The following is a 72,089-nucleotide window of genomic DNA, read 5'->3' on the forward strand; positions in this document are numbered from 1 at the left end:
AGGTCACAAGATAGCCAGTGACAGTCCTGAGATTCAAACCAGATCCTCAGATTCAAGGCTTTTTTTATTATGGGCTTTCATAGGTGGGACAAGCAAAGAAAAGACACTTACTTAGGGGAACCATTTGTGAAATGTGAAATAGCAAAGAGAGAAAGGGGAAACAGCAGTGATTGAAATAAAAGAGAATGTCTATTCGAGGTTGGGAAACATAGGATGTGAATTTTTATAATTATTAATGGAAGTTACTTTGCCAAGGTTTTTGAGACAGAATGTGAAGAATGATATTGTGACCCGTATTTCAAGCATAAGGAATCCAACTATATTAAACATGTCCAATTTTGCATTCCATAACACCATGCTAAAAAAGTCCATTTTAAGACATCTCCATTCATTTCCCACCAGCTGCACTCCTTGGACTGAACTCCACCATGACCATACTCCCAGGAAAGCTCATCACCAGAAAACTCATCATCCTGCAAGATTGCATCAGTTTTGGTACTCACATCTCGTCGGTACCCTCAGTGCCCTCTGTCCCTTTGGTTGAAGGGCTGAAGGGTAAAACACAGAATTACTGCCAAAGTCTCCATTCAAAAAGGGCTCCCAGGTCAGCAACTCGTCATTTCCCAACAGCTGCACTCTGAGGAATGGACTCCACTTCCCTCCCCCTGCCACCTCCACCCAAGGTACCTTCTTTTCCTCTCCACCCTTCTTCAACTTCCTTTTGTGTTGTTAACATTAGATTGTAAACTCCGTCAGGACAAGAAGTGTCTTTTCCTCATCTGTGTTCCCAGCTCTTGGCACAGATCCCAGCTCTCAGTAGGTACTTAAAAATGATTATTGACTGACTATCTTTTCATTGAATCCTTCCATTCCTGAGAAGTTGATTATTCAAGTGCATAAAGAAGTCTTGCTTCTCTAACCCACCAACAATTCTGGTTAAAAGAGGACAACTAAATTCAACAAAGTATTAATTGAATATATTATGTACACAGTAGGCATTGGTTTCAGGAATTTATCCATATGGTTGACAGGACAGATGCATGAAATATAAAAGATAGGCTCTAGGGGAATTAGTTAAGGTAGTCAGGTGGCAGAGTTCAGGAAAGTCAGATAAGGTAGGAAGTGTTGAGCAAGTATTACAAATCTAAGTGGGCATCTAGATGGCACAGTGGATAGAATGCTGGGCTTAGAATCAGGAAGACATCTTCTTGAATTCAAATGGCCTCTGACACTTACTAGCTGTGTGACTCTGGGTAAGTCACTTAACCCTGTTTGTTTCAATTCCTAACCTGCAAAATGAGCTGGAGAAGGAAATGGCAAACCACTCCAGTTATCTTCGCCAAGAAAACTCCAAAATGTGGTCACAAAGAGTTGGACTGGACTGAAATAAGTGAACAATAACCAGTAAGACAAAATATATGGGAGGTGTATGAATTAATTATTAAGAGTAGCACTAGTATCTATGACAAAAAAGAAAGGAAGGAACTAAAGAAAGAAAAAGAGAAATATATAAAGAATTGAGTTAAATTTATAAGAATACATGTCATTCCCCAACTGATAAATTGTCAAAGGATATCAACAGGCAGTTTTCAGACAAAGAAATCAAAGCTATCTGTAGTCATATGAAAAAATGCTCTAACTCACTACTGATTAGAGAAATGCAAACTAGAATAACTCTGAGGTACCACCTTACACCTAACACATGACAAATATGTGCCAAAAAAGAAAACAATAAATGTTGGAGGGAATGTGGGAAAACTGGGACACTAATGCATTGTTGATGGAGTTGTGAATGGAGACAATTCTGGAGAACAATTTGGAACTATGCCCAAAGGACTATAAAACTGTGCATGTTCTTTGACCCAGAAGTACCACTACTAGGTCTATATTCCAGTGAAAGCAAAGGAAAAGGAAAAGGACATATTTATATGAAAGTATTTGTAATAGCTCTTTTTGTAGTAGTTAAGAATTGGAAATTGAAGGGATGCCCATCGATTGGTGAATAGCTGAACAAGTTGTAGTATGTGATTGTAATGGAATATTATTGTGCTATAAAAAATTACAAACAGGATGATTTAAAAAAAACTTGGAAAGACTTACGTGAACTGATAAAGTGTAGTGAGCAGAACCAGGAGAACATTGTGCACAGTAACAGCAATGTTGTACGATGAAGAATTGCGAATGACTCAGCCATTCTCAGTAATACAATGATCCAAGAAAATCTCAAAAGATTCATGATAGAAAATACTTTCTACCTCCACAGAAAGAAGTGATGCTGTCTGAATACAGACTAAGGAATTTTCTTTCTCCTTTCTTTCCTTCCTTCCTTCTTCCTTCCTTCTTCAATTGAATGTCTGTCACATAGTGTGTGACAATCCATCTGCCAATAAAGTTGACTTATTTTACTTAATATCAGATGGTAAAACTAGGAATACTGAGTGGAAGTTGAAAAGATATAAATTTGGAATTAGAATCATAGGATCATAGATATAAATTGGGCAGACACTTCAGAGTCCATTTAATCTAACCATGGCCTCTTATAGATGTTGAGGCCCAGGGAGTTCTAAACGACTTGCCCAAGGATCATGTAAGGTGGAACATAGTCTCAGGACATCTGACTCCAGACCTAGTGATCTTTCTACTTTACTAAGCTACCTTGATGTAAGGAAAAACTTTAACAATTAGAGATCTCCAAAAGCAGAATAGACTGCTGGAGGATATATTGATTTCTTCCTCACTGAATATTTTTAAGCAAAGGATATCAGGACACTTGGGTATGTCGTAGAATAGTCATTACTATCCTTCTAGTCATCTAGGGTTTTAGCCTCATTGTTCTCTTCAACCTCTTCCTCTGTGCATCCATCCAGTAACCAAATTTTGTCCTTTCTTCTGTCACATATCTCATTTATGTTGTCTATTCTCCACTTACATAGCCACCACCCTAGTTCCTGCCCTCATCTCCTCTTGAATGGATTATTGCTGTAACCATCTATTAGTCTCTCTGCCTTGTGCCTCTCATTTCAATCCATCTTCCAATATATCCAAGTAATTTTCCTAAAGTTCAGGTCTGACCATAGTTGTTCCTTATCCAAAAATTCCAATCAAATATAAAAACCTCTGTTTAGCATAAGAAGTTTTTTAGAACTTGGACTCTTCCTACTTTTCTCTTCTTCTTATGAATTGTTCCCCTCTATTCACTTTACAATCTAGCCTTACTGACCTACTTCTTCTTCCTCCTACACAACATTCCATCAATTCCTCTACCATCTATGTATCTTTGCTTGTGTTCCCCATCTCTGCAATGCTCTCCTCTTCTTAGAATCCCAGTTTTCTTCCTAAACTCAGCTCGAGCATAGATTCTTACATGTAGCTGTTCCTGATTCCCCAAGCTACCTTGTATTCATTTTTCATATAACATGTATTTTTAAGTATTTTAGCTACATTAGAATGTATGTGCCTTGAGAGCAAAAATTTTTTTTGCATTGTATCCCTAGTGATTAGTATACTGTCTAGCACATAGTGGACATTGAATAAATATGTATTGAATTGATTGATTGGACTAGATGGCCTCTTGGGTCCTTTACAATTTTGAGATTCTGTATTTCTTTAGGATTATCTCATTGCAACTTCATGCCTGAGGTGTTTTTTTAATTTCACATGCTAATTTTAGATTATAGTTACATAATTGAAGCATAAAATAGTCTATTGATGTCTTAGGTTTCTTTGTGGACATACCTACAAAGTAGTCAATTGAATTTAGAAGGCCAATACCTACGTAATTTTCAAAGTAAATTTCACCTTTCAGGGTTAGAGGGGTAGAATACAGAAAGCCATTTGGCCTGTGTCTTAAGTTCAAAGGGAGCCTGAAATTCAGCAGATGAAAAATTATTATTGATATCACAGATTATGGGACAATATCATATGAATGGGCTTGTTAGATAGTATCAAATATGACATTGTAGGAAAGCTAGATTTTTTCCTCAGTAATTAGTTCATTTCACAGAAAAAGTCAGGAAATATATGCTATACATGATACATACATACACATAAATACACACATACATATATATGTTCATATATGTATATTTAGAGGGGGTAGGGAGAGGGAGAGAGAAAGTGCACAGCATTATGCCTTTATAGCTCCCCCATAAAAATGTAAAACATTGTGGGATTATGACAAGCTGCATATTGTTCATAGAATCAAATTAAAAGCTGGAAGAGATGTTAGAGGACATCTAGTTCAATTCCTTTATTTTACAAATGAGGAAACTGGTGTGAACTAATCTAACCATTTTGGAGAGAAATATGGAGCTATGGCTAAAGGGCTATAAAAATGTGCATACCCTTTGACCCAGCTATACGACTTCTAGGGCTGTATCTCAAAGAGATCATATGAATGTGAAAAGGACATACATGTACAAAAGTATTTATAGCAGCTCTTTTTGTCGTGGCATAGATTTGGAAATTGAGGTTATGCCCATCAATTGGGGAATGGCTGAACAAGTTGTGGTATATGAATGTAATGGAATACTATTGTGCTATAAAAAATGATGAGTATGAAGACTTCAGAAAAACCTGGAAAGACTTATATGGACTGATACTGATTGAAGTGAGCAGAACAAGGAGAACATTGTACACAGTTACAGCTACACTGTGCAATGACTAACTTTGATAGACCTGGCTCTTCTCAGCAATGCAAGGTTCTAAGACAACTCCAGAAAAACACATGGTGGAAAATACTATCCACATCGAGAGAAGGAATTATGGAGTCTGAATGTACATCAAAGCATTCTATTTGTTCTTTTTTGTTTTGTTTCTTCTTTCTTGTGGTTCATTCCATTGGTTCATTCCAAATTCTTCTTTACAATATAATTAATGTGAAGATATATTTAATATGAATGTATATGTAGAGCCTATATCAGATTTCACACTGTCTTGGGGAGGGAGGGAGAGAAAATGTAAAATTCCAAAGCTTGTGGAACTGAGTGTTGTAAACTAAAAATTAATTAATTAAAAAACAAATGAGGAAACTGAGGCACAGAAAGGTTGACTGACATCCTAAAGGTCTCATGAATAGTAAATGGCTGCTTTTACTTAATTGAGCTTCCTCATTAAGGTGAAAAATAGGTTAAACAAAAGACAAATGATATCTTTCACACAGGAGTATGAAACCACTGACTTGCTTTCAATAGGATATGAGTTGGATCTATTTTTGCTACAATGTCCTGCTACCTTTATTTTCTCACCCAGTTAACCTTGTGAATAATAATGTGTACCTGTGAAATAACTGACCTGGGCTAGGGTTGTTCTCCAATGTGGCCAGGGAATTGAGTTTATTTTTGTGCAAATATTTTCTTTTTTCTTTTATGAATCTATGTGAATCTATACATATAAATCTATATAAATCTCTAGTTGATAACTTTAATAGCTAGTATTTTATATAGCACTTCAAGATTGGCAACTATGGGAGATAGGAGCTATTATTGTCCCTGTTTTAGAAATGAAGAAACTGAGGCAGACACCTGTCAAATGATTTGATGGTAGTCACACAGCTATTATGTTCTGCATCCAAATCTGAAGTTAGGTCTTTCTGACTCTGGGTCCAGCATTCTATCCACTGTACCACCTCATTGGCTCATACAGATTCACTTTGATTTATGAATTTACATAAATCCCTTAAAGGGATCCTTAATCTGAGGATCAAATCTGCAATCTTGGCTTCAGTAGCACTACGTTCTATCCAACTAGACTGACTAACCCAGATTAAGTGACTATACAATTTATCCATAGGATGTGCTTAAAAACTGCATGTTGTGCCAGACATGCTTAAGAAAAAAACACAAGCTCATCAAATCCAAATTTTGTGCCACTAATTTTAGGATCACAGATTTAGAGATAGAAAAGACCTTATAGATCATTTAGTTGAAACCTACCTCATTCTACAGATGGGGACACTGAGGCCCAATATATTTAAGTGACTCATCCAAGTCTCAGAGTTTGTAATTAGCAGAGCTGAGATTTGAACTTGAGTCCTCTGACTCCTAATGTAGTGCTCTTTCCAACAAATCATGTTGCTTCAAGGGCTGCTATCCTGAAGGCAAAACAAATTAACTCCTCTGAAATATCACTTTTCTAACCATTGGAAGCTATTTGTCATCTTTCCAGTGTGAGCCTGATTAAAATGTCACAACTGCTATTACAGGCAGTACGACGGAGGAGGGGAACATTTGTGTATACTGTAGGAGTTGAGCAAAAGATAATGAATTTTAAAGGTGAAGACAAAACACAAGGTTAATATGAGCATGGTGTTCACTCCATCTACTTTAATTTTGTTTTCCAAGAAGAATAGGAAGATTTAGCAATAATCAATACATCATCTAGCAAATCAGATACTACTACTTTGAATCAGAAGGCTTAGCATAGTATTTTCTGTATAATGATAACAAGGTTGGTATTTTAAAGAGTGTGGTTAGTGTGGGTTTATCCAACCAGAATTGCTTTGGGCCACCACCAGCTAGAAAACTGGAGATCTACCCTAAATAAATTAAATTTCAGTGAATCCAGGTCATGTAGCCATGACATAGTAGCATCTCTCACAGAAGCAAATAAACTGGCATGTTTAAATGTATACAATTTACTCATAGACTGTAGCAACAATGTTGCTAACAGCTGCTGTGGAGGTGAAAGATGACTAACACCAGCACACAGGAGGACTACTAGCACAGGTTCTTTGATCTGCTTTTCTAAGGAAAGCAACTTTAAGTGGTTAATAATCTTACCTTAATTAAACATACATATATCATTCACTTAGTTCAGAGGAAAAAGTCAGCACCCTGAACTTTCAGAGAAAATACAAACAGAAATTTCAAACAGGAATGAGAAACAGAGCAAATAACACAGATTAGTAGACAGGCTTCTAGCTGTCTGACCAAGATGTTACATACAGTTTCCAGAGAGAGAAGTGCCAACAGAGCAAATAACACAAATTAGCAGACAGGCTTCTAGCACCAACATCTGGGTTTTTCAAAGCCAGGCTTCAGTAGCACTATGTTCTATCCAACTAAGTTGACTAACCCAGACTGGGGTGGGGAGGGGCTCCTTAACGGCTACCCAGAATCTCCATACCAACACTCTTCCAATGAGTGAGCCCTCAAAGCAAAATATCTCCTCCAGAATTTCTGAGAGTTCTAGCTTAATGCCTACCCTCAGAGTAGCCATTAAGCTTCACACCTCTCATGACCTAATTAAGGAAAGGGTGTGGGCCTTCCTACAAACAAAAGCAAGACTTAATCAAAGGCACTTGATTGTCTCAGTGCTGAGAAGCACTCCAAAAGAAAAAAAACAGTAAAAAGTCCCACTTTGCTTGCCCTTACATAGGCATAGGGTCAGCAAAAATAAGTAAAATCAGAAATACATTTAAACTACAACTTAGGCTATGCGCCTCCAGCTTTTTTTTTTAACAGATAAGGCAATTTTTAATCAGTTTATAGACCTGCTTCAAACCTAGGAATTCTAGTAAAGACAAATTTCAGTTATTTGGTCCCCCTTACTCCCCAGGAAGAAGGAAAGTATAGGAAATAAAACATAATTCTTTAGCTTAGGTTTCAATTATGGCATCCAAGATGGTCACAGTAATTTGGCAGGGTGGGGTATAGGGCACAGATTCTGGTTCCCAATGCTCTTGTCCTTTCACTCAAAGTTCCATTTCAGGTAGCAACCCTCCTTTCCTTCTCCAAACATTACCTATTGTACCTGGCATTGCCAGAGTTGTCTAGAGCTCTTGTCCACTCCTCCCACCTGCACATCACTTGTGATTATTAGATCATAGAGCTGAGGCTTGGAGGGACCTCAGAATACATCTAGACTAATTCCCTCATTTTATAGATGAAGAAAGAAGGCCTCAGGGATGTTGTCAATAGGCATTTTCCACTGTGTGCCAGGCACAATGCTAAGTGCTGGGGATACAAAGCCTCTGCTATCAAGGAGCCCATAATTTAATGGGGATACAGCATATAAACAACTGTGCACAGACAAAATACATACAGGGTTGATAATTTCAGAGGAAAGATATTAAGATCAAAGAGTACTGGAAAAAGCTTCTTGTGGAAAGAAAGACTTTACCTAATACCTGAAGGAAGCCAGGGAAGTCAGAAGGCAGAGAATAGGGCAGGAGAGAATTCCAGGGATGTGAGAGAGCCAAGAAAAATGCCTTCATCACAAAAGTAGTAAACCTCACAAATGGAATTTGAACTCAGATCCTCTCACTCCAGATGTGATATATTGTCAAGGACAAGCGAGACTCTTTCTACTCTGGCCATCATCTTGCCTTTTCTTTCTCCTTATGTCCTCGAATTTCCATGTTTCTCCTTGTATTCAAGTTTCTCCTGACCAAGAATGTGTTACATTCCCTTCTGTCTCTTTGGCTCTTCTCAGCTCGATGGGGAGATTTGTCCTGAGACACAGAAATTTGTTCATCATATGGTACATAGATATTTATACCATTACATACATGTTTATTAAACTTCCTTTCCCCCTCATTAAGTAATACAAAGGCAAACTGCCATCCATCTGTAGGGGGACCTGTTTTTAGCATAGTATATAGCTACATTAACAAATAAAAACAGACTGCTTGCTAAATTGCCTTCAACCCTGTCATCTTTGAGGAATTTGTTGTTTCTGAACTTGTGGTCTTTCATAGAAAAGCAAAAGAGAGAAAGTCCTCCCTCGCAATATTACTTGTATCTGAATATCAAAATTCTTTTGGAATAGAAATGTGAGCCATCATTGTCAAATAAGGTTCTACGTTTCCAAGTAGCTTCCCTTATTATAAGCATAGATTCATTAATGAGGAGGTGTTTCAACCCCTCTCCATTTGTTTGTTAAAATTCCTCTCTTGCTGCTCTCTCCCTCCTTTCTGAGAAGCTGTTTTGTTTGAAAACACCTGCTTGGCAGAGTTTAAAAAAAACCCAAATCTTGACTGCAAGATTAGAGCCCAGTTATGCAAGAATATGTCTATACTTTTCAAAAGTAAGGCTGGGGCACTGGTAGGGATAGAAGTAGAACAAGGATTTGTGATTTTATTGGCACAGGGAATTCTTGGGTGAGGAAATACCCTTTACCAATGTATTTCAGCACCTTCTCTGTAATTTGTAATCTTAGAATGGCCTAGAGCACTGAGAAATTGAATCCCTTGTCAAGGGTCACATGGCCAGGATATGTCAGAAATGCAACTAGAAGCCAGGTCTTCCTGGCTTTGAGTCCAATTTTCCATCCACTACACTATGTTGCCTCTCATTGGAGGGGAGGTAGAGCATCTATCTGTATTAGGTGGAAAAAAATAGGCAAACATATTTATAGTTAAATTTACACAAATGTGCATGTAACTGCTTTATATAGAACCAAAGCCTTTATTTATTCCTACTGAAATACTCTTTTTTTTGCTAAAATTTCTTCTCCTCCTCCTCCTCCTTCTCCTTCCTTCCTTCCTTTCTTCCTTCCTTCCTCCCTCCCTCCTTCCCTCCTTCTTTCCTCCCATCCATCCGTCCGTCCTCATTCTGTTACCATTTGTCTTTATCTCTCTCTGTTGGTCTCTTTCTCTGTGACTCTGTAATTGTGTTTTTCTCTCTTCCTAGCCACCCCCCATTCATTTTTGGATGAAAGGGATATGAAAAGGGCCTATTTTCTGACCAGGACCTGCTCAGTGGGGGATGGTTAAAGTGGATAGAGGAATTTTAGAAATGTTTGATAAACAAAATTTTGTACTTCTGCAGAATTATTTTAAGTAGCATTAGAAACTATGTGTATATATATGCATACTTACACACATACATATATATGTATATTGGATGACACTAATACCTTGTTTTTGTTCAGTGTACCAACAAATATCTTTGCTCTCTCTGACTGTGTGATGTCCTTTATTATGATATTCATCTGGGCTCTCATACAAAGTGAGGGCTTTTGTACAAATAGACATGAGGAACTCTTAACACTTTGTGGATTTTTTAAAAATAAAAATATGCTTTTTCTGTTTTGTTATATTTCTACCAATATTTTTCAAAAATAGAAAGTTATTTCTATAAATTACCAACAAATCAATGTTTATAACACTGTATTAGATAGCAGCACCTTGGTTATGAATATTTTGTAATACAGTAAATTTGGAATTGAAAATTGAAAATCAAAAGCTAGATAGCTCTTGTAATTGATATTGGACAGTTTTCATTTGCAGAGTAAACATTAATGGAAATGTAACTATGGGAAGCCAGATTAAAAAAGTGTATTTGAACCATAATGTATTAAAGGGAATATTGCTAAAGTAAACCCATGATCTACAGAGAAGGCTGGACAAGATCAAAACAGTTTCCATGTTACTGTCCCTTCAGCTGTTTAGAGTTTTTGCAAAATTTAAATGAATACCTGTGAAAAAAAGGTTCGGGAAACAACAGCAGCTAGGTTTTAAGAACTTTAAAGGGAAATTGTTTAGATACGAATTCTTTTCTCTTAACTTTTTAAGAGTGTTTCTGTCTCTCTCTGTCCCTCTCTGTGTCTCTTCTCTCTCTCTCTCTCTCTCTCTGTCCCTCTCTGTGTCTCTTCTCTCTCTCTCTCTCTCTCTCTCTCTCTCTCTCTCTCTCTCTCTCTCTCTCTCTCTCTCTCCTTCTCTCTCTCTCTCTGTCTGTCTGTCTCTCTCTCCCCCCCTCCTTCCCTCCCTCTCCCCTCCCTCCCTGTGTCTCTCTCTCCTCTGTAACTTGTGGTCTTAGAGATTGCTTAGGGCACTGACAACCTAAATGATGGCCAATATTTTAGATCTAATGTGTATCAGAGACAAAGCTCAAACCCAGATTGTCCTGATTTCGAGGCCAACTTTTTAAACACTTCACCATGCTGTCCATGTTTATACTTTACCAAAAATCCAAATGGAGATTAAAGATAGATTGCTTTATACACTCATCCAAAATCACCCCAGGCTGAAAACATTCTTATGATAACAAATTGGGTGGCTCTTTGCAAACCCTAGTCCTAAGTAAATTGTGTATCAAACACAGTAAAACAGTGTTTGTGGCGGGAAGGAAAGAATGAAGTAAAAAAGGAAAAAAGTAATTTATTTAGGAATTTTGGGAATATCATTTGAATAGGAATTTCAAAGCATGACTGTGAATATCCGAAAACTATAGACAGTTGTTTAATAAGAACAGTAGGATGTGACACCTCAAAGAGTATACCCCCCATATACACATATAAACTGTACAAATTAGTTTGATTAATTGGAAAGAACACAGGACTAGTTGTCAGGGATATAGGTTCTCGTTCTCACCCTGCCATTAACTGACTATGTGAGTCACTTAGCCTTCTTTGGCAATAGTTTCTTTATCTTTAAATGAGAAATCAGGACAGGATGATTTCCTTTCTTTCTTTCCTTCTTTCTTTCTTTCCTTCTTTCTTTCTCTTTCTTTATTCTTTCTTTCTTTCTTTCCTTCTTTCTTTCCTTCCTTCTTTCTTTCTTTCTTTCTTTCTTTCTTTCTTTCTTTCTTTCTTTCTTTCTTTCTTTCTTTCTTTCTTTCTTTCTTTCTTCCTTCCTTCCTTCCTTCCTTCCTTCCTTTCTTTCTTTTTTTCCTTTCTTCCTTCCAATTAAAACAAACAGAAATCAGAGAAAGTATACATAGGAAATCATGTGCCAGACGATACACAGAGTAAAAGAGCTCTCCCACTGGGAATGAGATTATCTCAGCTCAACCAAGAGAGACATTCCTAGACCTCACCCAAAAAGAAATTCTCCAAGATCTGGAGAAAGTTCGGAATAGGCACATGACTGAAGTGCCAGCAATACTACATGTTAGCTTCTTCTCAAAGATTTCCTCTATCTTTGGGGAACTGTGTAGAATGTAGAAACCTGTGGGTTTCTTTTTTGAATTTATTTAGTATGTTATTTTCCCCCAGTTTCATGTAAAAACAATTGTTAACTTTTGTTTTTAAAACTTTGAGTTCCAAATTCTCTCCCTTCTTCCCTCCCCCTGCCTGATGAGAAAGCAAGCAATTTAATATAGGTTATACATGTGTAGTCATGTAAAATATTTCCATATTACTTATGTTGTGAAATAAAACATAGACAAAAAAATCAAGAAAAATAAAGTTTAAAAAGTATGCTTCAATCTGTATTCAGAAACAATCAGTTCTTTCTCTAGGGATGGATAGCATTTTTCATCATAAGTCCTTCAAAGTTGTCTTGGATTATTGTATTGCTGAGAATAGCTAGGTAATTCACAGGTGAGCATTTTACAATATTGCTGGTACTTTGTACACAGTATATTTCACTTTGGATAAGCTCATGTAAGTTTATCCAGATTTTTCTGAGAACATGCTGCTTATCATTTCTTATACTACAATAGTAATCCATCATAATCACATACCATAATTTGTTCAGCCATTTCTCAACTGATGGGCATCCCCTCATTTTCCAATTCTTTGCCATGAGAAAAGAGCTGTTTTAAATATTTTTGGACATAGAGGTCCTTTTTCTTTTTTTATCTCTTTTGGGAAACAGACCTAATAGTGGTATTGCTAGGTCCTTTGGGCATAGTTACAAATTGCTTTACAGAATGATTGAATCAGTTCACAACTCCACCAACAGTGTATTAGTATCTCATTTTCCCTACATCCCCTACAATATTTGTCATTTTCCTTTTCTGTCCTATTAGCCAATCTAATAGGTATGAGATAGTAACTAAGAATTATTTTAATTTGAATTTCTCCATTCAATAGTAAGTTAGAGCATTTTTTCCTATATGGCTATAGATAGCTTTGGTTACTTCATTTGAAAACTATTGATATCTTTTGATCATTTATCAATTAAAGAATGGCTTATTTTTTTATAAATTTGACTCAGTTCTATATATGTTTGAGAAATGAAGCCTTTAGCAGAGAAACTTGCTTCAATTTTTTTTTTTTGCAGTTAGTATTGTGAATTTTATTTCCCTCCATCCTATCCCCACCCTGTTTATTCTATTCTCTCTCCTTTCACCCTCTCCCTCCTGAAAAGAGTTTTGCTTCTGACTACTCCTTCCCCCAAGCTGCCCTCCCTTCTATCACTCCTCCTTTTCTCTTATCCTCTTCCCCTCCTACTTTCCTATAGGGTAAGATAGATTTCTATACCCAAGCTGAGTAAGGTTTGCTCACTCTCTCTCACTTCCCCCTCTTCTCCTCCACTATAAAAACTTTTTCTTGTCTTATATGTGAAAGAATTTACCCCATTCTACCTTTCCCTTTCCATTTCTCCCAGGACATTCCTCTCTTACCCATTAATTTTACTTTTTTAGGTATCATCCCTTCATATTCAATTTACCCTGTGTAAATATATACACATACATATACCTTCTAATTGCCCTAATGATGAGAAAGTTCTTATGTATTACAAGTATCATCTTCCCATGTAGGAAAGTAAACAGTTTAACCATATTAAATTCCCTATGATTTCCCTTTCCTGTTTTCCTATTTATGCTTCTCTTTAATCCTGTACTTGAAAGTCAGATTTTCTATTCAGCTCCAGTTTTTTCATCAAGAATGCTTGAAAGTCCTCTATTTCATTAAATATGTATTTTTCCCCCTGAAAGATTATACCCATTTCTGCTGGGCAGGTGATTTTTGGTTGTAATCCCAGCTCCTTTGCCCTGCAGAATATCATATTCCAAGCCCTCTAAACCTTTAAAGTTGAAGCTTCTAAATCTTGTGGTATCTTGACTGTGGCTCCATGATACTTGAATTGTTTCTTTCTAGCTATCTACAATATTTTCTCCTAAACCTGGGAGCTCTGGAATTTGGCTATAACATTCCTGGGAGTTTTCATTTGGGATCTCTTTCAGGAGGTGATTGGTAGATTCTTTCCATGTATATTTTACCCTCTGGTTCTAGAATATCAGGGCCATTTTCCTTAACACTTTCTTGAAACATGATATCTAGGGTCTTTTTTTGATCATGGCTTTCAGGTAGTCCAAGAATTTTTACATTATTTCTCCTGGTTCTATTTTCCAAGTCAGTTGTTTTTCCAGTGAGATATTTCACATTGTCTTCTTTTTCTCTTTATCCTTTTCATTTTGTTTTCTTGTGTCTTGATATTGTTGGAAGTCATTAGTTTCCACTTTCCGAATTCTAATTTTTAAGGAATAATTTTTTTCAGTGAACTTTTGTACCTCGTTTTTCGTTAGGCCAATTCTTCTTTTTAAGGAGTTTTTTTTCTTCAGTGAATTTTTGTGCCTCTTTTTCCATTTGCTCAATTCTGTTTTTGATGCATTCTTCTCCTCATTGACTTTTTGTACCTCTTTTACCATTTGGCCTAGTCTGTTTTTTAAGGTGTTATTTTTTCAGCATTTTTTGTGTCTCCTTTACCAAGCTTTTGACTCATTTTTCATGATTTTCTTGCATTACTCGTTTCTCTTCTCTATTTTTCCTCTATGTTTTTACTTGGTTTTCAAAATATATTTTTGATACCTTCCTTGGCCTGAGATCATTTAGTATTTTTCTTGGAGGCTTTGACTGTAGGGACTTTAACTTTGCTGTTTTCTTCTGAGTGTGTTTTGATCTTCCTTGTCACTATAATAACTTTATATGGACAGAGAATTTTTCTGTTATTTGCTCATTTTACAAGTCTATTTCTTGACTTTTCACTCTTTGCTAAAGTTGGGCTCTGTTTCCAGAGTAGAGGGCACATTGTCCCAAGCTTCAGGGGTTTTTTCGTGCACCTGTTTTCAGAGATACTTCTAGGGACCTGTATATTTTCAGTTCTTCCAGGGTGGTATGATCTAAAGAGAGATGTGTAAACTCTTTCCTGGCCTATGTTCTGGTCTGTGAGTGACCACAAACACTCTTTTCTGTCCTGTATCTGTGACTATGATCTCTGCTCCACTGTGGCCACTAGCCCTGGTGTGCTAGTGCTCTTCCTTTCCCTGGGACTGGTACCCAAGACTGTGACCCTGATCTGAGTATGGGCAAAGCAACAGAATCCTGCTTTAGTGAGACCCCTGTAATTTCTTTCTGACTGGTTGTTTGACCCCCTTACCATCTGTGCCTTGAGAGTTCCAGAAGCAGGTGCTGCTGCTGCTGCTGATTCAGTGGCTCCTAAGGCCTACTCCTGGTTTGCTGGGGCTGGATCTGTGCTGTGGTTGGGTCCATGCTGGTGAGGCAGGCTCTGGTCTGTGCTCTTCTCTCACCCAGGTGTATCAGTAAGGCAAGATTCATGACCTCAAGGATGACCATGAACATGCCTATATGGTTCAGAATCACAAAGTATGAAAAACTCTCTAGGTAGAAGACAGAGGAAGTATAACACTTATTTAGATTCCAGAGGATAAAATCCCAAGACCAATAACCTCAATTTGATATAGCAGTGATTATATTCCAAAGCCAGTAAGCCCACCTAAATGTAGCAACAAGGAAATTCTAACACAGTATTAAAGCAAAGAGCCAAGTCATCCTGTAACCTTCCCCCCTGCTAGGGCCTTCCTGTAAGCAATCACTCATGAATCCTAACACTCTGCTCAGCATTCTCTTCTGCAGCTCTGTCTACACTGTCTCTTTCAGTGTCTGCTCTTCAATGTGCTCTTGATGTCTGCCGCCTCAATGTCTTCTTGATGTCTGCTTCTCAATTCTGCCCCCCTCCAGTTCTGCTTCTCTTTAGTTCTGTCACACTTCAATTCTAGTTCACTCACACTCTGGGCTGTCCTTGTATACAATCCTAGCTGGTGTCTGATTGGCTAGAACTCAGGTCTCTGATTGGCTGAATTCCTTATTGACTAGAACTCAGTGTACACACAACGGTTTGGCTCTGGTCTTAGCAACTCCCCTTAGGGACCTGAGGGCTTCATGCCCAAATCAGCTTAGTACCTGGTAAATAGAGGCTTTAGGCATATTTATAAACAAAGATATAATCAAGCTTTCTCACCTAGCCCCACAGAGGCCTATTGAATGGGTGGGGAAGATCTTTGATCACATTAATACTATACCAGGTTTGACAGACATTTCCTGCTCACCTTCTAAGTTGTCTTTGGCTGGAAATTATTTCACCCTGTCCTTTTGTAGGTTCTGCTGCTCCAAGAATTGTTTTATGGAATTATTGAAAGGTGTTTGGAGGGGTTTTGGGGACAGCTCAGATGAGTCACTGCCTTTTCTCTGCCATCTTCACTCTGCCCTTGAACCCTGTAGACTGGATATTTCTAAGTCCTTTTATGTCCAAAAATTCTATGATTCACAAGATTTTCTCAGGTCCTTTCAAATCTGTCTGTTGTTCAGTTGTATTTGACCCTTCATGATCCTATGTAGGTTTTTTTTTGGCAAATATACTGGAGTGGTTTGCCATTTCTTTCTCTAGCTCATTTTACAGATGAAGAAACTGAGGCGAAGAGTGTTAAGTGACTTCTCTAGGGAACTAGTAAGGGTCTGAGGCCAGGGTTGAACTCAAGAAGCTAAGTTTTCTTGGCTCCAGGACTGACACTCTATCCACTGTGCCATCTAGTGACTGACAAATCTTTTGTCATCTGTTTTTTCACAGACACACTCTTCTCAGAAATTCTTACCATGACATATTTTCAAAATAATCTGTTGAGTTAAATTAAGATCTGATATATTGGAGCAGAGGTTAGAACCAGATTATAGCAGGATATGTGAGTAGTTTGCATTGACATGTCAACTAGTAGAAATCTTTAAATCCCACTGGAAAGTATTTAAAAATTAACATCTGAAAATAGAAGCAATAGCTTAGAAATATTTTTCTTGAAATTTTCTTTAAAATAAATTGACAAACTTCACATGAACATTTACTTATATAAACAAGAATGGGGGGAAAGGAATGTATATGACATGATTAATCTACAATATAGACCTTATTTTTTTTAAAAAAGTAAATATTGAATTTAACATAGTAGTGTCAATATTGTACTGCTTGTCTGTACCCACTTATAAACTTACCTTCTGTTCCCTTCTGGGTATTTTTAATGTTGCATTGTTAAAAATAATTTTTGATACCATTATCTTTTTTTTATTCTGAATTTAGCAAACCTTAAATAAAATGAACTTTCACATTTACGTAGTAAAAGAGAAAAGAAGATTTGTAAAAAAAAAGCTTTGAATTTATTTTATATATAATTTGCTTTTGTTTTAAAATATATAATAATTTTAATGTATACATTTCAAAGCTGTCCTTCTTCTCTGTGATTCTTTCCAGCTTTCTTTCTGTTCATTCTGTTAGTCAATTGGCATTTATATATTAGGCATTGTGTGAAGTGCTGGTGATACAAAGAAAGCCTCTCAAGGAAATCACAGACTAATGTTCCATTCTTTTCATCAAAATGTTTCATTCTTTTCTTCTCTGCCTGCCTTCCTTCCTTCCTTCCTTCCCTCTCTCCTTCCCTACTTCCCTCCCTCCCTCCTTCCTTCCTTCCCTCCCTCCTTCCTTCCTTCTTTCCTTCCTTCCTTCCTTCTGCTCTCTTAAGGCCTTCTTAATATTGAAACAACCCTGCATTCCTGGCATAAAGTTTACCTGTTCATAGTGTATGATCTATGTGATACATTACTGTGATGTCTTTTTTAGGATTTTATTTAAAAAAAATTTCAACAACATTCATTAGGGAAATTGGTCTATTGTTTTCTTTCTGTTTTTAGTGCCTCACCATATTTGTGTCATAGAAGAAATTTGACAAGCCTCATCTGTTTTTTTCCCAAATAGTTTTCAAATAGTTTATATTAGAGTTAATTGTTCCTTAAATGTTTGGTAGAATTCACTTGTAAATCTATCTATTCCTGGGTATTTTTTCTTAATGAGCTAATTTTTGGCTTGTCTAATTTTTTTCTAAGTTACAGTTATGTAATACTTTGTTCTATTTTCTCTTCCATTAACATGAGACATTTATATTTTTGTAAATATTTATCCACTTTACTTAGTTTTGTTGGCATACAGTTGGGCAAAATAGCTCCTAATAGTTGTTTTAATTTAATCTAATTTGGTGGTGCATTCTCCTTTTTAATTTTTGATACAGGTGTTGTCTTCTTTCTTTTTAATAAAATTAACTACTGGTTTATATTATCTATTTTATTGTCTCCTCCCCCCCCCCATTAAACCAGCTTCTAGTTTTATTTTTTTTTGGTTGTTTCTTTTTTCACTTTCAATTTTATAATTACTTCTTTGATTTTCAGAATTTTTATTTTGGTGTTTAACTGGGGATTCTTAGTTTGCTCTTTTTCCAGTTTTTTTTAAGTTGTATACCCAGTTTATCAATCTTCTCTTTCTCTATTTTATTTATGTAAAGCATTTAGAGATCAAAATTTCCCCTTATGTACTGCTTTGCCCATATCCCACAGATTTTGGTATGTTGTATTATTGTTGTCATTATCTTTAACAAAACTATTCATTGCTTCTTTGATTTTTTTTCTTTGACCCATTCATTCTTTTGGATTAGATTATTTAACTTCCAATTAATTCTTAATCTCTGTTCATAAGGTCACTTATTGAATGTATTTTTTTGTTGTTGCATTATGGTCTTAAAAGGGTGGATTTAATATTTCTGCTTTTCTGCATTTGTTTGTGAGGAAATTATGCCCTAATATATGGTAAATTTTTGTGGAGTTGGCATATACTTCTAAAAAATAGATATACTCCTTTATGTTTCCATTCAATTTTCTCTAGACTTTTCTCAAGTACCATTCATCTCCTTAACTTCTTTCTTATTTATTTTGTGATTGGATTTATCTAGCTCTGGCAGGACTGAATTGAAGTCCTCTGCTAGTGTAGTTTTACTATCTATTTGCTCCTGTAACTCACTTAACTTTTTTTTTTAAGAACTTGGGTGCTATGTTATTTGGTGCATATATGTTTAGTATTGATATTCATTGTCTATGGTGACTCTTAGGAAGATGTAGTTTTCCTATTTATACTTTTTTGTTCGGTCTATTTTTGCTTTTGCTTTGTCTGAGATCTGACATCATGATTACCACCCCTGCCTTGTTTTACTTCAGCTGAAGCATAATAGATTCTGCTTTTGTCCTTTATTTTGTGTGTGTCTTTCTGCTTTAAATACATTTCTTGTAAACAACATACAATTGAATTCTGGTTTCTAATCCATTCTGCTATCCACTTCCATTTTACTGGTGAGTTCATCCTATTCATTTTCACAGTTATGATTACTAACTCTATTTCCCTCTATTCAATTTTCTTCTGTTCATTCTTTGCTCTCTCTCTTTTATTTTCAAAAGTCTGTTTTCCTTCTCACCACTGCCTTACTTAATCTGCCCTCCCTTTTATTATCCCTCTTTCTTTTATTCCCCTCCCTTCATACTTCCCCATACGCAATTGTGTATGTGTGTCATCTATATATGCATGTATATAGATGTGTGTATATGTATATACATGTGAGTATGTGTACATATGTGTGTATGTGTGTATGTATATATATATATATATATATATATATATATATATATATATATATATATATATATATATATATATATATATTTCTCCCCCTTTCAACTAGTTCAGATGAGAGTGAGATTCAAGTGCTGCTGTCCCCTCCCATTTTCATTTCAAGCGTGAAAGTTCTTCCTTGTACTCCTATATGAGATAATTTCCTTTATTCTTTTACCTTTCCTCTTCTCCCAGTGCATCCTTTTATATCCTTCTGTTTTTGAGATCATTCCAACGTCATCAAGTCAAACCCATGCCCTCTGTCTATGTAGATTCCTTCAAACTGCCCTAATAATGACAAAGTTCTTAGGAGTTACATATATCATCTTGACTTTATTAAGTTCTTTATGATTTCTCTCTCATGTTTACCTTTTTATGCTTCTCTTGAATGTCAAATTTTCTATTCAGTCCTGGTCTTTTCATAAGGAATGCTTAAAAGACCTCTATTTCATTAAAAACAATTCCTCCCAGATGGATTGTACTCAGTTTTTCTGAGTGGATTATTCCAGGTTGTAGTCCTAACTCCTTTGCCTTCTGGAATATCATATTCTAAGCCCTCCACTCCTTTAAAGGAGTAGTTCCTAAATCTTGTGTAATCATGACAGTGGCTCTCCTGTGTTTGGATGGTTCCTTTTTGGATGCTTTTGCATTTTCCTCTTGATCTGAGAGCTCTGGAATTTGGCTATAATATTCCTGGATGTTTTCTTTTGGGGATCTCTTTCAAGGATAGTTGGTGGATTCTTTCAGTTTCCATTTTGCCTTCTGGTTCTAAGATATAAGGGCAGTTGTTCTTAGCTACTAGTTTTTTAAAAACCTAAAAATTAGGAAAAACATTACTCATGTGTTTTGATATAATAAAACATAGCCAAGTATATTAAAGACATAGCAATCAAATATCAATCTTTAACATGGTCACAATAGTAAATACTGTACAGTCTTCAACAGCATTAATCAGTGTATGCCCAGAATCTGTCTGCTCTTTAAGCTGGTAGTTTTTTCCTAGCTCTCACAGGACTTGAACATGAAGTTGAGTAGCATAAAGTCTCTTCTTCAAGTCTCTGCTCTTAGGCTTTGTGGTGCTATAATTCTCAGAGTTCTTGCCACTGAGGACATTTTCTTTACTTTCCTGAATAAAGTGAACTTTCTTCTTGGTTAGAGATGAGGGAAAATCAAGTGGCTCTGGGCTACTTGTCAATGCCAAGATCATCTGTTCCTTTAGCAGGTTGTACTTTTTAAAATAAGTTTTCAACTCTGATGAGTTTGTCTTCTGCAAGTCTTCCCCAAACACAAACTTTACATTCCTTAAGTCCTAGCCCAAGGGTGGGGAACCTGCAGCCTCTAAGTCATATGTGGCCCTCTAGGTCCTCAATTGTGACCATTTGACTGAATCCAAACTTCACAGAATGAATTCCCTTGATGAAAGAGTTTGTTCTGTAAAGTTGGACACAGTCAAAAGGCCACACTCAAGAACCTAGAAGGCCACAGTTTCCCCATCCCGTTGTAGCCTTTCTTCTCTTATTTTGATGGCTTTCTCTCTCTCCTGCAATTGTTCCTTTAGTCTCAGTTCAGTCATTGCAGGGTCTAAATTCTGCAGCTTTTATGGCTTTCCTCATTGTTGCTCTCTCTTCTCAGGATTTTTTCTTTGCTCTTCAGCTACCAAGTCTGCTATCAGAAAGTTTTCCAGAATTTCTTTGACAGTCAACAGTAATCCTTCAAATTTATCATCTTGGTAATAATCATTAAATTCTGAGAAGTAATATGGAATTTGCCTGAATTTTCTTTCTCTGATCCTTTCAACTAAATTCTTTCTGGTTGAAAACTGTAAAAGAAGGTATTAAGGGACACAATTGACACAGCAAGCAGTTTAATGACCAGATATCATACTTTTCATTATAGGACATGTAATTCATCTGTGCTAGAGACATATTACAAGATGTGCAAACAAAACTTTTTTCAAAAATTGTACCGTGGTTTAATATCCTGGCCAGCCCAAAGTCTCCAAGTTCGACATTTTGCTTGCTATACAGGAAAACATCAGCTGGCTTCAGGTCCCAATGCAACACACTATGGCCAACATCCCTTCATTTATGACATTCCTTTAGGGCCAAGGTCAGCTGAGTCATTACATGGAGAACAAAATCCTTACCTGAGTAATGTCTTTCTTTGGTGCAGTTTGTTATAATATTAGCTAGATCCCCTCCTTCACAATATTCTATCACAATAAAGAGTGTTATGTTGGATCAATCAGTAACATGATCCCAGTATTGGACAATATTTGGATATTTCAGTTTGTGGAACAAATTCACTTCAGAAACAAATATTTACTTCTCAGCTTTTGTCAGAGCAACAGTCAAATTCTTTCCAAACAAATACCTTACCATCACTCTTCCATATTTTTGGCAGCAGCTCTAAGCTGGTACCAGTGGTGAAGAGTACCTTGTAGTCCTCTACTTGGTAAGGCATCACTTTTGCCACCACTGAAAAGTGGCCCAGAACCACTGTACTGCTGTTTTCACAGCTAGTTCTGAGGAATTGTATGTTTTTAGTGCTTCCAAGTTGGTGTGATCCAGAGAGAAGTGTGGTCATTGATCTTCTGTCCGCACTCTGGTCTTTATCCAGTTAGGGTTCCTGCTCCCTTGCAGCTGCAAGCACTAGCAGGAGTTGTGACTAAAGTCCCTGCTCCCTTGAGACTGCAAGAACACCTTTCTACCCTGGAACTGAGATCTGGAACTGTATAAGTGCAATGGAGTAGCTAAACTCTACCTGGTACTGTACCCAGCACTAATGCAGAGGTCCTCTGCAATCACTTTCTGACTAGTTTTCCAATTCTCTAGGCTGAGAGTTCCTGAAACTGCTGCTACTGCTGCTACATGGAGTCTTCTCCAGTGTTGCAATGTTGCTAGGGTTGCAACTGAATTTGTTCTGGGCCAGTCCCTACCTCAGCGTCACTGACCTTTCTGCCCTTTTATGTTTTCATGTGATGGAAAAATGTCTCAACCCAATCTTTTGTCAGCTAAGCCACTCTAGAATTTGATTTGAGGTGTTATTTTAAAATTATTTGGAAAAGAATGTTGAGAGAACTTGGCTGTAGCATTACCTTTACTTCATCATCTCAGCTCTGCCCCCCTTTCCAGTTTTAATTCATTGAATTTATTTGTCCAAAACCTTTTCAATTTTATAGAGTCAAAATTGTTCATTTTTTCCTCCTGTGATCTTTATTCCTTGTTTCACCAAGAACTCTTCCACAATTCACAGTTTTGGAAGTTTCCTTTCTTCTCTAATTTATGATATGACATTTTATATCTGGTTTTTAAAAATATATTTGTAGATTATTGTGGTATATAGTGTGGGATGTTGTTCTAAATAATCATTTCTTTCAGACCTTTCTAGTTTTCTCATCAGTTTTTGATGAATAATGAATCTTCATTGCAGTTGCTAGAATATTTGGGTTCTATACTACTATACTTGATTGCTTCTGAGTTTTGGGTACATAAGCTGTTTATTAATTAGCTCTCCCAGCATGATTATATTATTCCTGTCTATGCAAGCTACCCTAGACTGGGCAGAATCACTTTGTCAAAGTCCGATATCATATTTCAGATTTCTTGATATACTATAGTACCTGCCAACCATTTAATCTCATTAGATGTGTCTCATTAGTCTCTGGAAAAGAAGGGTATTATACTATAATTTATTAGATTGTAATTGAATCTCTCTGCTCCCTAATATTTCAAGTCTAAGGAAAATGACCTGTTCCCACACTTAATAGTGTTTTATTTACTCCAATTACACATAAAGATAGTTTTCAACATTCATTTTCATAAGATTTTGATTTCAAAATTTTTCTCCCTCCCTTCCTTCCCACCTCCCTCCCAAAGACAGCAAATAATCTGATATAGGTTATACATTACAACCATATTAAATATATGTCCACATTAGTCATGTTGTGAAAGAAGAATCAGAACAAAAGGGGAAATCACCAAGAAGGAAAAACAAAAAACAAAAAAAAGTGAAAATAATATGCTTTGATCTGTATTAAGACTCCATAGTTCTTTATCTGGATATGGTTAGCATTTTCCATCATGAGTCTTTTGAAATTGTCTTGTACAATTTTATTACTGAAAAGAGCTGAGTCTATCATAGTTGATCATGGCACAGTGTTGCTGTTACTGTGTACAATGTTCTCCTGGTTCTGTTCACTTCATTCAGCATCAGTTCATATACATCTTTCTAGGTTTTTCTGAAATCCTCCTGCTCATCATTTCTTATATTATAATAACATTCCAGAACATTCATATACCACAACTTGTTCAGCTATTCCCCAATTGATGGGCATCCCCTCAATTTCTAATTCTTTGCCCCTACAAAAAGTGCTGCTATAAACAGTTTTGTACGTGTGGGTACTTTACCAGAAATATCATTCCTAGGTATGTATTCCAAAGACACTATAAAAAAAGGGTTTTATAGTGTCTTTGGAATACATACCTAGGAATGATATTTCTGGATCAAAGAATCAAAGTGGATCAAAGCATAGTTTTATAGCCCTTTGGACTTAGTTCCAAAAAGCTCTCCAGAATGGTTGGATCAGTTCACAACTCCACTAACAATGCATCAGTGTTCTGATTTTCCCACATCTCCCACATTTATCAGAAAATGACCATTTTTTATATAAACCATTTAACTACTCATCAAGAGCTAGTTGCATAAAGAGCATCACACACATTGAATAGCAAATAAAGCAATTTATTGAAGCCATTGGACACAACCAATAAGAGAATTTTTTTTGCCTAACTGTGCATATTTTTACAAGAATTTTTTTTTTTGTTTTCCTTTAAGGATAAGAGGGAGATAAAATAGATTTCTGTTAATTAAGAAAATAAAATTTAATTTAAAAGGCTAATTGCAAATAGAAATCAGAGAAGTTAAACAGATTGGAATATGGCGGAAAATAAATAGAATGAATGAATTCTTCTACAGGAGAGAGATAGTGCAACTCATTCAAGAGTCCCCCATTTTACACAAGGGAAAATTCCTTGAAATCTCTAACTCTCAAGCTGGAAATAATAATATGCTTGAAGCATTGGTTCCTCTACTTATAAGATTCTTCCTCCAATTTTTCTCTCTCATACTGGCCATCCCATAAAGAGAGCTTCGAACTGTGTGTGTCCTCTCTTGAAGCTAGAAGCAAGAAGAACTCTGTGTCCTGAGCTCTGACCAACTCTACCTCTCACACAGGAACAGTGTCAGTTAATCATTCTTTCCACCAGTTAGGTGAGTCTCATGAAAATACCCAGGCTTCAACCTCAGGTTACATATATAGAATCCTATATAAATATTAGTCATCATTCTTATTCACTGATATATACTAGACTTAATCCTCCCTAGATTACAAATTCTTTGATTGTAAAATTGTCATATTATACTACCATATCCCCCATAGTTTCTAACATAGTTTAAGTATATTGTAATTGCTCAGTAAAAAAAGCTTGTTAATTGGTTAAACTCAGTGCATGAACAATGTCTAACATTTATTAATCACTTAATTTATCTTCTATGAATGATCAGATGGATGAATTAATATTATATCAGTCTCTGCATTAGTAATGTTTTTTTTGCCCTGAGAATGAAGGTTGAGAAAGACAGAAGATTTAGCTATAGACTAGCCACAAAATAAGCATCACCATATTTAGAGCAGCATATGAAAACTCTTTGAGACTATTCTTGTTTTAGTATAGTGTTAATTGGAACCTGACTATAAGTGATGGAGCATACATAAATCAATCACATTTACCACAAAATGCCTTTTTTTTAAAAGATTAAGTTATTTATTCTTAGTTTTCAACATTCATTTCCACAAGATTTTGAGTTACAAATTTTCTCCCCATCTCTCCTCTCCCTCCACCCCAAGATGGCATTTATTCTGATTGCCCCTTTCCCCAGTCTGCCCTCCTTTCTGCCACCCCATTTCCTCTCTCTATATCCCCTTTTCCCTTACTTCCTTGTTGGGCAAGATAGATTTATATACCTCATTATCTGTATATCTTATTTCCCAGTTGCATGTAAAAACAGTTTTTAACATTTATTTTTAGAACTTTGAGTTCCAAATTCTCTCTTCTTCCCTCCCCACCCCCCTTCCTTGAGAAGGCAAGCTATTCAATATAGGTTATACGTGCATCATTATTCAAAACACTTCCATAATAGTCATATTATGAAAGAATAACTATATTTCCCTTGATCCTATCCCATCCCCCATTTATTCAATTTTCCCCTTTGACCCTGTTCCTTTTCGAAAGTGTTTGCTTCTGACTATCCCCTCCCCCAATCTGTCCTCCTTTCTATGTTCCACCCTCTCTTATCCCCTTCCCCCTTACTTTCCTGTAGGGTAAGATATTCAATTGAGTGTGTATGTTATTTCCTCCTTAAGCCAAATCCAAGGAGAGTAAGGTTCACTCATTCCCTTTCACCTACCCCTTCTTCCCTTCCATTATAACAATTTTTTTCTTGCCTCTTTTATGTGAGATAATTTACCCTATTCTATCTCTCCCTTTCTTCTTCTCCCCAAATATTCCTCTCTTACCACTTAATTCTATTTTTTAGATATCATCACTTCCTGTTCAACTAACCCTGTGCCTTCTGTCTCTATATGTGTGTGTGTGTGTGTGTGTGTGTGTGTGTGTATATGCACATATATATTCTCTTTCAGCCATCTTAATACTGAGAAAGGCCTAATGAGTTACAAATATCATTTTTCCATGTAGGAATGTAAACAGTTCAACTTTAATCAATACCTTATGATTTCTCTTTCCTTTTGCCTTTTCATGCTTCTCTTGATTCTTGCATTTGAAAGTCAAATTTTCTATTCAGCTGTGTTCTTTTCACCAAGAATGCTTAAAAGTCCTCTATTTCATTGAAAATCCATGTTTCCCTGGAAGAATTATACTCAGTTTTGCTGGGTAGGTGATTCTTGGTTTTAATCCTACCTCCTTTGACCTCTGGACTATCATATTCCAAGCCCTTCAGTCCCTCAACATAGAAGCTGCTAGACCTTGTGTTGTCCTGATTGTGTTTCCACAATACTCGAATTGTTTCTTTCTAGCTGCTTACAATATTTTCTCCTTGACCTGGGAACTCTGGAATTTGGCTCTAATATTCCTAGGAATTTTCCTTTTGGGATCTTTTTCAATTTCTATTTTACCCTCTCTTTCTAGAATTATCAGGGCTGTTTTCCTTGATAATTTCCTGAAAGATGATATGTAGGCTCTTTTTTGATCATGGCTTTCAGGTAGCCCAATAATTTTAAAATTATCTCTCCTGCATCTATTTTCCAGGTCAGTGTTTTTTCCAATGAGATATTTCACACTGTCTTCTATTTTTTTATTCCTTTAGCTCTGTTTATAATTTCTTGATTTCTCATAAAGCCATTAGCTTCCATTTATGCCTTTCTTATTATTCAGGAATTGTTTTCTTCAGTGAGCTTTTGGACTTCCTTTTCCATTTGGACAATTCTGTTTTTGAAGGCATCCTTCTCCTCACTGGTTTTCTGGACCTCTTTTGTCATTTGGATTAGTCTATTTTTTAAGGTGTTATTTTCTTCTGTATTTTTTGGGCCTCCTTCAGCAAGCTTTTGACTAATTTTTCATGATTTCTTGCATCCCTTTCATTTCTTTTCCAAATTTTTCCTCTACTTCTCTTACTTGATTTTTAAACTCCTTTTTGAGCTCTTTCATAGCCTGAGACCAATTCATATTTTCTTGGAGGCTTTTGATGTAGGATCTTTGACTTTGTTGTCTTCTTTTGGCTGTATGTTTTGATCTTCTTTGTCACCAAAGTAAGATTCTGTAGTCTGAGTTTTTTATGCTGTTTGCTCATTTTCCCAGCCAATTACTTGACTTTTCAGCTCTTTGTCAAGGTATGACTCTGCTTCCAGATGTAACAACAATGTTGCTAGCTGCTGTTTTGAGGGTGAAAGACCAATAACACCAGCACACAGAAGGGCTGCTAATACGGGTTTTTTGATCTCTTTTTTTAAGGAAAGCAACTTTAAGGGATTAACAATCTTACTTTAATTAAACATACATATACCATTCACTTAGTTCAGGGGGAAAAGCCAGCACCCTGAACTTTAGAGCAAATACAAACAGAAATTACAGAGACAATATAAACAGAGCAACAGACAGATTTCTGTTTTGATTTTGTCAATATACATGTCAATATACAATATACATAGTTACCAGAGAAGTACCAATATCTGGGTTTTTTCAAAGCCAGGGCAGGGAGCTTCAATCAGCTACCCAGAGTCTCATCACTCTTTCAATGAGTGTATCTCCAAAAGTCAAACGCTAACATTCCAGTACATATATGCTGTTCAGGCCCCTGAGGGTGCAGGGCTCACCATCCAGGGTATGGGAAAGTTCCTTAATTCCTAGCACCACATCATATACAAATCAATGACTCTCGATTGCCTTAGTACTGAGAAACACTCCAAAACAAAAAGGGGTCCACTTTACCTGCCCCATTCAAAGAAAGCCAAGACTCATTAAGGGCACTTGATAGCCTTAGCATCCCAAAAGAGAAGAACAGCAAAAAAAGTCCTGCCCTGATTACCATTACATCGGAGTGGAAAGTGCTCTGTCCCAAGCTTCAGGGCTTTTGTGCTGCTGTTTTCAGAGCTACTGCTAGGCACCTATAAATTTGCAGTTCTTCTGAGGTAGCATGATCCAAGGAGAGGTGTTTACTCCTCTAGTGGCCTGTGCTTTGCTCTGTGAGTGACCTCAAGCACTCTTTCCTGCCTTGAAACTGCTAGGAGGACTCCCTCTCCACAGTCACCACAAGCTCTGCCACACCAGCACTCCTTCTTACCCTAGTACTGCCACCCAGGACTACGACCCAGATCCAGGCAGGGCAAAGCAAAAGAATCCTGCCTCAGTGCCAGCAAAGAGATCCCTGCAGTTCTGCTCTGATCAGCCACTTGATTTCCCCACTCTCTGTGGGCCTGGAGCTCTGGAAACAGTTGCTGCCTCATCAGCTGCTACAGCCACCCCCACCACTGTAGCCAACTCCACTGCCCTGGGGCTAGGGCAGGATGGTGCCCTTTTCTCACCCAGGTCCAACAGAGTTTTCCCACTCACCTGCTAAGTTGTCTTTGGCATTTGTGGGTTGAGAAGTCTAGAAACTGCCACAACTCAGTGATTCAGTGCCCTAAGGCCTGCTCTGCCAGGTCTGCTCAGACCTGGTCTGTGCAGGCATAGCCCACTCTGGGCTACGCTTTGCTCCCGGTAGAGTATGATAGATCCTTCCTTGTTTCACTCTGTCATTTCATAGGTTCTGTAGCTCTAGAATTTGTTTAGAATCATTTTTACAGGTGTTTGGAGGGATTTGGGGGAGAGCTCAAGCAAGTCCTTGCTTTTACTTTGCCATCTTGTCTCTTCCCTCCCCCCCAATGCCTTATGAAAGCCCTGCGTTGCCATGAAAGCTCACTATCAATACCAGTTATTATTCCTATTAGAGTATAATGTCTCTTGATAATCCAAGACATTGAATTGTCAAAAAGATGAGAGTAGTCAGCAAGGTCAAATGTGGAGAATGAGAAGAGGATGTTGATTTTGTCTACAAGGTCTCTATAATATGACTTCACTATATAGTTTGAAGTATTGGGAATTTGTAGAACATTGGACACACCCACATATAAATATAGGAACAAAAACGTATTCCAAAGCCAAATATAAATGACTTTTCCATTATATGTTGTTATTTCAAATTATTTTCCATGGTTCCTCTACATTGGCATTGATAACTTAAAATTTACTGTATAACATCCAAAGTGAACTTTATGTAATACATGTTGGTTCTGGAGCAAATGTCACTATATATGAGCCCAAGGGAAAATGTAGCCAAGGCTTTATGGAAAATATACGCTCAGAACATCAACACTGCTGCTTAGTAATACTGGTTCTCAGATGTTGTTTTTGTACAAAGGAATTCCCCGTCCATTTGTCCATAGAGTTGCTACTTGTATATTTTTACTGGACAGACCATTAAGCAGATGTTTTCTCTTCATCTTTTTGTGAATATTGTCAAGTTCTCAACATATATCAATTTGAACTCTCATGGATAAAATATTCTTTATCTCGTCAGTCAGCAGAAGTGACTTTTATCTGATCAGACAAATTGGCTCTCATTGCTGCCTCTTAACCTGGCTTGTAACAAATGCTGACACTTTTTTGGGACAATTGCAGAGAAGAAATATGAGTGTTTGTTGAGATTCTCTTGACTGTCTGATTAAAATACTATGTACCTTGTCCCTTGTTGAGGTTATTTCTCACTTACAAAGAATTTTCCAATCTAGGATCTTTCAAGGGCCTCCTTAGAATCCCTGGTCAATTAAGACTGATAATATTATTACAGATTCTTCCTTGAAGTCCAGGATCTTTTATAGTGTTTGGGTAAAGGATAATCTGCCAAAGTACATATTTTTCTTATTCAGACTAACAAAATCCTAAAAAATGAAACTAACTCTATTTAAAGCTTCCTTCATAAACTTAGTAGTTCAGCACATTAATTTTTTATCATCAAAGCATAACTTCCCATACAAATGTATTGGATTCCCTTCCCTTCTCTTTGTAGATTCTCTTCGTTGTCAATTTTTACCCACTCCAACATCTTCAGCTATCACCTTTACACAGAGAACTTCCAGCATCAGCCTTCCTCCTATAATTGCCTATACAATCAATCAACCAATAAGCATTCATCAAGAGCCTACTAAACAGAAGATTCAATGTTTTATTCTAGAAGAAATAGGGAACCAGTGGAGTTTATTGAGGAGGGAATGACAAAGTAAGATATATACTTAAGGAAAACCACTATTGGATACTTCTATTTTGATGTCATGTAGCCAGTTACCTCCAAATCAACATATTTAAAATGATCGTCTTCTCAACTAAATTATATATCTCTTCTGACTTCACTTTCTCTTGTCAGTAGTTTTCCAATCAACCAGTCTTTAAAGGTTTGTACTTAGCTGATTCTTTTCCTTTGCCCCCCTGCATAATATCAAATGAATTATTAAATTCTCCAAATTTTTATTTGAAATATCTCATATTTCCTCTTTCTTAACCTTACCTCCTTATGTCAAGACTATCCAATTCAGTTCAATAAGCATATATTTTGTACCTACCCTATGCCAGGTGTTAATGGTAGGCACTGAGCATACTGTTTCAACAATTCGGCTAGCAGCTGCTGTGGGGGTGAAAAACCAACACAAGCCCAACAACAAGAATGCTGCCAGCATAGGTTCTTTTGATGTGCTTTACTAAGGAAAGCAACGTTAAGGGGTTAACATTTTTACTTTAATCCAGCATACAGACATCATTCACTTAGTTCAGGGGAAAAAGGCAGCACCCTGGACTTCAGAGCAAATATAAACAAATTAAAAACATCGACAGACAGACCTTGTCTGATTCAAATCCCAATTCATAGTTACCAGAGTTTAACAAAGTCCCAAGATCCGGTTTACAAGCTGGAGGGCTCTTAGCTACAGCTGCCCGGAGTCTCCACATCAGCATGCCATCAACAGTGAGAGCCTTGAGCAAATAGCTCTGTCTTTTCTTTTTATACAGTTTCAGACATCATCGAACGTCATCTGAATGATCAGAACTTAGGCTGCTATGATTGGCTCTGGAGTTAGCACCTCCCCTTAGCACCCTGGAAGTTTCACACCCACATAGGCTTAGCACCTAGTAATTAGGGGTTTGGGGGCAAACTTAGGAGCAAAGATCTAATCAGGACTCCCTTAGTTAGCCCCACCTGGGGCCCCACCTTAGTTACCAATTCACACCCACATAGGTTTAACACCTAATAGGGGTTTGGGCCTGGGGCTTAGCACCTAGTAAGACTCAAAGACACTTAATTAATCATTTTAAAACAGTAAGAAAGCCCCAACTTAATTGATATTACACATACAAAGACAAAAGTCTTTGCTTTCAAGGAGCTTACAATCTATTGGAGTAGGTAGGAGGCAACATGCACATAGATAATTAAAAATAAAATGCATCCAAAATAAATACAAGGTGATGGGGTAGGTAAAGGAATTAATAGCTTCAGGAATCAGTAGAAAGCATCTTGAAAGAGGTGGTATTTGAATGGAACCTTGAAGAGAGCTAAGGCTTTCAAGAGATAAGATGTGCATTTTAGGACAGATGAGAGAAGGCCTTAGAGCAGGGGTGGGGAACCTGCAGCCTCAATGTCACATGTGGCCCTCTAGGCCCTCAAGTGTGGGCCTTTGACTGAATCCAAAACTTCATAGAAAAAATCCCCTTAATAAAAGGATTTGTTCTGTAAACTTGGACTCAGTCAAAAGGCCGCACTGAAGGACCTAGCAGGCCACATATGGTGTTGTGGGCACAGGTTCCTCACCACTGGTTTAGAAGCTAGATGCAGGGAGATCAGTTAGGACACCATAATAACAGTGCGGCACAGTGCTACCTGAGTGTTCCTCTTGAAACTCTGATTTTACCATTGCACTCCTGTTAAAAAAGCTTCACTGGCTCCTTTTGCTGAGAAGATCAAGTCCAAATCCTTAGTCTGATATTTAAGATTTTCCACAACCTACTGTCAACATACCTTTCCAATCTTTGGTCACACTATACTTCTATTTGAACTGTCCATTCTAGCTGGACATGTTTATTCACTGTTAGCTAGAGATATTTTGTTACTTCATGCCTTTGTTTAAGCCATTCTTCCTACCTGTGGTGCCTGCCTTTTCCCTCTCTATCTTATGGAATTTTACCTATCCTTCAATGCTTGGTGAGGCCTTCCATGACCAAAGTGGTCTCCTTTTCTTTATTTGAGACATACTGCTTACTCTATTGATTCTTTTAATTTTTTCTTTTTTTTGGTTCTTTTAATTTTTCATTTCATTTTGTTTGGTTTTTTGGTCTTTCAAGTTAGAATTTGCTTGAGAACTGTTTCAACAATCTGGCTAGCAGCTGTTGGGGGGGGTGAAAGACCAACACAAGCCCAACAACAAGCATGCTACCAGCATGCTGCAAAAGCCCAGGTTCTTTTGATCTGCTTTACTAAGGAAAGCAACGTTAAGGGGTTAACAAGCTTATTTTAATCCAGCATAGAGACGTCATTCACTCAGTTCAGGGGAAAAATCCAGCACCCTGAACTTCGGAGCAAAATACAAACAAATTACAGACATCAACAGGCAGACCAAATACAATTCATAGTTACCAACATCTAAGTTCAGCCCGGAAGCTCATAACAAGGGCTGGCCCAGAGTCAAGTGCGCAACCATGGCTGTGGGTAAGAGCTCCGAAAAATAGAAAGCCAACCCCTGGTTTTATATCTTTTTCAGGGTCAAGGGTGAGTCACACATGCGACTCACCCATGTGACCTAGAATCGTCACAAAGAGGAGACTTAAACCCACGTGGTCTAAAAGCCTCTGATGTCCCAAACATGTCACTCAAACTCATGTGTAAACTAGGCTCTCCCCTGAGGCAAGGAGGTCATCAAGGACTCCCAAATCTAATCAAGGAAACAAAGATCAAACTCTTCAAGGGCACTTGGTTGAACTGAGTGCTAAGAGCCCATTTTGTTTACCAACATGAGAACAGAGACCATATAATTTACTAGTTTTATACAGAATCTAGCAAAATGCCTTCAAGATAGTAGGTGTTCAACCAATAGTTGCTTGACTGATGTGCTCATGTAATTAACTACTTGACTATGTCTTTTCTGGAATTTAGTGATACTTTGAAAGCTTTATGAATTGAAGGATCCTGTGTCATTACTGCTACCACCACAACCATCTTTGGTTTTTGTTTGTTTGTTTGTCAAAACCCGTGATTTTATCAGACTTTCTTATATAATTGTTTTTCTGTTGTGTCTAACTCTTCATGACCCCCTTTGGGGTTTTCTTGACAAAATACTGAAGTTGTATGCCATTTCATTTCTAGCATTTTACATTTGAGGAAACTGGGGCAAACAAAGGCTAAATGATTTGCTCAGGGTTACACAATTAGTAAGTGTCTGGGGCCAGATTTGAACTCAGGAAGATGAGTTTTCCTGAATTCAGGCCTGGGGTTCTACCCATGCTCCACCTAGCTGCTCCTATTAGACAAGGGGATAGAAACTCCCTCCATTGATATAATTTGGCAATTCATCTGAAAATCATAGTTTTAGAAAGTTGCCTGGGACAATGAGAGGTTAATTGACTTATCCAGGTACATAGTATGCATTAGACTACACAGGTATTATGTGTCAGAGCCACGTCTTCTTGAAGCCAAAGCTACCCTCTAGCCGTGATGTCATGTTGCCTTTATATCATACACCTGGGTTCCAATTAGTGTGAATGATAAATCCTGTTAAGCAGTTGCATTATTTGAATTTATACTGTAAATTTCTACTGGGTTGGAATCAGTGATCATATTTACATAATTATAACTTTTAATACTGCAAATATGAATCGATATGACTTCTTCACAAGATTCATTATTCACACTAATTGGGCCTGGCACTACTGTATAACAACAACAATGCTTTGGGTAGTTTTTAAGTTTTCAAAGTTCTTTCACATAAATACACTTTGACTAAATCACCATTTATCAAGAACCTCCTACATAGAGGAAACTGTACTAAACTTTAGGGAATATACAGATTGCCTGTCCTCATCAACATTATAGTTGAGTATGGAGATATGATACATATGGAAATAGATTTAACACATTATTGTGTGTTATTCCTAATTTGATTTGATGCCAGGGATGGTATTAGAGTTGAAATAAACTCCAAATAAGGTCTTTTTCATCCTTCGGCAAGTAAACCATCTTGTATGGAGTTTCAGACTAATCTACCCATGGCTGCTTACCTCCACTTAAGTTCTACTAGTGGCTGCGTTGTGTTGTGGAGGTGATTCTGTGTTCTTAAAGGATATGCCTGTGGAGCAAAAGTTTTGGCAGGTATTACCAAGTTTGAAAAGCTTCAGGTGCAGCTCTGTCTTTTTCCCAAGGACCATAGTAGCTAAATTTGAAGAGAATTTGCATCAGAAGGTTGGGCATTAGAAAATGAATATTTTTGACCATAGCAATTCATGAAGTTCACCTACAGTAAGGCATGGGGATATTGTAATCTGCCTCAATCTAGAGAGTACTGATGCTGGTCAGAATTAAAGGGACCCATCAGACAGGCTGCCAGTGTCAAATTTACATAGTGCTACTTCACTAGCCCTCTACCTAACTCCTGGTCCCCTAACCCTAGTTCTGTTCTCTGCAGAGCACGTATCTATTTCTGACAGTCCCACTTTGGCTCTCTCTTTCATTCCAGAGTCATGGTTCTCATTTTGATCTCTGCTTTTCACCCTGACCCCAGGGGCTCTGTCAGGTCAGGTTACAGTCTTGGTCTTAGCTCCACCTCTTAAATTGGTATTACTCCAAATCCAGCTCTCAGCCCTGCTTCTGGCCTGGACCCAAGCCACACACTTCTGCTTAGACATGCTTCTTTCTCAGGCTTAGCAACCTTGAATTGTTTTTACTGTATAAATGTAACATCATGAGTACAAGCATATTAGTTGATTAGATGTCATTTTTAATTAGGGTTCTGGGAGATTGGGAGTCTATGTATATGTAGAATGGGATGTAGAGGAGAATACAGAGCAGCCAGTGCAAAGTCTCAGGAGAGATCTTATATGTTGTATTCTGCCTTTCCCTTGCTTTTTCTTGGGTCTTTTGTCCTCCTGCTGCCCTCCCTGTAACCTTCCCAAATTCTTTTGTAGGGCTAGAGAGACCATACAATCCTGGCAATATGAAAACATTCTGAATGCAGTTTTTCTACAGTATATTCTCCAGGACAGCGCTTGGAAGTGTCCAAACCATCTGATTTCCAAGATAATTTTCTGTTCATTCCAGATTTACAAATGTGTGAAGCCCAATTTTTACATGCAAAACATCTAGGGACTTTTTAAGACTGTGAATATGTGAATTTGGTGAAAGATAGATTCTACTCTGCTCCCCACCCTGTATTAGGAAAATATTTTTAAAATTTTATTTTGCCAAGCTAAATTTTCACACATTTACCTTTGGCAAAAAAAGTTATCATACATTCTAAGAATATTTAAAATGGGACTTGTTGTTAATTATATATGCTACCTTTGTTATCCCCCACTCCGAGTCTATACCAGTCATTGCTTGACATCCAATTTTTGGCTTGATTTTTTTCCCTCAGTGGGTTCAGTAAATATTTCATTTGCTCATGTATGTTGGGCTATGTTATTTTTTCCACTTCTAACATTATATCAGTCCCTTTTGTTAGAATTTGTAAGGGCTACCTACCTGAAGCCAATAAATAAATAAAATGTACCACAATATAATACAAATGTAGTAATATGTAATATATACATATATTCTATAATTTTAAATGTATATATATTGCACATCATGTGAAATTTAAAATAAAATACAAGTTTCCATGTAAAATTGTAGGGTTTCCTTCTAGGGTAATTTATAAATGCTCTTAACTTTGGAACCAACTTTCTGTTGGCTACTCCCTACCACTGTTATCAAGTGTATATTGATGAGCTATTTTAACTAATGTACTGTCATAAAATCATATACTGTCTGATCTGGATGGAATTTTTAGAGGTTATCTAGTTCAACCCATTATTTTATAGCTATGGAAACTGACCTCCTATCCTTCTAATGCCTCTATCTATCTATCTGTTTGTCTGTCTGTCTGTATCTCTGTCTATCTAATCCATCTATCTAGATATAGCTATAGATATTTGCAGATGGGGCATCAGGAGAATATATATATATGTATACACATTATTTGTGGATGGGACATCAGGGACATATCTATATATTTATTGATATATTTGTGGATGGGGAGTTAGGAACATACATAAATATATTTAAATGCATCTAATATATATTTTTATATGTATGTATATATTTGTGGATTGGGACATTAGAAGCACATGCATAATTATATTCACCCATATATCTATATTTTGCGAATAGGGACATTAGGAGCATAGAAGGCTAATATCACACACACACACACACACACACACACACACACACAGAAATTTATGTGAATTGTGGCTGTCTTTTGAAATTTCTTCAGAGGGGTAATATAAAATTAAACTCAGTGGCCATTGCTAAGATTCCAGGATATAAGGGGATCCCTGTAGTGGCAGTGGTGGCTACAATTTACTTCCAGAACTGCTCAACCCCATGTTAATGCTGGGGCCACTCTGCTAAATTCTCTGTATCCTGGATTTTATGCCCTTTCATTGAACTTATTTCTTCTGCTTTGAGATATTCATTGTTGATTTCAACCAGAGGTTTAAATGCAAAACACATACACACGCAACCAAAAACAAATAAAAAAGCACACACAATTTTTTAAAAATCTTATTATTGTTCTGGATTTTTTAAAATGAGAAATCAAACTAAGCTAAAGATGTTGACTCTTTTTATTGCCCTTTCCTTCCCTTCTTATTTGTCTTTCCTATCTTGAAATCTATTTTACTTAAAGAGAAATAATAACAAATTTGTTCTAAATATTGATCAATGAATGATTCAGCCTTATCAATCAAAGCAATCTTACATCTCCTGGGTGAGCATTTCACAATAAAGTAGGAAAAGGCAGTGAGCCAATGGGAACAGCATGATCTCACCAGAGAGGACATTTAATGAAGCAATTTTTGGTGTGTTTTGCAGTGCAGATGTACCTTGTAGAAGCCGTTGATCAACTGAATGGGGTGTGGAGTGATGGGAGGGGAGGGTTGACTATTTAGGGAGCAAGCTGGCACAGTGGATAGAACCCTGAGCCTTGGAGTCAGGAAGACCTGAGTTAAAATCCAGCCTCAAAAACTTACTAGCTGTGTGACCCTGGGCATATTATTTAACCTCCATCAGCCTCAGTTTCAAGCAAAAATAAAATGGGGATAATAAACAGCACCTACTTCCAGGGTTGTTGTGAGGATCAAATGAGATAATCTTTGTAAGGTACTTAGCACAGTGCTGGGCACATAATAAGCTCTATAGAAATGCTTATTCCCTTCTGTTCCCTGTACTAGATAGCCACATATGATCGATGCTCAAAGGTATTATAAGTGTTACGGAGATGCACACGTATTGAAACCACTGTGAACCCTGGAGAGATACTTTAAATGTGATGTCTACTTTGGCTAAGAAATGGCTCCCAGGGCATCTTGTTCTGACCATGTATATCAGAGTGTCCTGATTTAATGGTACTCTTGGTGGTAATCCAAGCATTTTTCCCCCTTTTCTATTACAGTAGGGGACAGAAGGGAATAACTATTTACATAGCACCTACTATGTATCAGCCATTGTGCCAAGTACTTTACAAATATTATCTCGTTTGATCCTTACAAGAACCCTGTGATGTGGGTGCTATTATTATCCTGCTTTACAGTTAAGGAAACTGAGGCAAACAGAGGCTAAATGACTTACTCAGGGTCACACAGCTAGTAAGTGTCTGAGGCTAGGTTTGACCTCAGGTCATCCTAACTCTAGGCCCAGTGCTGTATCCACTGCACCAATGATAGCTTTTGTTGCCTCTGTTACAACAGTAAAAGGAAATAGAAATGTAGGTGATTGGCAGATTGGATAGGAATGTATGAAAGTGAGTGCTAATTTCTATACTGAGTACACTAGGGAGGACTTCATCCTTCCCCCAATTAATCATTTTGTCTTACTTGTTGACACTTCTCTAAGAATTCTCACTTTTCCTATGTAGCTCCCGTGAGGGGTGAAGAAGAGATAAAACCTTCAGGATCATTAAAAAGTGGCACAGATCTTTTGAGTCTGCACAGTCTGTTTTGCCTGCTACCTACATGTAAGGGGTATGGAATGAGGGTGGGGTTGATGAGCCTGCTTCTAGGTAGGCATAATTGAAGTGTTTCTCCTCTGCTTTAGAGCCTTCATAGATATTTCAGGCAGTTTCCTGTGCTCTTTCTATGTAGTGATGAAAAGCATTTTAAAGATATGCCTAAGCTAAACTGAGTACATTCAAAAGTCTCAAATGGAGGAAGCTTCTCTCTCTTCCTGGTGTCTGGATGTGGGGAGGGACTGTAGTATCAGCTGCTGTACTCTCCCTGTCTGGGATTACCATGTGGCTTATAGCCCTGCTATTGCTTCTGTCCCTGTTAGACTTACTCTTTCCTAACCTTAAGTGAAAGAATATTGGAAACAGAGTGATATTGGGAACTTCAAAGGTATTGAACAGAGACAGGAGAAAAGCCAGCAGCACCCTGAGGACCCCAGCAGTGAATCGCCTGAGCAGCTGCCATGTCACATTCTTAGTCAAGGCTGCATCTTGTGTCCAGCAGCTGTGGCACATACAGGAAGTGAATGTGGTGGGTCAAATGTGCCATAGTATTTTCAGTTTGAGACCACTCTCTCCAGGCCTAAGGCAGTAAAGGGGATGATGAGACTTATTTTGGGGGCATTTGTTTATACTACTCTTCTTGTTATATCTTCCCAGAAAGTATCCCTTTTTAAAAGACAAAAAAATTATTAGATAAATTTAAAGAGACCAAAGTTAGAACACAGGTCTTTAGGACTGTAGGTTGAATCTAATTTAATAAGACTAAAATGTAATCTTATAGTTGGGTTCAAAAAATCATTTCCAACACTACAAGAACATGGAACCATAAATGTAGTCTGGAGGTAACATAAAGGTAATTTATCTCAGCCTTCTCATTTTACAGTTGACAAAACGGAATCTCAGAGACATTGAGTTGCTCCACGTCACAGGGGTGGTAATTGGCAGAGTTCGGATGGGAAATGTATAGTTAAATAGCAATTTATCTGAAAAAGATTCTGGGGATTTTAGTGGATAGCAAGCTTGAATTGAGTTAGTAATGTGATATGACAGCTAAAAAAAGCTAATATAATATTAGACTGCATTAAAAGAGCTATACCTTCAAAGAAAATGGAGGTGATGTTGCCACTGTACCTTGCCCTGGTCAGACCACTTCTGAGGTACTGCATTCAGTTCTAGATATCACAGTTTAGGAAGGAAGTTAATAAGCTAGAGAACATCTAAAGGTGTGAAATTAGGATTTGAAACCATGTAATTTGGGGAAGTATTCATCAATCAGTAAACATTTATTAAACACCTATTGTATGCCAGGCATTGTGCTAAGCAATAGGGATACAAAGGTAAAATATAGTCCCTGTTTTCAAAGAGCTCATAATCTGAGGAGACAACACACAAACAACTATGTTCAAAAAACTATACACAAAATAAATTGTAAATAATCAACAGGAGGAAGGCACTAAGATTAAGGGAGATCAGGAAAAGCTTGTCATAGAAGAGGGGGTTTATTCTATTTATTCGCAGAGGTCAGGACCAGAAGCAATTGGTGGCAGTTGCAAAAAAAAGACAATTTAGGGAAAACAAAAACAAAATCTTCTGATAAAGTTCCCCCGTGAGTCTAATGGGCTGTCTCTTGAGGTAGTATGTTTGGTTGATTTGGAGGTCAATTAATAAGGCAAGATGGCCACTAATTGGATATGTTGTATGTAATGGGGCTTTACTTTTAGGAATGGTTTGCGCTAGATGGCCATTGAAGACACTTCTAAATCTAAAATTTTTTGATTGGATGATTCTGAAGGTTGCCATTTCCTACTTTGAAAGGCTTTTTTCTCCTTCATTTGTTATAATCTATTTAAATATAATGAAGAGCTTCCTTTGGTACAGAGATAAGCATAAAAGCCCATGCTATTGTGACCAAGAACACTAGAATAGCCAGCAGTACATTTAGTACTCTGGTTAACAGTCATTCTATTCTTTATTGGCCACCTTTTATAATATTGCAATGAAGAGCAGGAAGGCTTCCATCTCTTAGATGCTGGCATAGGAATACAACTTTCATTACTGCTTCCAAATTGTCAATAAAACTAAAATTGAATTGGAAGCCAAACATTGTGCACAATTGTTTATTTCTACCTAAATGCATTCTCCTAACTCTGTTTGTTTTTTTGGGGTTGAAAGGATTTTAATTTTTTTCTAATTAAAGAATTTTGGTGCTGTTATACTTTGTGGAACTGAAAACATAAGTGACTCCAGATGAGTCATTAGTATAAGAAAGTGGCTATTTTACTCTGTGACAGATTAAGAACATATTGAAAAGATTTTGAATGGAGGGCTTCATACTAATTGGTTCTTATAAAGACAGCATTAAGAAATTCAAGCAATCAAGAGTTGATGGAAAAGAGGAGACTGAAATTGTCAAAGTTAGTGAAAACCTTCTGTTCCAGCCTCTATGTTCTTGTAATAAAAACAATAGTGGTTATCTAAATATACTTGTCTAAACCCTAGGAGATCAGTTTATTAGTTAGGGACAGATTTGTCATTTAAATCTTTCAATGTGGATTTTCTCATTTCCCTATTAGGTAACACAGGTCAGCTATAACTGCAATAGGCATCCTTTTCCCCCCTTCCATCTATAAGCCCTAAGATTTTTCTCACAGCATGTCCTTTCCTAGGGTTTCTTTTTTTGTTTTTCTTTGTTACTACTAATATCTCTTTATTCTAAAACTAGGCTTTCCCACCATCTAATTTAGTTTTGTGGAAGAGGATAGAGGACTTTCCTTTCTTTCTTGCCTTGTTCCACAGAGAAGGCAAACAATGTTTCTTTTAGTTGTTTTACTAAGCACTAGAGGACTCTACACATGTTTAAATGCTGAATAAAATGAAAAGCTGCAAAATTTTAGCTGTGTAGGGAATAGCAAGGTTTTCAACTGACTGGGAGATGATACATGTAATTCCGAGGAACATTGTCATTATTATGGCAGTTAAGAGGAGTTTACATAAACAGAGGGCATGGGAGTGAGTCAATTATGTTGGAATGATCTCCAACAAAAATGAAGGTGGGAGAAAGAGGGATACTCTGGGACAAGGAGCAAGGGAGACATAAAATGAGGAAAATTTTCTCAGAAAAGAAATGCATACAATTTGGAACTATGCCCAAAGGGCTATAAAATTGTGTATACCCTTTGATGCAGTGATATCACTGCTAGGGGTGTGTGTGTGTGTGTGTGTGTGTGTGTGTGTGTGTATGGTCTGGGCAGGGGGAGGGATGCAAGAAGAGAGGGGAGAGGAGAGAGAGAGTGTGCTATTTGTACCAAAAAATAAATTATAGCAGCTCTTTTTGTGGTGGCTAAGAATTGGAATTTGAGAAGATGCTCATCAATTGGGGAATGGCTGAACAAGTTGTGGTGTATGATTATATTAGAATGTTATTGTGCTGTAAGAAATGACAAGAAGGATCATTTCAGAAAAAAACTGGGAAAGACTTCCATGAACTGATACAAAGAGAAGTAAAGCAGAATCAGGAGAATGTTGTATACAGTAACAGCAATATTGTACGATGAAGAGCTGTGAATGACTGAGCTATTTTCAACAATAAGATGATCCAAGGTAGTCCCAAAGAGCTCATGATGAAAAATGCTATCCACCTCCAAAGAAAGAAAGAACTAATATCTGAGTACAGACTGAAGCATCCTTCCTTCCTTCCTTCCTTCCTTCCTTCCTTCCTCTTTCTGTTTCTCTTCTCTTCTCTCTCTATCTTTTTGCACAAAATGGCTAATATGGAAATGTTTTACATGGCTGCACAAGTATAACCTATATCAAATTGCTTACCATCTGGGGAGGGGGGAGGGGAAAGAGGGAAAAATAGAATTTTGAACTCAAAACTTTAAAAAGACAACAAAGTTAAAAGTTGTTTTTATATATAATTGGGTAAAAAATAAAATAATAGTGTTTTTTAAAAAAGAGGCATAGAAAGAAGAGGTTTTATGAGGGGAAATGGGGGGGCAGTTGTGATGGGCAAAGCTTAAATTTCACTATCATCAGAAATTAGCTCGAAGGGGAAATAACATACAGACTCCATTGGGTACAGAAATATAATTTACCCAGTAGGGAAAAAGGAAGAGGAGGGAATAAAAGATATGCGGTAGGATGATAAAAGGGAGGGTGGATTAAGGGAGGTAGTAGTTCAGAAGTAAAAAAACGGCTTCATGAGACATCAAGATGCAATAAAACACAAGGAAAAGAATGGAAAAAAAGAAAATGTGATATATCTCACTGGAAAAACCAACTGACCTGGAAAATAGATTGAAGAGAGATAATTAAAGAATCTTTGAACTACCTGAAAGCCATGATAAAAACAAAAGAGCTTAAATATCACATTTTAAGAAATTATCAAGGAAAATTGCCCTTATATCCTAGAACCAGAGTGTAAAATAGAAATTGAAAGAATGATCACCTGAAAGAGATGTCAAAAATTAAAACTTGCAGGAATATTATAGCCAAATTCCAGAGCTCCCACATGAAGGGGCAAATATTGCAAGCAGCCAGAAAGAAACCATTCAAATATTGTGAAGCCATCATCAGGATCACACAATGTTTAAAAACTTACACTATAAAAAATGATGCTTTGGGATATGATATTTTGGAAAGCAAAGGAGATAGGATTGTAACCAAGAATAACCTACCCCAGTAAAACTGAGTATAGTCCTCCAGGTGGGAAAATGAATTTCAAGCATTCCTAATGTAAAGACCAGAGCCGAATAGAAGATTTGACTTTCAAATACAAAACTCAAGAGAAGCATAAAAAGGTAAACATGAAAGAGAAATCATAAGGGGTTCAATATGGTTAAACTGTTTACATTCCTATATGGGAAGATGATTCATGTAATTCCTAAGAACTTTATCATTATTAAGGCAGTTAGAAAGAATTTACATAGACAGAGGGCAATGGTATGAGTTCGCTATGATGGGATGATTTAAAAAAAAATGAAATTAATGGGTGATAAAGAGGGGAAGAGGGAAAAGGAAGAAGGGGGGAAGAAGAGGAAGGATGAGAAAAAAACTATTTTACATAAAAGAGGCATGAAATGCATATATACAATATGATATGACATGCTTTACAGTTATGATATATTATACTTGTACAATATATAGTGCCCTATAATTAGCGATAGAATCTTCACATCCTCAAGACTAGCAAAACCGTCAAGCAGCAACAAGATCTATATAAATACCCAGAAGTTATAATGTGGAATAATGCTCAGAATAAACACTTTTCCAGATGAAAGAAGAGGCACAATGCCCAGCGTACAGCACCAGAGAGCAACATGATGAGATCACCAGAAGATATCAACAGTTTTGCAACATTACAGGTATGAGTTTCCCTGGCTATAACTATGCCATGGTCACATGGGTTCCTAGTCTGTGGCTCTTCACATGTGTTTTCTGGCTGTGCATGTTCCCTGGTAACACATTTCATTTGTCTAAATATGCTTCCCTCACTGGCAGAGTGATAACCAATAGAAGAGTATACTCCCACATATGCATGGGGGAGGGAGGTTGCACTTTTACTATTCAGTTTACTTGCTATATTCAAGTGGATATGTTATCTCACTGATTTGATTTTCCTCTAACAATTGCTGATTGCAACTCATTCATGGCTGTCTATCTTACATGAATTTCATCCATGTCCATCCAAAAGTTCACCCACTGAAGTCTACCCAATGACCAAAAGCCTTCTTTATTTGCTCATGGAATCAGAAGGATATTTGTGGAACACTCTGGCCATCCGCCTATAATCTCTCCCTCTAGCCATGTGACCAGCCTATCTCCTCTTTTTGTCTAACACTTCTTTGATGCCACCTTTTACTCTTGCACTTCTTCAGAGTACTGCATTGGTAATGCATTGTAGTGTAATCACATCCATCATGAGTCTCTCAGTTGTCCTCTGTGTGAAGCTCATCTTTAATCCTTCAGAAGGATGCTATTCCGTGTTTTACTGCCATACAACATCAGAACAATTTTTTTATTGCAAAGATGGGCCTTTGATGGTATGGGAGGCTTGATATTAGTAAAATGGCCTTGCAATTTACCAAAAACAATTGAGTCCTCTCTCATTCTTTTCAATTCTGGGCCCAGTTCATTGTCCATCTGTATTGTTAATCGTAGATTTACATATTGTTGGACAAGCTTTTAGGATGTCTATTTTTATTATACTGTTTGATTGAATGCCTTTTATTTTGAATTAATATATTCTCTGGCTGGCTGATAAAAAGTAAACTATTTAGTGAGGTTCATAAATATGAGTGAGTAATGGCCCACAGAAAATACTTTGAAACAGGGGTAGCGTTCTTGGGACCCACAGGCGAGATGTAGTGCTTAGGTGCTACAGGAAACAACAATCTGTGACTTATTTACATAAAACATGAAGAAAACAAGACCTTCTTATTTCTTTGTATTTCTCTTGGTCAACATTCTCTTCTTCCTCATTTTATTTCAGCTAAATTATGTTACAACTGAATTATAGGCAAATGTTTTGTTATTTACTTAATAATTTTAGTTTGGTGAAGCAGATGGGTATCTTGATCTTTCGAGGATCAGCTTCCCCACCTAGGGCACTATTTAGGGGAGGCACAAGTCTGTAGTTTTAAAGAAATGTTTTCTTATTTGTATCCCCTCCTTAAGATAAGCTGGTTTGTTTTCCTGGAATTCAGGACTATATGGAAAATCAGCTCCGTTATGCTAGACTTTGAGTAAGACATCTGTCCTTTCCATATGACCCATTCTCTCTCTGGTTGATTTGTAATAGCTTTTTTTAAAAAATGAAGTTATATTTTACATAACATTGACTTCAATTGGTATCTGGAACCTCTCTTCTTTAAAATATTATAGTCTAGGAGCCACATGGTCCAGACTGAGCTTCTTTCTTTTTTTTTAAAATTTCATTTAATTTATTTAATATATTTAGTTTTCAGCACTGATTTTCACAAGAGTTTGAATTACGAATTTTCTCCCTATTTCTACCCTCCCACCCACTCCAAGATGGCGTATATTCTGGTTGCCCCGTTCCCCACTCAACCCTCCCTTCTGTCACCCCACTCCCCTCCCATCGCCTTTCCCTTCTTCTCTTGTAGGGCGAGATAAATTTCTACGCCCCGTTGCCTGTGCACTGTGTATCTTATTTCCTAGTTGCATGCAAAAACTTTTTTTTTGTTTTTGAATGTCTGTTTTTAAAACTTTGAGTTCCAAATTCTCTCCCCTCTTCCCTCCCCACCCACCCTCCCTAAGAAGGCAAGCAGTTCAACATAGGCCACATGCGTATCATTATGTAAAACCTTTCCACAATACTCATGTTGTGAAAGATAAACTATGTTTTGCTCCTTCCTAACCTATCCCCCTTTACTGAATTTTCTCCCTTGACCCTGTCCCTTTTTGAAAGTGTTTGTTTTTGATTACCTCCTCCCCCTGTCTGCCCTCACTTCTATCATCCCCCCCCTTTTTATCTTCTTCCTCCTTCTTTCCTGTGGGTAAGATACCCAATTCCCTCCTCAGGTCAAATCCAATGAGAGCAAGATTTACTCATTCTTCCTCACCTGCCCCCTCTTCCCTTCCTAGAGAACCACTTTTTCTTGCCACTTTTATGCGAGATAATTTACCCCATTCTATCACTCCCTTTCTCCCTCTCTCGATATATTCCTCTCTTATCCATTAATTTGATTTTATGTTTTTAGATATCATCCTTTCATATTCAACTCACCTGTGCCCTCTGTCTATATACATATATATATATATATGTACACACACACACACACCTACCTATATACATACCTAGACACACACATATGTATATATATACATACACATATATATGCATATTCCTTTCAACTACTATGATACTGAGGTCTCATGAATCATACACATCATCTTTCCATGTAGGAATGTAAACAAAACAGTTCAACTTTAGTAAGTTCCTTATGATTTCTCTTTCTTGTTTACCTTTTCATGATTCTCTTCACTCTTGTGTTTGAAAGTCAAATTTCCTATTCAGCTCTGGTCTTTTCACTGAGAAAGCTTGAAAGTCCTCTATTTTGTTGAAAATTCGTATTTTGCCTTGGAGCATGATACTCAGTTTTGCTGGGTAGGTGATTCTTGTTTTAAATCTTAGCTCCATTGACCTCCATAATATCATATTCCAAGGCCTCGATCCCTTAATGTGGAAGCTGCTAGATCTTGTGTTATCCTGATTGTTTTTCCACAATACACAAATTGTTTCTTTCTGGCTGCATGTAGTATTTTCTCCTTGACCTGGGAGCTCTGGAATTTGGCGACAATATTCCTAGGAGATTTCTTTTTGGGATCTTTTTGAGGAGGCGATCTGTGGATTCTTTCAATTTCTATTTTACCCTCTTGCTCTAGAATATCAGGGAAGTTCTCCTTGATAATTTCTTGAGAGATGATATCCAGGTTCTTTTTTTGATCATGGCTTTCAGGTAGTCCAATAATTTTTAAATTATCTCTCCTGGATCTATTTTCCAGGTCAGTGGTTTTTCCTATGAGATATTTCACATTGTCTTCCATTTTTTCATTCCTTTGGTTCTGTTTATAATATCTTGATTTCTCATAAAGTCACTAGCTTCCACTTGCTCCAATCTAATTTTTAAGGTAGTATTTTCTTCAGTGGTCTTTTGGACCTCCTTTTCCATTTGGATAATTCTGCCTTTCAAGGTATTATTCTTCTCATTGGCTTTTTGGAGCTCTTTTGCCATTTGAGTTAGCCTCTTTTTTAAGGTGTTGTTTTCTTCAATATTTTTTTCAGTATTTTTTTAGGTCTCCTTTACCAGTTCATTGACTTGTTTTTCATGGTTTTCTCGCATCCTTCTCATTTCTCTTCCCAATTTTTCCTCTACTTGTCTAACTTGCTTTTCCAACTCCTTTTTGAGCTCTTCCATGGCCTGAGACCAGTTCATGTTTTTCTTGGAGGGTTTTGATGTAGGCTCTTTGACTTTGTTGACTTCTTCTGGCTGTATGTTTTGGTCTTCTTTGTCACCAAAGAAAGATTCCAAAGTCTAAGACTGAATCTGAGTGCGTTTTCACTGCCTGGCCATGTTCCCAGCCAACTTACTTGACCCTTGAGATTTTCAGCAGGGAATGACTGCTTTTAGAGTAAAGAGTACTTTGTCCCAAGCTTGAGGTGATGCACCAGCTCTGCCACACCAGCATTCCTCCTTCCCCAAGAACCGCCAACCTGGACCTGATGCAAATCTTTAGCAGGCTGTGCACTCTTGCTCTGATCAGCCACTTAATTCCTCCAACCAGGTGGGCCTGGGGCTGGAAGCACTGCAGCTGTGGTTCTTTAGCTGCATCACCTCTGCTGCTCTGGGGTGGTGATGAACAGTGAACTCTTTTCTCTCTGTCCCAGCAGCTTTTTGCACTAACCTTCTCTGTTGTTTTTGGTGTTTGTGGGTTGAGAAGTCTGGTAACTGCCACAGCTCACTGATTCAGGGCACTAGGGCCTGTTTCACCCGGCTCCTGGTCTGGTTGGTCCTGCCACTGCCCATACTGGGCTCTGCTCTGCTCCCAGCACCGTGCATGATACACCTCACCCAGTGACTATCCAGGCTGTCCTGGGCTGGAGCCCTGCTTCCTTCTGATATTTCGTGGGTTCTGCAGTTCTTCTCTGTTGTCTTTGGTGTTTGTGGGTTTGTCGCAACTGCCACAGCTCACTGATTCAGGGTGCTAGGGACTGCTCCGCCCAGCTCCTGGTCTGGTTGGTCTGCGTGACCCACGTTGAGCTCCGCTCCCCTCTTCTCTGTGCGCGATAGACCTCATCCAGTGACCATCTGGGCTGTCCTGAGCTGGATCCCTGCTTCCCTCTGCTATTTTGTGGGTTCTGCAGTTCTAGAATTTTTTCAGAGCCTTTTTTTATAGGTTTTTGGAGAGACCTGGCAGGGAGCTCAAGGAAGTCCCCGCTTTCCAGCTGCCATCTTGGCTCCACTACCATCTGAGCTTCTTTCTATTCAAAGCCAATATCTCTGATATCCTTTCCCATCCAATTCCAACTTCTGGGATTTTTGCATTTCCAGATCATTGATGAAAGTGAGGTGACAAACATACCCTAGGTATAATGAACAATGAACACCTAATTTTCTCAGAATCAAAGTGGTTCAGATGTAGTGTCTGGGCTCTCTTATTTCCTAATCTAACAAAAAAGGAGGGAAATGCTTGTTGTTTAATACCTAACAGTGTTCTTTATTGATCTTTGAAAGAGTCTCCTCTGGGAAAAATGAAACTTCATTACTGAAATTGTAAAAAGCAGAACATTCAGTAGTATGATACACAGAAATAACAATCATTAGCATCAAATGTGTTTCTTAGCTTTCTTAATTCTTCAATTTTCATCCCATTGAACAGCTTGCTACCTTTCAGTGAGGCACATTTTGGCTTTTTCCTCTTATAAGGGCATGATTCCTGGGCAGATAGATAAATAACAAATATAAATTTGGGGTAAACAAGAAGATGCAAAATATTTTGTTTCTGACAAACAATATCAGTTGTTTCTTCCCTACTAGCCTTGTGTTCCTTACATACTCTGTAAATGTGGTTAGTGCTATGCCACGGCAGTGTCAGAGGAAGAAAATGGGGTAAAATCTTGAGTCTGGCACAAAACTAAAGAAATTATAAATGAATTCTGCCTGTGTTCTGTTGCTGTTTTGTCCCTCCTCCCCTTCCCTTATCTTCTCCTCCCTCCTTAGATGATTCTATCCAGACAGAATCGAAGAGACACAGGCATCCAAGATGGTAAATTCACAAGTATGTTTTACACTAATCCCATCTTGTTTAACAGCCAGTACCTGTTCTACCACCTGTGTGTCTTTTAGTAGGGAGATATATTAGATTTAATCCACTAATCAGTTAAATCTCCAGGATGTCATCAAACAGTTTCCTCATTTGTACATCTGTTGAACTAGATGTCCTCTAAGGTTCCTTCTAACTCTAAATCTATGAATCAGTAATCCTCTGAAAATACTTATTCATGACATATTCATTAGCTAATCAGATTATAGGCATAAACTTCATCTCTATAAGGCCTGAGAAAGAAGAAGCAATAAAGAAACCAAATACATACATATACATACACAAATGCATACATACACACACATGTGCACACACACGTATATATACACATATATTTTGAAAGGCAGTCAAAAGCTACAGTGAAATCTATTATCTGTTCTACCAGTTAGTACATGAAAACCATTCCACTTACATTCTAACCAATAATTTACCTTGTGCTCTGGAAAATGCATACATAGATTATTTTGCTACAGACATAGCCTCAGATGGAACACATGGGGGTAGTGGGGAAAGGGAAGCTGGAAAGCTTTCGTGGGCCCTAATAAATGCTAAATAAATAATATACTTTGTATTCTACAAATATGCTTTTCACAAACCCATACACACATGCTGCCTTTCAGAGTATTTTAAATCAGATATAAGAATGAAAAGAGTACTTTAAGAGATCCATAAGATGTGTGGTTTTTTTCTGTGCTATATGTTTTGCCCATGTAGGTTATGCATATCCACATGGGTCTGTCCAGATGTGGTTTGTAGGCAAGCAGGCAGGCAAGATAGGGAAACTAGGTAGTACAGTGGATATAGTGCTGTGCCTCAAGTCAGGAAGGCTTGTCTTTGTGAGTTCAAATCTGACCTCAGATTTATTAGCTATGTGATTGTGGCTAAGTCACTTAGCTCTGTTTTTCTCAGTTTCCTCATCTGTAAAATGAGCTGGAGAAGGAAATGCCAAACCACTCCAGAGTTTTTGCTAAGAAAACTAAAAATGGGGCACACAGTACTGAAAATGATTAAACAACAACAGGAAAGCAAAAATAAATATATCTGAGTTTCCTTCTATTACTTTTCTCCAAGTGAAACTGATTTCTGCAAGGAGGGAAAGGAGGACATTGGGGCCAGAGGACAGCAACTCTCTTCTCCTTAGGGAGAGGAGATACTAGGCTAGAATTAGATTGTTCTGCTCCTTTTAAATATTATTATTCTAGGGAAATACTTTTTAGGTTCAAACTGTTTTTCTCATTGCTATCCCTTAATGGGGAAGGAGTGCCTTAAGCTATTTATTGAAGGCTTGACTACTTTCCTACCAGATGTCAGCTCCATAATGAACACACATAGCAAATAGCAAGTAAGTCCATTTGTCCAAAAAGATAGCAAACAAAAGTCAGAGAAAGTATGCACATGGAAATGTATACCAGAAAATACATGAAGTGAATGATATCCTGTTGGGAGCTTAGCTCAGCTGAGAGGGTTCTCTCTCAAGGGGAAATTCTCTGACATTTCTAGGATAATGAGTTGGTGATAAGACTATGATTGAGGAGCTGGCTTCTCTACACATCACTTTCTTCCTAGAGTCTTTCTCTCCCTTTGGGGAACTGAAGAGAGTATGGGACTGTGTGTCTTCTTTCTGTTAATTAGAAGCCAGAAGACCAAAATATTTCTTCTTTTCAGCTCTCACCTACTCCAGAGAATTAAGTAATCAGTCTCCACCAATGAAGGTGTTTTTTATGCAAATGGACTGTGAAGCAAGGGTTATTATATTAGTGGAGGCTCTAAATGATTTTACAAATTTCCAAGCTCCTGTAAGAGCAAGACCAATGGCTTTTCTTTTTCTTCTTAGTTTTGGCAGTTCTCAAAAATAAGTACCTTTAGATCACTACATTAATATATTTACTAGAACACCACACCTTTCTTTTTATTTAGAATGAAGAAATGAGTGATACTGATGACCACTGAGTTATGGTCTTTGTATCATAGGAGAGTTAATAAAATGTTTAAATGGGAGATCAGTGATAGAATTTATGAAAATATAGAAGGTACACCTATAAGGAGCAAGGTCAGTGTAAACTACTTGCTCTCAAGGTTGAGAAGGTTAAAGAATGAGGCATTTCAGCCTAGCATTGAAGTTGCTTCTTATATGTTGTGAATATATTGATTACCACCACTGTTTGAGGCTCTTCTGTAATTTTAGGGGACCCCTTGATAAGAAGTGAATTTCTGTGTTCTAGATATTACTGAGTTAAGTGCCCCCATCGAGGAAGCTCCTAGATTGGCAAGGACTGTCTTCTCTAGTATAGTGCTTGACACATAATAGGTAATAAATGATACTTTATGATTGATTAATGGAGCTACACCTTTGTAGAGTTCATTAAAGGGATAACAAAGACTGATAGAACTGAAGAGTTGCTAGAGAAATAGATTGAGGGAACCGGGGCTTAGATGGTGAGAGAGAAGGTAGTTCTTCATTAGATATGAGCTCCAGGTGCTTTGATAGAAAGCTGCTCTGGCTTTATAGGGAACCATATGTGTCCAAAAAATATTTGACTCCAGGGGCGGGGGGGGGGGGGGAGAACCATGTGGTGCCAGAAATGTCCCCAGAGGCAGTGGGGGCACTACAGTGAGTAGCCAGGCCATGAAGAAAACTAAAGCAATGATACAGAAATACGGCTGGAAACACGGGAATGGCAGTGTCAGAGATTCAGAGGAGTCATAGATAAGCAGAGGAATTCCTGGACCAAACCTCCTGGACACAGAAGAGGAGTTTTTGGATCTCATTGGAACCTTAGAGCCAGAACTGAAGAGCAGCAAGAGATGGAGCCACAACATAGACACAAACCTCAACCTTGACCTTTACTGCTATGATGCATTAAATAGAATGAGCAGGTCTAGTAGAGGGGGCCTTCCAGGAGTGGCCTATTAATGTTTTAACAACCTGTGCTCCAAAAATGTGGGACAAACTTTTAAGTTTAATCAGCGTTATTAATATTTTCTACACACCTTTCTTTTGTCTAGCTGGCAAAAAAAAAAAGTTGTTGTAGCATTTGTTGATTTCCACTGTGTAAATTCTCACATTGTAAATTTAACAATTGCGTTTCCTGAGCTAATGCAAGCTGAACTCCAGCTCACTCCTGGGGTCAACCTTAATGCCATCCTGAAGTCTTTTTTTCTTTTGAAGGGCTCCGATTAGGGTAGTACTACAAGTCTAGAGGACCGTATAGGTTTGTGGGAAGCTGTTTTTTTTTTTTCAAGGAAAGGATTGCTCAGTGCTTCCTGTGCTGGCAATCATTAAACTGGATAGAACTATAATTTTAGAAATGACTAAAAGGTTTTCTGGGATAAGAAAGGTGGGGATCATAGGAGACAGAGGTGTCAACTTTATGGTGACTCAGAGTGCCTTTCCTTTGCCAGAAGCCTCAACTCTAGAGTAGTACTATAACTTTTAGAGGACAATATAGATTTCTGGAAATATGAGCATCAGTGAGTGAAGGGAATTGTTTTGACTTGTCAACCAGGCAAGGCCTATACTTCACATACAGAGGAGACCTAGTTGAGTAAAAAGCAAAAAGGCTTTATTGTAGGAAAATTAGACATTAGGTGCTAGGCAACCAGGTTATGAGCCCATAGCCTAGGAAAGGCAGGGTCAGTTTCTGCTTGAAACCATGAGGAGGAATATATCATTAAGACAGAATTCATGACTTCAAGATAACCATGAATATTCTGAATGGTCCAGAATCACAGGATATAAAGAATTCTCTAAGTAGAAGGCAGAGGAGTTAAAGCATTATTGAACTCAACAAGTAGCAGACCCATGGACCAGGGCCCCAGTTCAACATCCTGGCAAGAGCCTTCCAAAACCAGTATGACCATCTCACAATAGTGACCAGGAGGCCACAGAAAACAGGCAGCAAGCAAGCCATACTGGTGCTTCCCCCCCCTCCACAAAGCCAGGGCCCTCCAGCAAGAAGACCACCCACTGGCCTCAAGCCCTGCTCACCACTGTCCGATCTCCACGAGGGTCAGTCCTGCTTTTTTGTAGTGCCTGCCACCGTCACCGCTGCTTCCGCTGCATCTCCCAAGCTGTGTTCCAGCTAGCTGACTGCTTCCTCTGTCCTTCAGCTCTCAACTGCTCCTCACCAACTGCCTCTCAGCTCTGCTCCAACCATTCGGTAAGCTCCTCCCACCGCAGGCTTCCATTGGCTCCAGTCCTAGCCACTCCCCCCGGAGGCATGAGGAGCCCGCCCCCGAAGCCCACCAAATGGTGGTGGGGAAGCTTTCCCATTCACTGATTGCCTTTACAAGGGATTAGTGTAGAGAATGGACAGTCTTTCCCAGGAAAAGATAGGGCACAGAAGCAGGATATTTTTCAGGGACAGTTGACCACAAGGCTGGTTTAAGGCAGTGTGAGGTGCATAGCTCATGAAGGTCAGCCAGAGAACATCAACAAAGGCATCTGGGAGTGAGCAAAACTTTGGCTCACTGCAGGCTCCTGATTGGCTCCTTTTAGCAAATAGGCTTACTCTGTATCCAGTGTACCTGCCTGGTAAGGTAACTCATAGAAAACAGAAATATTAATCTTATCAATTTGGACATGTGTGTTTCATATTTTCTGTAAAGGAAAGGAAACAAAGCCCATCTTGTAGTTTATGTATTATCAATCTTTGTGCTTACATGGAAGCTAAGAGATTTTTCTCTCTTTACAAAGACCTAGATGTGGGTCAAATATGGATATTATTAGGGAGAACCCAATGTGGAAGCAAAATCATCCAAATCTTGATATTGTTGAGGTAAAACCTGTGTGTGGGTATGAGTTGAAAATAAATTTTCATTAGAAGGTTTTAACACTTTGGTTAAGCTCAGAGCATTGGTTTCTGAGCCATGGCTAACAATCTTATTGAAAATAAGGTTGCTAAGCTCAAGATATTAAATTATTTTTAATCCATTAAATATTACCCCTTTAAAAACAATTCATAAATATTTATTAAACTATAAAGTTGTACATTAAGGATACGCAATATGCCATATTTCCATTCATCCAGATTTGCAACTTCAGAGTCATTCTCCACTCTTCTCTCTCCCTCACCTCAAATGCAGTTAGTTACCAAGTCTTGTGGATTACATTTCTACAATGTATCTCTTATTTTTCACCTTCTTTCCACTCAAATAGTCACCACACCAGTTCAGGCCTCATTGACTCTTGACTAGTCTATTGCAATAATTTTTTTTTACTATGCCACAGTATCTCCCTACTCAACACCACCCTTTACTCTTCTAAGAATAATAATGAGCATTTATATAGCACTTTAAGATTTGCAATGCGATTTATGGATTATTTTATCCTCAAAATAACCCTGGGAGGGTAGGTGTTATTATGACTACTGTTTTATAAATGAGGAAACTGGGGCATAGAGAAATTAAGTGACTCCCCCAGAGTCATAAAATTAGTAAGTATCTGAGACTAGATTTGAATGCCTATCTACCTTACTTGAAGTCTGCCCCTAACTACTTCATCACGTAAATGCCTCAAAATCTCACTGACCAATAGATATTCCTAAAACCTAGGTCTGACCTATCATTCCCCTGCTCAAGAAACTCCAGTGGTTTCCTCTGACCTCTAGGATAAAGTATAAACTCCTCTCTTTGGTTTTTAAAGTCCTTTATAATCTGTCTCTAGTCAAAATTGCCAGACTTACTGAACTTTACTGTCAATTCATACACTCTAGCCCAATTGGATTTCCTGTGTCTAACCATTTATGACATTCAGTCTCTATCTCCTGGGCAGCTAGGAGGTGCAGTTGATAAAGTGCTGGGCCTGGAGTCAGAAAGATTCATCTTCTTGAGTTCAAATCTGGCCTCAGATGCTTATTAGCTGTGTGACCTTGGCCACTTAACTCTGTTTGTCTCAGTTTCATCTATAGCATGAGCTGGAGAAGAATACTGCAAACCACTCTAGCATCTTTGCCAAGAAAATGCCAAATGGGGTCATGAGAACTCAGATATGGCTGAAAAAAAAACCCTAAAACAGCAATCTCTGTCTCACATTTTTGTACAGGCTGTGCTCCATGCCTGGAGTATAGTCAGTGTGGTTCTCATTTCTGCATCACAGAATTCCTAGTTTCCTTCAAAGCTCAGCTCAAGTACCACTACTTATAGGAAACCTTTGCATATTCCAGCAGTTGCTAATTTCCCGCTCCTAGACATATATATATACATATATATATGTATATGTATATGTATATATGTACATATATACACATATGATATATAATCTGTAACATCTGTATTATATGTAATACACACACACACATATATATATATATTCCTTCTTCTTTGTGCTCTTGCATTGATGAGGCATGTATACACATACACACACATATATGTATATATTTATATACACATAGCTATATGTATATATGTAATATATGCACACATATATTTCATATGTTGTTGTTTAGTCATTTCAGTCATGGCTGACTCTTGGTGACCCCATTTGGGTTTTTCTTGTCAAAGATCATGGAGTGGGTTACCATTTCCTTCTCCAGCTCATAGATAGATAAGCTTATAGGTAAGGAAACTGAGGCAAACAGGATTACGTGACTTGCCCAGGGTCACATAGCCGGTAAGTATCTGAAGCTTAATTTAACTCAGTTCTTCCTGAGCCACTTAACCGTATGTGTGTGTGTGTGTGTGTGTGTGTGTGTGTGTGTGTGTGAAAAAGAGACACTCATATAATATAGGCCTATATATTATAATATATATCATAGCAGATCATTAAGCAGGTGCTTAATGATGTTTGTTGAATTGAATAAAAGGAAACTAAAAGGTTTTCTATAAATGTCAGAATGCCCCAACTGACATCTGTGCGTATACTGCATAGTTTTCCAGTCTAACGGAATATACCAAAAATACACCAAATCTGTGTCTATACATAGCCTTTAAAATAGTTCCTGTGTGATCCGTGTGGTATTTGGTGATACCAATATCCAAACCACATGGATGGTGGTTTGAATTAGCGATTTAAAAATTGCAGTAACTGTATTTATCATGCATTAGGCCAGTCATGGAATGCTAAGAAATAATCTACATAGACTTGGCCTGAGGTCTTATTGCATCCTATTGGTGGGTAAACAGAAGATATTTGTGTTGTAAATTTTACGTATGTGCATTAAAATAGATTTATATGAGTCATAATTTAGTTGATTTTGTAGCAATTTATTAGTGTCACTGCATGAATATGAAATGTGCAATTAATTTGTCTTTTTAATTTATTGTTTCAGAACACATAACTGATTAGTATTTGTTTATTCATAAGAGGGTAGTGAATGTTTTTACTTAATTCAAATTTAATGTAAGCAATTAAAAATTTTAATTAAAAGCTATGGCAAGAATTTCCTTGACAAAAAGCTGATATAAAAATGAACAAAAATGTTAATGCTAGCATCTCCTTTCAGTGATGGTAATATATTTTTTTCCAAAGAATGGTGGTCATTTTCCTCAGAAATGTTGGTTGTATTTGATTGCATCACTATATGTTACATAAAATATAAAAATAATTTAAAATAATATTAAATTGGCAGACATGGTCACTTCTAGTAATTCACAATCTCATAGATCTGGAGCTAGAAGGTTTTAGAAGCCATGGAGTCCAACACCTTCATGTGATAGATGAAGGTGCTGAGATATGGCGAGGTTAAGTGACTATGCCAAGGTTACATGGATAATAAGAAGAAGAACTAGAATTTGAACTCAGGTCCCAGGTCCTGTGACTTATTGTTCACCTTGACTCACATTAAGAAGTCTGTATGCATTTGCCTCTAGGTGATTAACCCCATTGAAAGCATTACTCCTCAGAAATCAGCAAACCCTACAAATCAGGGCTGTATTTTTTATTTTATTGATTGTATAGACCTAAGAAAGTAGTGCAGAAAATGTTTATGGTGATTAAACTCTACCAATAGACTACTGCTTCCAGCTCTAGATCCTTTGAATATCAATAAAAAGAATGAATGAATGTGAGACAACTCTTAAGCAGGGATTTAACGGATATCTTTTTAAGAGAGGTCAATAAGATGTAAAGGCACTAAAGAAAGGACAAATAAAAATGTAACCTAATCTGCATAGCTAGCATTTAAATAGTATTTTAAGGCTTGTAAAGCTCTTTACAAATACTGTCTCATTCATCTGCTCAACAACCTTAGGCTAGGTTTGAAGTCAGGTCTTTCTGACTCTGGGTCCAACACTCTTTCTCCACAGTGTCACCCAACTCTCTGCCTTTTTAAAGAAGAAAAAAATAAACATCTAGTAAGTGCTAGTGGATATGGAAAGAATCAAATGTAAGTATAGCCAATTTACAATTTGGGACAGCTGTTTGGGACTTGATGGAGCTGCACTCTGGTTGATTGGCTGAGAGTTTCTCTTCCAATTAATCTTCTGCTTACGGGGAGAGAGAACAGCAGTTGAAAATTTTGTAATTGCCTACACCAGAGCTGTCCACCTCACTCTATGGTTGGGGCTATCATCTGGTTGACAGCAACCCTAAATAAGTGGAACTCTGCCTGTGCTGGTTGTTTTCCTTCAGTCTCAAAGAGGACCAAGATGACATCACTATGATAGAGTCAAGTTACAGTGTGTTGGGACTATTGCTGATTAGAACAATAGGAGCTCCGAATGCTCTTTTGAGCTCCTTCAAAGCTGCTTTGCTCCTAGAGCACAGCACCTTTTCTGATGAGGGCACATCATTCTGGGGGGTCCTGTGCCAGTGTTTCCCATGTCGTGCAAGCAATTCCAAAGTTCCTTTTTTTTTAGGGATTGATTTTTTATTGTCTAGACTTAAGAAAGTGATATAAAATGTTAATAATGCAGATTAAACTTAAAATATCTTGTCCATTTTCTTTTTTTCAGAAAATTGATTGTTAAGCATTTACCAGCATACCACTAGTCATATTCTGATGGAGAAAGCAATCCTTTCTTGAAATAAGATTCCTACATAGACTTATTCTTTTTTTTAAATTGCTGTCTTTTGTTTTTACATCACTTACATTTCCCAAGATATTCTTTCTTTCTCTTTCTTTTTTTATATTTATATTTAATTTATTTAATATATTTAATAATATATTTAGTTTTCAGCATTTTCACAAGAGATTGAATTATAAATTTTCTCCCCATTTCTACCCTCCCACCCACTCCAAGATGGCATATATTCTGGTTGCCCCGTTCCCCAGTCAGCCCTCCCATCTGTCACCCCACTCCCCTCCCATCCCCCTTTCCCTTCTTCTCTTGTAGGGCAAGATAAATTTCTACACCCCATTGCCTGTGTATCTTATTTCCTAGTTGCATGCTAAAACTTTTTTGTTGTTGTTTTTGAACGTCTGTTTTTAAAACTTTGAGTTCCAAATTCTCTCCCCTCTTCCCTCCCCACCCACCCTCCCAGGGAAGGCAAGCAATTCAACATTGGCCACATGTGTATCATTGTGTAAAACCCTTCCACAATACTCATGTTGTGAAAGATTAACTATGTTTTGCTCCTTTGCTCCTTCCTAACCTATCCCGCTTTATTGAATTTTCTCCCTTGACCCTGTCCCTTTTCGAAAGCGTTTGTTTTTGATTGCCCCCTCCCCCTGTCTGCCCTCCCTTCTATCATCCCCCCTTTTCTGTCTTCTTCCTCCTTTCCTGTGGGGCAAGATACCCAATTGAGTGTGTATGGTATTCCCTCCTCAGGTCAAATCCGATGAGAGCAAGATTTCCTCATTCTCCCTCACGTGCCCCCTCTTCCCTTCCTAGAGAACTGCTTTTTCTTGCCACTTTTATGTGAGATAATTTATCCCATTCTATCACTCCCTTTCTCCCTCTCTCAATATATTCCTCTCTTATCCCTTAATTTGACTTTTTTTTAGATATCATCCCTTCATATTCAACTCACCCTGTGCCCTCTGTGTGATATATTATATATATATATATACACATATATATATGCACACCTACATATATACATACATAGACACACACAACACACACACACACACACACACACACACACATATATATATATATATATATATATATATGCATATTCCTTTCAGCTACTGTGATACTGAGGTCTCATGAATCATATACATCATCTTTCCATGTAGGAATGTAAACAAAACAGTTCACCTTTCTAAGTGCCTTATGATTTCTCCTTCTTGTTTACCTTTTCATGCTTCTCTTGATTCTTGTGTTTGAAAGTCAAATTTTCTATTCAGCTCTGGTCTTTTCACTGAGAAAGCTTGAAAGTCTTCTATTTTATTGAAAATCCATATTTTGCCTTGGAGCATGATACTCAGTTTTGCTGGGCAGGTGATTCTAGGTTTTAATCCTAGCTCCATGACCTCCGGAATATCGTATTCCAAGCCCTTCGATCCCTTAATGTGGAAGCTGCTAGATCCTGTGTTATCCTAATTGTTTTTCCACAATACTCAAATTGTTTCTTTCTGGCTTCTTGCAGTATTTTCTCCTTGACCTGGGAGCTCTGGAATTTGGCGACAATATTCTTAGGAGTTTTCTTTTAGGGATCTATTTGAGGAGGCGATCTGTGGATTCTTTCAATTTCTATTTTGCCCTGTGGCTCTAGAATATCAGGGCACTTCTCCTTGATAATTTCTTGAAAAATGATATCTAGGCTCTGTTTTTGATCATGGCTTTCAGGTAGTCCAATAATTTTTAAAGTATCTCTCCTGGATCTATTTTCCAGGTCAGTGGTTTTTCCAAAGAGAAAGTTCATATTGTCTTCCACTTTTTCATTCCTTTGGTTCTGTTTTGTAATATCTTGATTTCTCATAAATTCACTAGCTTCCACTTGCTCCAATCTAATTTTTAAGGTCATATTTTCTTCAGTGGTCTTTTGGACCTCCTTTTCCATTTGGCTAATTCTGCCTTTCAAGGCATTCTTCTCCTCATTGGCTTTTTGGAGCTCTTTTGCCATTTGAGTTAGTCTATTTTTTAAGGTGGTGTTTTCTTCAGTATATTTTTCAGTATTTTTTTGGGTCTCCTTTAGCAAGTCATTGACTTGTTTTTCATGGTTTTCTTGAATCCTTCTCATTTCTCTTCCCAATTTTTCCTCTACTTGTCTAACTTGCTTTTTCAACTCCTTTTTGAGCTCTTCCATGGCCTGAGACCAGTTCATGTTTTTCTTGGAGGGTTTTGATGTAGGCTCTTTGACTTTGTTGATTTTTTCTGGCTGTATGTTTTGGTCTTCTTTGTCACCAAAGAAAGAATCCAAAGTCTGAGACTGAATCTGAATGCGTTTTAGCTGCCTGGCCATATTCCCAGCCAACTTACTTGGCCCTTGAGTTTTTCAGCGGGGTATGACTGCTTGTAGAGCAAAGAGTACTTTGTTCCAGGCTTGAGGGGATGCACTGTTGATTTCAGAGCTATTTCTATACAGCCAGCTCTGCCATACCAGCACTCCTCCTTCCCCAAGAACCACTAGCCTGGACCTGACTCAGATCTTAAGCAGGCTCCGCACTCCTGCTCTGATCCACCACTTAATTCCTCCTACCAGGTGGGCCTGGGGCCAGAAGTAACTGCAGCTGTAGTTCTGTAGCTGCACCTCCCCCACTGCCCCTGGGGTGGTGGCCTAACCGGGAACTCTGTTCCTGCAGCTTTTCCCACTAACCTTCTCTGTTGTCTTTGGTGTTTGTGGGTTGAGAAATCTGGTAACTACCACATCTCACTGATTCCGGGCACTAGGGCCTGTTCCTCCTGGCTCCTGGTCTGGTTGGTCCTGTTGCCGCCCACGGTGGGCTTTGCTTTTCTCCACTCCCAGCTCCATGTGCGATAGACCTCACCCAACGACCATCCAAGCTCTCCTGGGCTGGATCCCTTCCCTCTGATATTTTGTGGGTTCTGCAGTTCTAGAATTTGTTCAGAGCCATTTTTATAGGTTTTTGGAGGGACCTGGCAGGGAGCTCATGCTAGTCCCTGCTTTTCAGCTGTCATCTTGGCTCCATCCCTAATTCCAAAGTTCTTAAGAGAGACCTTGAGAGTGTTCTTGTATCGATTTTTCTGACCACTATTTGAGCACTTGCCCTGGGTGAGTTCTCCATAAAATAGTTAAACAATGTGGCCAGCCCATCATAGTTGCACTCTCTGTAGTGCAGTAGAGTTTGAATGCTTGCCAGTTTAGTTTGATAAAGGAACTCAGTGTCTGATATCATATCCTGCCAGGTGATCTTCAGAATCTTCCTAAGACAATTCAAATGGAAGCCATTCGGTTTCCTGGGGTGCAGCTGGTAGACTGTCCAGGTTTCATGGGCATACAACAATGAGGTCAGTACAAGAGTTCTGTAGACCTTCAGTTTGGTAGTCAATCTAATATCTCTTCTTTCCTACACTTTCCTTTGGAGCCTCCCAAAGACTCAACTAGGTCTGGAAATGTGTGCCTCACCCTCATCATCCCTGGAAAACATACTGCCAAGATAAGTGAACTTATTCACAGCATTTAAAACTTCTCCATTTGCTGTAACTGATGATTCCCTGTAGGGATGGTGTGGTGCTGGCCGATGGAACACCTGTGTTTTCTTGGTGGTATTAGGCCAAATTAGCAGGAGCAGCAGAGAATTGATTCATACTTTGTTGCATCTCAGCTTTAGAGTCTGCATTAAGTGCACAATCATTTGCAAAAAAAAAAATCATGCACCAACACTCCCTCCACTTTTGCCTTGGCTTGTAGCCTTTCAAGTTGAATTTACCATCAGTGCAGTAACCGACCTTGATGCTCATTGAAGGCATTTGACAACCTGGCTAAAAACATCATGTTAAAAAGCATGGGAGCAAGCACACAGTTTTGTTTTGCTCTGTTAGTGACTTGGACTGATCTGACTGGTTATGATGACTCTGAGGTAAGTGGTCATGTTTTTTAATCATTTTAGAAATTTCTTGTGGTTAAGTCTGCTGTGCTTAGATGGAGCTGATTGTACTCTAATTTGGAAGACCCAAGAGAGCTGTCTGGAAGGAATGAAATCTATTGTTAGCAATTATGAGGAAAAGCCAGTGTATCGTGACAGTGTTTAATTGGACTACTGAGAAAAGGAAGGGCAGCTATTGTCACAGGCAGACAGGGACTTTGCTCCCAGAGCAAGACAAATAGAGGCCTTACTCCTTCAAGGAAGAGGAAGTTGTTGTTTAGTTGTTTTCAGTCATGTCTGACTCTTTGTGATCCCATTTGGGGTTTTCTTGGCAAAGATACAGGAGCAGTTTGTTATTTCTTTCTCTAGCTCATTTTACAGATGATGAAACCGAGGCAAACAGGGTTAAGTGACTTTCCCAGAGTCACACAGCTAGTAAGAGTCTGAGGTCACATTGGAACTCAGGAAGACAGAGGGGTGAAACCAAATCCTGGGGAATAGCAGAGCAGGCTCTAGCCTGGGAAGTGGTTTAACTCATAGCATTTCTCTGGTGCAGGGTAGAGAAATAGGGTGGTACTTGCTACCAATGCAGCACAGGGGTAGGAGGGAAGGCCCTGGCCTCCCTGATTGTGGTAGGTTTTCTAGGCATGTGGTAATAGCTTGTTCATTCATGTCATAGATTCCAGATACCCCAATATAGGACATACAGAACAAAATATCCTGAGTGAATGTTAACCTCTTTCCTGTACTTATGGCAACCTTTAAGCCTTAGAAGAGTTCAAAGTTAAGTTAAATTTAGGTTATGGGCATATTTAATGGCACCTTTGTTCTTCATTATTATTATTATTATTATTAGTTTTACTAACATTATATTCTCTGAAGTCCCTTATCTAATGAGCTATAACTGTTTCTTTAGAGACAGACCCTTCTGTAGAGGGGTGAGCCCTTAGACTCTGGAAAATTTATATATCCACATTTCATAGAATCTAGCCAAGGCCATGAAAACAGGTCCAATAAAGTAAAAAGTAGCTGTGGGGGTGAGGATTGGGGAGGAGGGAAATTGTTCCTCGCTTCTTTCTCTCCCTCATTTATCTCCACAGGAAATTATAATGCTCAAAGATCCCAATGTGCATATCTGGGAGTAGAGGTAAGAGAGAAACACTTTTCATCTCCACCAGTCACTACCCTAACACACCTGGGAAGTGAGAGAAATTGGTGAAACATCCCGGAAATGAGCAGTTTCCCTTATAGGGCAATGCTGTTATGATGAGAGAAAAGTCTGGAGAGTCCTGACTCTCCAGTGGAGCTGGGAATGAAGAGATCATGGGTGGCTTACAAACCCCATAACATTTTGAAGGACACAAAATGGTGAAGGACAAAATGCCCTCCCCATAACTGTAACTCCTTCTCTGGTGCCACATGCACCTCCTTATATGTTTTTCCTGCCATGGAACTGTATTCTTGGCTCTGATCCACTTTCTCCCCCAGCAATATCATTCACACCCATGGCTTCAACCACCACTGCTCTGCAAATGACTCACTCCTGTATCTGTTTTTCCAAGCCTAATTTCTCTTCAGAACTCTATAACATCTTTTCCAACCTCCTTCAACACATCACCAATTGGGTTCTCCATCTTCACCTGAAATGGAACTTATCTAAAGCTGAGCTTACCTCTTTCCCTCCAAACCTTTTGTTCCTTTTGTTTTGACCTTTCACTTTGGTTCTACAGCACCTAGCAGTCCCTCTCTTTCTCTTTCCTTGCCTGCATTTCTTCTTCTAGATGAGATGGCAGAAGAGAAACATGTGTTATGTCACCCAGTTCTGTCTTCATCTAGTTCCCAAAATTTCTCCCAGGAGGAATCTTTTAAGTTTCTCTTTATCTCTCTCTGACTCGGCAATCTGGTCATTTAAATTCTGTATATAAGTATAATCAGAACCATCTATTCACATAAGATATAAAACTTTATTTTTATGTTTTAAAATGGGAATGTCTTTCTATTAACGTCCAATAAAAAGTTAACTATTCCCACAGGAAGATTTAGCTGGTACTTTAACTTTCTTCTGTTGACTTAAATCCTTTGACAACTTTCTATATGCAAATATTTTACTTTCCCTATTCCCATTCATGTAGAAAAGAAGGAAAAATAGCACTGCTTGAGGAATACATTATCCTTGAAAATGGAGCTAAATAACTGCTATCATTCTGTTAATTTAGGGACTTTGAAATATTAACCTGATTTTCAAGTTGACTACTTTTCTACTTCCAATAAATTCAAAATGAAAGTGTATATCAGAGCTAGTCATCTCAAACAGCCTGGTAATGAGAACAGTCTTCTGAGTTAATACAAAAATATTTCTAAGAAGTCGCTAATTCATATTGCTGTCTGTCTCTCAACTATTGGATTTCCTTTTCTTTCTTTGTTTCTACTTCACAGCAGTTCAAATGCTAGCTAGACTCCAGCTTAATAAAAGGTTTGTTCTGTGAAGTTTGGATTCAGTCAAAGAGCCACACTTGAGGACCTAGAGGGCCACATGTGGCCTCAAGGCTGCAGGTTCCCCACCCCTGTGCTAGAGCAATTCTTTTTACATACTATTGGAAACTTGTCAGCCAATTAAAAATAAATTGAAGAAAAGAAATGGAAACATACGCTATGACATACAGATAATTTTAAACTACTTACAATTTTGTGTCCCACTGCCAGATGTGTTAGTTCTCTGACCTTGGTCTAAAAGATTCACTTAAAATGTCTATTCCCTAATATTCACAGATAATTACAATGTGGGGTTTTTTTGTTTTGTTTTGTTTTAAATAAAATGCTTAGGAGTCATCAAATGAGAATGCAAGAATGCCAAGTAGGACATGACTTCATAACACTTGGTAAGACATTTACTAGAACATTAGGTCCAGTTTTGTACTATGTTATTAAAATTAGTTTGTACTGCAAGAATAGTTCAGGGGAGAACTAAAAGGTGATTAGAAGGCTGGAAATAAATACTTGAGAAGCTATAGAAACTGAAATACTTATCATGGAGAAAACACAGCCAAAGAAGGACCGTAATTCATAGGCACCTAGAAGTCACGGTGCTAGAGTGCTGGGTCCTGGCATCATGAGGCCCTGGGTTCAAAATCCAGTCTTTCCCCACTCTCTCCCTCCCCTTGCCCCCTTACTAGCTGTGTGACTTTGGGCAAGTCACTTAACTTCAGTTTGCTTTAGTTTCTTCAACTGTAAAATGGGGATAACGAAATTGGGCTTTTGTGAGGACCAAGGAAGATAATATTTGCCTGGAACATAATAGGCACTATATAAATGCTCATTCCCTTATACCGATGAACTGTTGCCTGCCTCAGTTTCCTCAACTATAAAATGGAAATAATAATAACACCTATCTCCCAGGGTTATTGTGAGGATCAAGTGAGATAATTGTAAAGCACTTAGTGAAGTGCTTGGCACCTAATAGGCTTTTAATAAATGTAACTTCCTTTCCTTCCTTCCTCCTTAGGATCATAGGATGTTTGACTTGGTAGACACCTTAATGTAATACACTTCCCCCATTTTACAAATAAAGAAATTGGGGACCAGAGAAGGTAATGAACTTGTAAATAGCAGAAACAGGAATGGAACCCAGGTTTCCTTACTCCCAGTCTTGTGTTTGTACCACTATGTCATGAAGCCCTACCTATGAAGACGGTGACATAACTAAATTTGGATTCTAATTAGTTTATTTTGACTGTGTTGGGCTGAAAGCCTCCTGTTCCTGTGGGAACAGGAACAAAGAGTCAGAGTACTTTGGAGAAATATACTGCTGGATACTCCTTACCTCTCCCTGCTCTAACAATGCCTTTTTCCACTCTAGGCTCCCAGTACTGACTAAAATAATGATCTTCACCTATATTATCTACTCTACCCCTCTCGCTGCCCCATTTCAACAAACAAGAGAGGGTTTATAGGAGAAAAAAATACTTTAGGGCTGCTTAAAAAAGTGCTGGGAAAGATTTAGGTCCTTAAAAGAGTGCTGAGAATTCCCATAAAATAAAACTATATATATATATATATATATATATATATATATATATATATATATATATATATATATATATATATATGTATAGTTTTACATACCCACATATATACACACATACATATGCACATTATCTATCTATATATCTATCTATCAATCTATCTTGGTAGCAGGAAAAGGATGTGGTTCTGGTAGACACAGACAAGGGGAAGGGACCAAGCATTTATACACTTACTTTCTGTAGGCAATGTTACTTTATAAAATTATCATTTGATCCTCACAATCATCCAGGGAAGTGGGTGCTATTATTAAAGCTACGGCAAACAGAGATTAAGTGACTTGCCCAGGGTTACACTGCTAGTAATTGTCTGAGGCCATATTTAAACCCAGGTCATCCTGACTCCAGGACCAGCACTCTATTCACCTCATTATTTAGCTGCCATCAATAGCCTGCCTTAGGACAACACTACTATATGGTTATACTACAAATGAGATGGAGATTTTATCATATCTTTTGGTTGAGGCCAACTTAACATTCCTCTTTAGTTGATATGGAAACACCATCCTTGTAAGAGTAGGACAAGAGGCCTCTTATCTTAACTCTAGGAAACAGTTTCCAAATTTGGAGAGCTTAAATGCATACACTCTTAGAAAAATTCAAATTTTCTGAAGCTTAATCTGAATGCTAATAATTAAGAAATCCAAAGAAAAGGAAATAAGGCAAATTAACCTAATTCTCAAGAATTGCTTTATTTCTGCAGCTGATAAAATTCTACCTCCTTTCCATTAGCATATCATCAGTTCTCTCTAAATTCTTTGATTTTTTTTCCTCCTAAAAACACACCATAAAGTGTTTATGTGCCCACACTGTTAATAAAAGAGTGACATTACGAGTCTCACAAATTGATATGTCTCTTGTTACACCCAGTGATATCAGCCAGGCTGAATTCTGATGTCAGTGGGTGTACTGCAGTTCACTTCTGGATTGACTAGTCAGTTTATGGGATTAAAAAACATGAGGAGTCCAGAGTTTTTAGAGAAATATGCCACAGTAGGATCTTGGGGCCCCACTTAAATAAAATAATTTTTATTCCTTCCACAGACTATCAACAGGTCATGGTGCAATCCAGGTCAATTTTTCTGAAAATTGATCCAGGAAGGAGAGTTTAAGTCCCAGATTTCAATTAAATTCAGTTGCCAATGTGACTTGAACAAGCAGGAGACACATTAAAACAAATAAACACAAGAACAGTCTTTGTCCTCAGGGAGCTTATATGTACCATTGAAGGATAAAATATATACTTAGGTAAGTAAATGCAAAGTAAATTAATCTCAAATCAGTCAACAAGCATTTTTTAGCACTGTGCCAGGCTCCTGCTAGGAATACCAAGACAAAAATGGCACAGTCCCTGACCTAAAGGAGCTTATATTTTATTGGGAAGAGTATATACGAAAATATTTCAGGAGGGAGAGAGTAATGACAACTGGGGTAGATTAGAACTCCAGTAGGAGGTATTACCTGAGCTTAACTTTGAAGGAAGCTAGGGGATTCTAATGGTGGTGGTAGTGAAGAGTACATGCAACAGTACATTTTCACCAACAGTGTTCTTAGTATGAGGGTGGCAGCAGCAGAGTAAAATTTGAGGTTGAGTGCTCTTACTTGTATTGCTTCTAAAGTATGAAGTCTTGCCTTCCCTTTGCCCACTGAGGTTTGGTTGAGTGCTGATTTGCCAGAATACTGGTAGCTGAGACCAGGGAAAATCTTTCTGAACTCACCATCAGTTCAGTCTTGCTCACAATTTAAATGGATAGCATTATTTCTCTGGAGTTATAATATTTTTCTTAAAATGAAAAGATGATCATGGTAGGAGGTGCTTAGTAAATGTTTATTGATTGATTGAAGTTTTAGGCATTTAAATTCCTACATTTGACAGCATAATCTGGTCTAAATGAACAATTCAGCAGTAAATCATTAAACATATTAAGGAGGGGGAGTCCTTGCACAAAACTTGTTATCCAAATGAAATTTATTGAAAGGTGTCTTGTGACTGAGAATTCAGGAGCATTGAAGATGGGAGATGTAGCAAATCTCCAGGTTTGCATCCCACATAATACCTGTGTGGTTGGGATTTAGTAGCTCACAAAGATAACTCTTAGCTTTTTTTTTCCTTTTGAACAAGAAAGGTTCCATCTCTGATATGCACTCATAGCTTTCTTTGCCTCTCAGGGGCTTCATAAAGAGGCTGATGATTTGTGGGGAAGCAGGGTATTTTGTTGTTGTTTTGTTTTTAAATCTCCATGGCTATTGAAACCCCTATCCCTAAGTCCATTGGTATGGAACTCTCTATTTTTTTCTTTGGAGATGAGTACCCCGCTTTGAGTGAGGAGAACAGAGTGGTTGAGGAACAATCTCCCCCACTCCTTTGGGAGTAGTCAAGCTTCCAGTCACTGCAGGCACTTTGGCCTCCAGCTTCAAGAGAAAAGCTGGAGAAGGCCAACCCTACTTCAGCTTGCTGATTGAAAAGACACTGGGAAGACGTGAGAGGAGCTGGCCACTTCTATCATGTCCCTATTCCAGCTTGCTGTTTCAGACACTTCAGGGAGTTTCCTATTGGCTGAGATCCAGGCAGTCTTTTGTTTGAGCTGAGTTAGTTCACTCCCAATGGGAAAGCTGTATTGTCTGGTATAGGTTTGCCTATGTATATGTTCTCTGATTTCTGTTTTAATGTGATTTGGATAAAGGAGTTTCTTTGCAATTTGTTATGTGTGTTCACCGTGGAATTGGTATTATGTAGGAAAGGAGTCAAGCCTTGGATATAAAGCTTAGGGTCCCTCCTTCTCCCCAAATGACAAAGCAAGAAAAAATTAGTTCAAATCCAATCATATCACCTAGATAGAGATAGTCTTCCCTTCCTTGTAAGAATAAAAATCTCCCTCAAAGAACCATGGGAGACAAGAGGCTAGAGATGTTTCCTTTCGAGCCATATAAAGACAGCACCCTTGGTTGTATGTAGGCCCCTTTCTACACAAGGGTGTAACAACAACGTTGCTAGCAGCTGCTGTGGAGGTGAAAAACAACAACAAGAGCACACAGGAGGGCCGCTAGCACAGGTTTTTGATCTGCTTTTCTAGGGAAGGGAACTTTAAGGGGTTAACAATCTCAGTTTAATCAAACATACAAATATCAGGGGTAAAAAGTTCAAGGGTAAAAGCCAGCACCCTGAATTCCAGAGCAAATACAAATAGAAATTACAAATGGATCAACACACAGGTTTTTGAGTGATCAAGACATTACATATATAGTTACCAGAGAGAAGCACCAACATCTGGGTTTTCAAAGTGGGGGTGGAAGGGTGGGAGGAGAGCAGTCCTATGGCTACCCAGAGTCTCATCTGCCCAGATGACTAACACTCTTCCAATCAGTGTGCCCCTAAACAAAATGCTAACCTCAGAGTATGTATATACTTCTTCAGGGTCAGAACGCTTCATACCTCTCAAGGGCTTCACATCTCTTGAGAATTTCCACACCTTTTGGGGTTTCACACCTCTTGTGACTGTAATAGTAATTAAGGTGGGACTTTTTGCTGTTGAACTTTAATGATTCTGGCCTTTGTTCGAATGGGGCAGATAAAGTGGGATGCTTTTGTATTTCTCAGCACTGAGACAATTGGGAGTCATTGATTTGTATCTGATGTTATACTGGAGGTGGGGAACTTTTACACACCCAGCCTGGGTGAGGTTGGGGCCCTCAGGGCCCTGAACAGGATATATAAGCTTAGAGGCTGGTGTTCTCTCTTGGAGCTCTTAGCCACAGCAAGAGTGGTGCATGACTCTGGGCCAGCCATTTGTAATGAGCTCCCCAGCTGAACACTCAATGTTGCTAACTACAAATTGTATTTGGTCTGTAATTCAGGGTGCTGGCTTTCCCCCCTGAACTAGGTGGATGTTATTTGTATGCTGGATTAAAGTAAGATTGTTAACCCCTTAATGTTGCTTTCCTTAAGTAAAGCAGATCAAAAGGACCTGGGCTTGCACCATTCTGTGAGCTGCTTGTTGTTGGTTTTACACCCCCACAGTAGCCACTAGCCGGATTGTTGAAACAGTGACCTAACTAGCAAAAAGCTGTGGGCCTTCCTACAAACAAAGGCAAGACTCAATCAAAGGCACTTGGTTGCCTTAGTGCTGAGAAGCACTCCAAAAAAGACAACAAAAGTTCCACTTTGCTTGCTATTACAAAGGGGTTCACCTTTTCTTTCTCCCTACACTATAGCTATTGTTGTGGGATCTTTGAGCACTGTAATTGATTTGGGGGGGAAGGAGGAAAAAGAAGAGGGGAAGGAGGAGAGCCTGATTTACCTCATGGGTTACTCATCTCAGATCTCATTCTTGTAGAGATTAGAAGAAGCATTGGCTCTCACAGCTTTAATCAGCCTATGCCGAAATCTCTCCAGCACAAGTACTCAGGAGGTCATACAAAGGAAGAAACAAAGTGCCACTGTTTGTTCATTGCTCGAATTTATAATTTAATCCAACTCAGAGCCAATCTGCAAGGTCTAAAAAAGCATGTTGTAGGTCCAGTGAAGAGAGAATCATTCACATAAAGCCTATTGTTGCATTATCTATAATATGGGCTAGAAGTAGGGGTGTGCTGGAGCCAACCTGAAAGGGGCTCCAGAGAGCGTTTTTGAATTTTCAGTGTGAGAATTTACTTAGAGAACTGACAAACACTACATGTCAGGACATGGTTTATTGTTCTGTTGATTGTCTAAACTTACTAAAGTGATGGAGAATATATTAATAAAGATTAATTTTAAAATATTGTGCAAACTTTTTTGCAGGGTGGGGAGTGGTGTGGAGAAGTAGTTTACCAGGATAGATGACTGATTTTGTCTGGAACTAGAATAGGCCTGTCACATAGACCTTCAGCAGCCTTACTTATCTGGATAGAAGACCTGTACTGGGCAATTTCTAACAAAATCCTAAGATGGCACACTTTCAGTAACTTTGTGAGTAGCTGTTTTCTCAGGGTGGGCAGTTTGACTGATGTAGGTAATAATAACTACCTTGAAAGCAACTATATTAAGATTTCTTGCAAAAATTTCAAAGGGGAAGAACAAAACAACTTATACATAGTCCAAGAAAAGGGTTACTAGTAGTTTTGCATTACTCAAAATTATTAAAGTAGAAGCTGAAAAATTTTACAGTTCTGCAGCACATGAGATTTGAAAAGAAAAGTTACAGGAGATGTTACCATAGGATACTGGGGAAATGTGTTATTTTCTCCCCCTTGCATGGGGGTGCAGTGAAAACAGAATGAACATGACTGAAGTACCATGGGGATAATAGTGGTAAACATGTAGAGAGAGAGAGAGGACAGGCTTTCTATGGTGATCTTGAGTTCTGTCATCCAATCTAGACTCTATGGCTGGGGTCTTGGCCATAGATGTCAGCTTCACAGGTGAACTTCATTTTCTCCACTCTGCCAAACTGAAAGAGATTAGAGTAGTTCAGATTCCAAAACCAATACATGAATTTAAACTGTCTGTGTCCTAAAATAGAGTGGACTTGCATTAGTTTGCCTTGGATACACAGTAAGTAATCACCTGGTTATTGGTGCTGGGGAAGGTTTTTTGCTTCATTTAATGCCTTGTTACTACTTGCTATTCTGCTTTATTACATGCTTTTCATTTTTAACGGTTTTTTTTTTATTTTCAGTTCAGGGAACTAAACAAGCATTTCCATAACACAGTACAATAAAAAAGATGATTGCACATGAAACTGCAAATTTACCATGTACAAATTGCTATTTCTTACAAATATACAACAAATTTATCATGTTAATTTCTTTTCCCCTTTTTTCCCTTCCTTTCCCTCTCTGACCTAGAGATGGCTACCATTAGATACAAATAGGTATATATAAGTAAAATTATTCTGTATATCTATCAGTTCTTTCGATGCAGATAGTATCTTTCTTCATATGTCCTTTATTTTTAATTTGTGTATTTATAAGAGTCAAAATGACTTAGTCACTCAAAGTTGTTCCAAAAACAA

General features: G+C 38.0%; 1 pseudogene; it reads right to left on the minus strand.

The window, feature by feature from the left end:
- Positions 1 to 20,395: 20,395 nt before the first annotated feature.
- On the minus strand, positions 20,396 to 21,907 carry LOC118836945 (annotated as a pseudogene).
- Between the last annotated feature and the right edge of the window lie 50,182 nt (positions 21,908 to 72,089).

The sequence above is a fragment of the Trichosurus vulpecula genome, chromosome 2, assembly GCF_011100635.1.
Source record: "Trichosurus vulpecula isolate mTriVul1 chromosome 2, mTriVul1.pri, whole genome shotgun sequence".
Classification (NCBI taxonomy): Eukaryota; Metazoa; Chordata; class Mammalia; order Diprotodontia; family Phalangeridae; genus Trichosurus; species Trichosurus vulpecula.